Source organism: Myripristis murdjan, chromosome 12 (genome assembly GCF_902150065.1).
Source record: "Myripristis murdjan chromosome 12, fMyrMur1.1, whole genome shotgun sequence".
NCBI lineage: Eukaryota > Metazoa > Chordata > Actinopteri > Holocentriformes > Holocentridae > Myripristis > Myripristis murdjan.
Window position 1 is genome coordinate 2,052,211 of NC_043991.1, and position 72,089 is coordinate 2,124,299.

Sequence of the window (72,089 nt, forward strand, 5' to 3'; positions counted from 1 at the left end):
TCAAAATGATTTTCCTTTGATCTGACAGCATAAAAAACCTGTTCAGATGACTGCCGTGTTTACAAAACAAACAAACAAACAAACAAACAAACAAACAAAACGCTCGAAAGTTAGAGGGAAATTGAGCAAGTAAAGACCACAAACCTGTAACCACCCTATTCACCTGCAGGGGTCGTAGTAGTAGCACAGGGACGCAGGCGGGAGCTGCTGAATTCTCCCATGAGCCCGGTGAGGCCGTGAACGCAGCACAAGTGAAAGTGAAACTTTGGTTGAAGGTTTGGACGAGCCGCGACCAGGAGGCTCATCATCATCATTAATGTTGGACTGTCTCACTGTCATGATCTAGAAGAGCTGCACACGTTCGGACGTCAGGAGAGGATTTCTGTTTATCTTTGACTTCAAGTCCAAGAAGAAAGAAAGAAAGAAAGAAAGAAAGAATGACAGAAACTCGTCATCATGAGACCAACTTCTGCTTCTGCTGTGAGTCGCTACTTTTGTCTGACGCTATTTTCAAGCTGCATTTTTCACTGTTGAGTTCATCTGTTAGAAATAAATGTAAAAAGTAAAGCAGTGATCATTTTCTTTGTGGTGATGAAAAAAATCTCATCAGGTGGTAAAAACAAATGTTAGCCAGTTCTATACGTCAGACAGCACGTTTTTAAAGCCGTTTAATTCCGTTTATTCCACAGGAAATACAGACTGATCTGTATGTATGAGACCCGCCACCGGAAAATGCACAAATGAATAAATTAGTTAATAAAAATACAAATCTATTAATAGTTTGCAGACTGAGCAGGCCCCCTGTGTTCCCAGGGCGCTGAACAGGCCAGTGGCTTTTTCTGTTTCCATCCTGAACAGAAAGCAAAGTGTTTCCTGTTTGTCAGGGGGAGAACAGGCCTCTGGTCCCTCAACACAGAAAATAGAATAAGGGCCAAACCTGTGGCTCCTTACTATAGAGGTACTGCAATACATTCAATGTCCACTATGAAAAAAACAATTATTGTTAAACATTGTTTCCAAGATTTGTACCATAGGCCTACACAAATGAGCTTTAAGTTTTAAGTTGAATAAAAGTTGCCATATTATTGAAGAAAAACAATAAACTATGTCTCATCTATCATCATACTTACCACATACATGTGCTTTTACCTCCTCAAATGATGGGTAAAATTTTAAACATAGGCTGCACTGAAAACCATAATGGAGCACTATTGTTTTAAATCGCGGAGGCTTAAATACAGGCTGATGCTGATTGGATAACACCTGTGACACGCCCACAACACAGAGGAAAACTACCTGTGAGGCATGTCGCTCTCTGTTACAAAATGTTACAACCAAACAGATCATTCAATGAGACGTCACACAACGTTAGGTATCATAACGTCGTTGAATACACCCCAGGATTTGCTGGTGAGCGCAGCGTCTGGATTGGACAGAAACAGGGAATCATGTCCATGAGCTTTGCTGCATTCACACTCTTTCATTTGTGCTTTCCTAAAGTGAATTTGTGCTTCACAAATTATTTGTGAATCTGCATTTATTTGTGCAGATCATCAGCGGCTCCCGGCTCCTTTACAAAGACCAAACGCTGCATGCATGAAACTGGTCGCCATGACAAATTAAAATATAAAATTTCATGTAAGGTTCGGGCCTCAGTGTGTGTGTGTGTGTGTGTGTTTAAGTGTGTGTATTATTAACCTTCTATCACCTGCGTAAATTCACTATATTACTTTATGAGACATGGGGGAAAAAAATAATGAGCAAATAAAAAAAAAAAAATACAGCAAATAATTAGCAAGACATTAATAACAAAAAATTACATGAGATCCATATAAAGAATGGCCAAATAATAATAATAATAAAGTAAAAAATACATACATTTGCAAAATAACTTTGAATAATGAAGAAGAAAAAAAACTAAATCTTATTAGAAATATACACTAAATATAAAATAGCAACAAAATAACTGATATGTTGAAACACACATTATTTATGTGACTCATACAGTTAATGTCTGTTGTCCATTTGGAAACTAGAACATTAACCCATATATCATCCCTTTGGTGTGTGTGTGTGTGTGTGTGTGTGTGTGTGTGTGTGTTTGCACCTCTTAGACTGACTTAAATCAGAAGATGAGTGACTGTGAGGAGGAAGAGGAGGGCAGAGCAGAGTTTGCAGTGTCCAGCTGTCTGTCCATGAAGAGCGACTGGTCTAAAGGAAATCCTCCTGTCTTCAGTGCTGAACCTGGACCTTCAGACACAAAGTAAGACAGCTGTCAGAGTGCAGTGTGTGTTCACTGTTTTCTTGTGAAATCTGTTTGTGGTGCATGGAGAAAGTAGATGTGACACCAAAACTGTTGCTTCAGGTCATGAGCCACATCCGCTCTTTTAGCTGGACCCCCTCTCACAAAAAAGGCTGCGACCAAATCATGAGCTTCTGTGAGCGACTGGGAAAGCTGGGAGCACCAGTGCTGCCAGTGAGAAAGTTAGTCTGGAGCCCTGATTTACAAGAACTAATAACATGTTTCAAACATTTGTGTTTCCAGAGGTTCCTGCCACAGAGCAGAGTCTGCAGTGTCCAGCTGTCTGTCCATGAAGAGTGACTGGTCTAAAAATGAACCTCCAGACTTCAGTACTGGACCTGGACCTTCAGACACAAAGTAAGACAGCTGTCAGACTGTGAGCCTGATGGAATATGATGACATGAGATTATACAGCAGAGCAAGTAGTGAGGATATCAAGAAAAGAGACTGCAAAGAGAGAAATGCCTGCTCCCTGCTCTGCAATCCAGCTGTTCAACCAAAACACATCTGGGTCTGTGCTGTTTTCCACAAACTATGATGCTGTTTGATGTTTTGCACCAAAACACCTGAGAACATTTCCACTTGCACCTGCACTCACAAGTTCTTCACACACCTGAGTCTGAAGTTTAGATTCACATTGACTGACAGATAAATCTGATCCTGTGCTGCTCACCATGGCTCACATCACACACACACACACACACACACACACACACACACGTGTCAGCATGGAAGTGCTTCACCGTGAGCAGTGGTGGCCAAAGTTGTAATGGGGTCTAGGGCTGAACGATTTCAGGAAGAGATCTAATTGCGATTTTTCTGGCAGATATTGCGATTTCGATTTTATTCGCGATATTTCTTCAAATCAAGCTTCTGTGCAATATTCATCATGTACAGTAACAAATTTAAAACATGACAGAAAATAAATTACATTATATCATCAAAACATTAAATGCTGTTTACTCTAATGTAAAGAGGAATAATAAAAAGGTAATGGCTTCCAACATTTATATATTGCCAAGAAACATGCATGTGCATTATTTAAAGTCCTTGACTAACAGCAGTTATTACAACTGAAGAACTAAAAGAGTCACATTTGGCTGTCTTATTTTAAGTACTGCAAAAATTCTTAGTTGTGTGTAGTTGAAAAATGTAATGAAATACAAAACAATTAAAAAACGATGTTAAATAAGAAACAACACTCCACATTTTTCAGCTCTGTTACTTTTCCCTCACACTCAGTGTACAGCTGTGAGGTGGCAGCCTGGCTGAAGGAGGTGTGGGAGGGAATCATATCCTCTGTCCAGCATGCGGAGGAGGTTTTGAAATGTATTTAGCAATGTAGTGTGTTATGGCAGTTGTTACCTCCCGGTGTCTGCGGCTGCTCTTTTCATACGGAGTTACACAGCAAACGACGCTGTAATTGTAGTCTGTTTGCTACAGTGGGCTTGAGCATCACTTTAACTCGACTTTTCACCAGATGTTTTGGTCATGCACTCGTCAGGTAAATGCTATGGTCATTTTTCAAGTGCCGGTCTAAGTTGGTTGTGTTGCTGCTGGATGTTCGACAGGCTTTGCACAGTACCTGTTTCTGGTGCACGTCTGCAGTCTCAAACCTGAAATGCTCCCATATGACCGACGTGCTGCTTTTTTGGGATTAAATCCCCTAACTCCACTTCTGGTTCAGCTGAAGCCATTTCAAAACGCGTTATTTAGGAACACCAGCTTGTTGTTACGAGTGTGTATTCCGTCACCTGGACAATGGCCACTTCTGATTGGTTAGTGTGAAATGTCCACTCGTAGCATGCCGCTTCTGATTGGGGTCTTCACTGGAGTCTTAACAATGGTGACTCATCTCAGGGTTTAGTAAAGGCGGTGTCGTCCTCTTTTGCTTGTTGAAAGCTTGTTGCAGCGAGTTTCCTCCTCACTCTGTATTGTGGAGATTTTTTGCTTTTGTTGTTAGTCAACTTTTCTTTTACGGATTGACAATAAAAAAAAAACAAAAAAAACATGAGCTGTCAAGCTCTTGGATTGCTGTATTTGTCATAATCTGCTGCAGAAACTCAAACTGGATGTCATGCTGCTTACATGGACATTTAGTCTTGTAAATACTTTCTTAAATGCATTAATATTAGAATATTGCAATCCATGTAAATGTAGTCACTGAAAGTGACATAAGAGACCACTTATGACATGTTATAAAATATTTTAAGATTTCAGTTAAAACGTAATGTTGTCTAAACATAAACAAGCTGCTTTCATCTCCACAGGGACAGGAAGAGGAGTCGAGGTGATGTGAAGGAGCAGCTGTCCTGCTGTGCTTTGTGTCTGGAGCTCCTGAGGGATCCAGTCCCCACCAGCTGTGGACACTGGTTCTGCAGACGGTGCATCACCTCAGACTGGGACCAGTCTGATCCACCAGGAGATCCTGCCTGTCCCCAGTGTGGAGAAAGATCCAGAACAAGACCTGGACTGTGGACACCCAGTCAAACCAGCACAGTGGACAGCGGTCTGCAGGAGGTTTTAGACGAGCATAAGATCAGTCTGAGGAGGAGATGTGAACTTGTGACAGAAGGAACTGCTGCAGCAGGAACTGGAACCCTCCTCAACAGGATCTACACTGAGCTCTACATCACACAGGGACAGAGTGAAGGGGTTAATACCCAACATGAAGTGTGGCAGCTGGAGACAACATCCAAGATGGAGACCCTCAGTGACACTCCAATCAAGTGCCAGGACATCTTTAAACCCTTACCTGGCCAAGACACACACATCAGAGTAGTTGTGACGCAGGGCGTTGCTGGCATTGGAAAAACCTTCGCAGTGCAGAAGTTCACTCTGGACTGGGCAGAGGGCTTGGAAAACCAACATGTCAGTCTTGTGGTTCTGCTTTCGTTCCGGGAGCTGAACCTGATCAAAGATGAGCGCTACAGTCTTCTCCAGCTGCTCCGTGTTTTCCATCCAACATTACAGAAGGTCACAGCAGAGAAGCTCGCCGTCTGTAAAGTCGTGTTCATCTTTGACGGCCTGGATGAAAGCAGGTTTTTACTGGATTTCCAGAACAATGAGGTCGTGTCTGATGTCACACAGACGTCATCAGTAGACGTGCTGTTGACAAACCTCATCAAGGGGAATCTGCTTCCCTCGGCTCTCGTCTGGATAACTTCCAGACCTGCGGCGGCCAATCAGATCCCTCCTACATGTGTCGACAGGGTAACAGAAGTCCGAGGGTTCACTGACCTCCAGAAGGAGGAGTTCTTCAGGAGGAGGTCCAGTGATGAGGAGCTGTGCAGCAGAATCATCTCACACATCAAGGCGTCCAGGAGCCTCCACATCATGTGCCACATCCCAGTCTTCTGCTGGATCACTGCTACAGTTCTGGAGCCCATGTTGACTACAGACCAGAGAGGAGAGCTGCCCAAGAGCCTGACTGAGATGTACTCAGACTTCCTGCTGGTTCAGACACAGAGGAAGAAGCACAAGTATGGTGAGAGTCGTGACAGGAGATGGTGGAGTTGGAGTCAGCAGAAACTGATGAAGACTGACAGGGAAGTTCTTCTGAAGCTGGGCAGGCTGGCGTTTGAACATCTGGAGAAAGGCAACCTGATGTTCTACCAAGAAGACCTGGAGGAGTGTGGTCTTGATGTCACAGAGGCCTCGGTGTACTCAGGAGTGTGCACAGAGATCTTCAGAACAGAGTGTGTGCTCTTCCAGAGGAAAGTCTACTGCTTTGTTCATCTGAGCATTCAGGAGTTTCTCGCTGCAGTCTACATCTTCCACTGCTACACCAAGAGTAACACAGAAGCACTGGCTAGAGTCATGAGGAGTGAATGTGATGACAAAAAGCCATCGCTGGATATCTTCCTGAAGACAGTCATGTCTCAAGCCCTGCAGAGCAAAAATGGTCACTTGGACCTCTTTGTCCGTTTCCTTCATGGCCTCTCCCTGGAGTCCAACCAGAGGCTCTTAGGAGGCCTGCTGGGTTGGAAAAAGAGCAGACCAGAAGACATCAAGAGAGTCATCAGAAACCTGAAGGAGATGAACACCAGTAGTGTCTCACCTGACAGAAGCATCAACATCTTCCACTGTTTGATGGAGATGAATGACCTCTCGGTACATCAGGATATCCAAGAGTTCCTCAAGTCAGAGAACAGATCAAAGAAGGAACTCTCTGTGATCCAGTGCTCAGCTCTGGCCTACATGCTGCAGATGTCAGAGGAGGTTCTGGATGAGTTTGACCTGAAGGCGTACAACACATCAAATGAGGGACGACGGAGGCTGATCCCAGCTGTGAGGAACTGCAGGAAGGCTCGGTTAGTCCTGATGTGAAATCAACATTATACAAACAGTGTAGAGCTGCTTCCTGACACCATCAGAAATACAATAAAGACATGTAGTTCTCTAAATATTCAGGATAAAGGATTGATTCTGAGAGAAAAAATATACTTCAGGCAGTCCAGGGTAAAAAGGAGGCAACATGATGGTGATGCCCACAGCAGCTCACCCCTACAGTACTTCAACATCAGAGTTTTTGCTGTGTAATTGAACTTGAGCATCAGGTTTCTACTGCTTGGTTTCTTCTGATATTATACATGAAGTACCTTTCAAAAAATTTGTATCCTGTAATACAATTTAATATTACTATAATATAACACCATATAAATTCAAGAAAATCACAGACTTGACATTAAATCTGTAATTACAGACTTTCTGGCTGTGAACTCTCAAAGACTCACCGGGAAACCGTGGCCTCGCCTCTGAAGTCCAACTCCCAATATCCAAAACACTGGAAATTATAGCTACATATTTTATTCTTTATTCAGATTGAGTGACTGCGGGTTGTCAGAGAGTAGCTGTGCTTCTCTGGCCTCGGCTCTGAAGTCCAACCCCCATCTGACAGAGCTGGACCTGAGTGAGAACCTGCTGCTGGATTCAGAAGTGAAGCTGCTGTCTGCTCTGGTGGAGAGTCCAAACTGCAGACTGGAGACTCTCAGGTCAGACTGCACTTTTTAATGATGTGTGAACATGTAATATTCTGTTAGCTGAACAGGAGTTTTACAGGCTTACATCTCAAATTGTTGTCAAACTGTATTTTCACACAATCTTTGTGTGTTGAAATGAAAAACTGTGAACTTCAGTGATGATATTGTACATTATTTCAACATGCAGGGGTCCAAATGGCCTCCGTCTGTGGGAATCTGATATTTATTGTGTTAATTCCACAGAACGTATAGAGGACACCATCATCGAGGTCTTGGTCCAACTATGGATTCACAAAGGATTCCAATATTTTCTTTGATGAATCATCAGGGACAAAAATCCCATGTGAGCATATCAGTGCATTCTGGTATCTTTCACAGATTAGGCATGATGGGATGGAGGTGATATGTCCAACTTTTCCCATCCTGATCACATTCCCTCATGGTAACTGTTGTCTTGGAACTGTTCTGAACCTCAGCTAAACCTTTAGGACCTCTTGTTTTTCATTGATTATTATTTTGATCATCTTCACACACTTTTTCACAGCTCACCTACTTCCCATGCAAAACTTTGTTTAAACTCTGCAGGCTCACAGACGACCACGCCAAATGAACATTTTGTATATTTCAGGATATTTTCTGTCTCTAGTCCCTCAGACTGAGCCATATGAACACAGTGGACTGTCACCATGTTTTTGACTGAATACTGTGATATCCATATTGTGAGGATATTGTTAGGATGACTGGTTGGTGCTTTCATGAAAGTGTAAATTAGTGCTAAACAGTCATTAGTAATATGGATATGATGAGCGAGCAGGCTGAGGCCAATAACAGAGCAGCGAGGAGCGTTTAATAAGTTCAGAAACCTGCATCCCTTTACTGTAATGCAGCCTTTAAAAGCAGGAGAGGACAACACTGATGCCACAAGATATGACCATATCCCAAATCCACATGATATCTGATCTCATATCACACTATCCATATTATATCAATATATTGATGGGCCCACCTCTACTGCCACCACCTGGTCAGTCTTTTGAAATGCTCATAACTTTGGCCCTGATTGGTCCAGAGACTGGGTGCTGGTGTCATGTGATGCAGAAGCTCTTGTTCTCCAGTTTTCCTCTGAGAAGATGGTAGACTGAAGGCATCTGAGGACTTTTCACTGAGCCATTCATTTGTTATTTATGGACGGACCTATGGCTGTTTTCACGTCACCGTATTTAGCACTGAATTTGAATTATTTTGGATCTTTTATCATTTCTTGCTTTCATTGTCTGTTAATTTTATTTTTTTTTTAATATTTTGATGTCATTTCATTTCAGGTGTTATCTCTATCTTTTCATTTACTCTGATGGTTTTGTAAAGCACTTTGGAACTTTGCTTTAATGGTGAAATATAAATATAAATGAGTTTTATCAGTATTATTATTAATATAATTGTTATAATCACTGTTTCATTGGTTTTTCTTTCCTTTTTGAATATTTTGAAAAATCTCTGACTGATAAATATCCAGAACACTGGAAATTATAGCTCCATATTTTATTCTTTATTCAGATTGAGGAGCTGCAGGTTGTCAGAGAGTAGCTGTGCTTCTCTGGCCTCGGCTCTGAAGTCCAACCCCCATCTGACAGAGCTGGACCTGAGTAAGAACCAGCTGAGGGATTCAGGAGTGAAGCTGCTGTCTGCTGGACTGGAGAGTCCAAACTGCAGCCTGGAGACTCTCAGGTCAGACTGCACTTTTTAATGATGTGTGAACATGTAGGGCTCTATTTTCCCGGCGCAGCGCAGGGTGGCGCAGTGAGGCGCACCCCGCGCAGAGTTATTTTAGACCAGCACAACTGGAGGGGCGCACAGTTTCATATTTTCGCAGACCGAGGTGCGCTGAGGTGGGAGTGGTGTTGCAGCAGGGGGAGGTGCTGACAGATTCAGCTTGGCGCAGTGACATTTTCATGCCAAAAGGCTTCGCCGAGGTGCGCCAAAAGCTCGCCTCCTGAAACCAGGTCTACTTTCTGTGCAAGGCGCAGCGGGGCCGGTGTAGTGGAAGTTTGGCTGACAGGCGCACAGTGCGCACACGTCATCAAAACCACAGAGACTGTCAGGCACAGTAACAATGCAATAAATACCCACAAAAACCACTATTCAATGCTACTATCTCAATCAGCACATAAATTTATCTCCATATCGACTGTCCCGTCTGTTACGTGTGCCATGGAGGTGCAATACTGCACACTGCCTGTAGGGATGTTTTTTTTGTGTTTGTCTCTCTCTCCCTACACCTTGTTCTCTCTCCGGGGCTCTTCCTCTTTTCTCCCTCGGCCCTCCTCTTGTAGGAAGAAGCACCTGGAGCCAGTTACACTCAGGAGAGAAAAGGGGGGGACCTAAGGTGTGGTGGCTCTCTCATACCTGGCAGCAGCAGCAGCAGTTGTTTCTTTTTTTTCTTCTTCTTCTTTCCCAACATGATTTAGAGTTGGGTTTTGTTATTTTAGTTTGTGTAGTTTGGGATGGAGATTTCTGGTGGTCCAGTTTTTGGGTTTTTGTTTTGACTAGGTTGAGTACTTTTTTTTTTCCTTTTTAGGGGGAATGAGCTGGGTATGACGCCCCATTGCGTGGCTGACCCAGCAAATTCCCTTCTTTTGTTCCTTTTGGCCGGGATCTCCATCTCCTTTTGTTTGTGTTTTTCCTTAACCCTTTAAGTGGTTTAAGTTGATTAAGAAAATAAATGATTTAGTTAATTTAGCAGTGGTTTTGGCGTCTGTATTATGTTTGCGGTCTCCAGGAAAGAGCCTTGGTTGGTGAGGCCGTAACACCGTCACATCTGATGTCCGATCAAAGGAGATTGGTACCGTTCGGCAGCATCATGGAAACCCAACCTGATCACCTGTCAGTCAAACAATGTGTCCAGTACAGTGATGTCTTTTTTCCAGTCATGGTGTCTGGCGCTGCTCCTGTTAACTACACAGTTCTTCTTCCATATATATAAATATTCCACACTGGGTTTCCGTTATCCGGTAATCACCGGACTATGACTGGTAAATCTGCCAAAGTCCGGTAATTTTTAAATGTCCGGTGAAAATATTCCCTCTAAGCACAATTTGAGTTTTCTTAATACAGTCAATTTTCACGTAATTTTATTTATTTATTATTTTTTTAAAAATAGCCTGCGTGATCCCTGTCTCCAGTGTACCAGAGAGTGAGTGAGAGGGAGTGAGTGAGAGAGACAGAGAGAGAGACAGAGAGAGAGAGAGACAGAGAGAGAGAGAGAGAGGGGTTTTTTTTCTGCAGAACCGGATCAAAACAGCGCAGTGAAGTCGCCTGGAGGAGAACAATGTCACAAGACTGATGCGCATTGCAAGTTGCAGAGAGACACTTGAGACTTTTGATTTTAATTCAGCTGATGAATTAAGTTTTTATTGCATCTTTTTGATTTCAAGTTGGCAGCATGCCGCATTATTAAATGGTATGAGCCAGTTTTTTTTTTTTTTTTTTTTTTTTTGTTTTGCAAATTGTAGTTGCAATTGTTTGCAATTGTATGCAATGTTCATGTTAAAAGAGCACAGGCTTGTGCGATATTTATTTATTTATTTATTTTAGACGTTACGCACGTGAGTCAATTGACGGCACTTATTTTATTTGATATAGCCTACTTTTCAATAAAAAGATTACGCTATAAATTGACATGCCTTGATATCATTCTTATGTAGCCTGCATATAATTTTAAGCTCAATAAATTCAGATAATATTTGACCGGAATTTCAAACATTTGTCCAGTAAATTGAAAACCTGCCGGTCACATTGTCCGGTGCCAATTTTTTTTTCTAGGGGAAACCCTGATTCCACACAAATCGAAAATGTAAAAGGCATCAGTTCCTTGCCAGACTCTGGGCGTTTAGAACAGCAAATGTAAAAGCTTTTATGAACCGGGTTTTGTTTTAATCTCTAGTGTGTTGTTGCATCAGTAAGTGATGGAGTCGAAAGTTGCAAAACGTATGTATTTATATGAATATGGCGAGGATTATCCTTTGAGGTAAAAACATTCATTAAAAATGGGGCTTCACAGTTAAATTTATATTTGCTCGTAAAAATCAATACGTTTAACAGAAGGTGACAGAGCTGGAAAAAAGAGATGTGAGGCAGGTAGGTAATGGAAAGACAGGACTCAGGAAGACGAATGAAAGGATAGATGCATTGGTGGATGGATGGATGGGTAGACAGATGGATGGCAGGTAGCTCCAGCAACATTCCAGCAGCCAAGACTGGCCTCACTGAGTGTGTGTTGCGGCTGCTCTCTTCCTCCATGTCAGTTGTGTAAATGTTCATTACGCCTTCGCGCAGCGCATTTTAAAGGCGAGGACAGGGGCTCATTTGATTGGTTTAAAGTGAATCGGCTGTGTCAAACCCACCCCACGCCTTCTCTCCTCCCTTGCGCCGGTAGGAGGAACAGCGCAGTAGTTGCGCCACCGCGCACGGCGTGCCAAAATTGCAAAATCCACTTGGCCACACCCAGTTGGCGCAGCTGCGCCCCCGCCTTGCCTGGTCTGCAAAAATAGAGCCCGTAATATTCTGTTAGCTGAACAGGAGTTAAATAAAATAAAATATAAATATAAATATCCAGAACACTGGAAATTGTAGCTCCATATTTTATTCTTTATTCAGATTGAGGAGCTGCAGCTTGAAAGAGAGCAGCTGTGCTTCTCTGGCCTCGGCTCTGAAGTCCAACCCCCATCTGACAGAGCTGGACCTGAGGGAGAACCAGCTGCAGGATTCAGGAGTGGAGCTGCTGTCTGCTGGACTGGAGAGTCCAAACTGCAGACTGAAGACTCTCAGGTCAGACTGCACTTTTTAATGATGTGTGAACATGTAATATTCTGTTAGTTGAACAGGAGTTTTACAGGCTTACATCTCAAATTGTTGTCAAACTGTATTTTCACTCAATCCTTGTGTATTGAAATGAAAAACTGTGAACTTGAGTGATGATATTGTACATTATTTTAACATGCAGTGGTCCAAATGGCCTCCATCTGTGGGAATCTGATATTTATTGTGGTAATTCCACACAACGTATAGAGGACATCATCATTGAGGTCTTGGTCCAACTATGGATTCACAAAGGATTCCAATATTTTCTTTGATGAATCATCAGGGACAAAAATCCCATGTGGGCATATCAGTGCATTCTGGTATCTTTCACAGATTAGGCATGATGGGATGGAGTTGGTATGTCCAACTTTTACCATCCTGATCACATTCCCTCATGGTCACTGTTGTCTTGTAACTGTTCTGAACCTCAACTAAACCTTTAGGACCTCTTGTTTTTCATTGATTATTATTTTGATCATCTTCACACACTTTTTCACAGCTCACCTACTTCCCATGCAGAACTTTGTTTAAACTCTGCAGGCTGACAGACGACCACGCCAAATGACCATTTTTACAGGCTTACATCTCAAATTGTTGTCAAACTGTATTTTCACACAATCCTTGTGTGTTGAAGTGAAAATCTGTGAACTTGAGTGATGATATTGTACATTATTTCAACATGCAGGGGTCCAAATGGCCTCCGTCTGTGGGAATCTGATATTTATTGTGGTAATTAATGAACACAGTCGACTGTCACCATGTTTTTGACTGAATACCTTGAAATCGATATTGTGAGGATATTGTTAGGATGATATCCATAAATATATGGATGTTGTTTGAATCATATAGTAGCACTAAATGTCTATAAGCCTGATGTTGCTGTGAAGTATATGTTGTGCTTTTTTAAAGTCGGGGCTGCTGGTTCTTTTAGTTTTGGTCAGGTTCTGTATCATGGATGCATGCGTGCTTTGTGAGAGAGAGAGAAACCTTATTCTTAATTTAGATTTGAGTGTTTTTGTGTGTTTTAAACTCAGTTTCTGTCAAGAGCCACATGACTTCTATCAAAAAGAGCTGGGGCCTCGTGTACAAAGACTTGTGTGGATTTCCTGCTGAAACATGGCGGACACTTAAATCCAGAAAACGTCGTACGCACAAAAACATCCAGATGTATGAATCTTTGCATACACATGAATCCAAGCACATTTCCTTTGAACATCCGAATTAAAGTGGAATTGAGTGAACATGTTGGAGAACCCAACCCCTCTCTGTCCCTGTGATTGCTTCTTTTATATGGTTGAAATCAAATGTTGCTGGGCCAAATGGCCTCCCGGGTAAGATGTGCATTCACACACTATTGTTGTAAATGAATGCAGAAATGCGCCGGGGAAAAGGTGAGGCTGATTAAGACATTTTACACTTTACACATGGGTTTATTCTTTTTTTTTTTTTTTGTTTTGTGGTATTTCTGCTTTATTTGATAGTCACAGTAGAGATAGACAGGGGAGAGAGAGGGGATGACATGCAGCAAAGGACCTGAGGTCGGATTCGAACACCAGTCGCTGTGATCAGGACTGAGCCCTGGTGCCAGTGGCGGCTCTGCCTATGTTGCCGCCCTAGGCGAAATTAGTCTCTTACGCCCCTCCATGTTACTACTCCTGTACATTAGGGGGATTAATATTAGGACAATTAAACGGATAGGACTTTAGGGATAGCGGATAGCGGGTGGTCCTGACCACCCGCTGTTTAGACTGTTTAGAGGAAAGACTGTTTTAATTGGACACTTACGCCAGCACGTTTTATTGTTTTATCATAAGCCAGCAGCTGTGCTATATTTTTATTTTTAATATTTTATTTGCCCAATCTACCTTGTCAATAAATTAGTTTACACATAGTTCCACCTCTGCCTCTTGTGTGTGTGGTGTGACCCGGGGATTTTACTCAATCAGTACAACCTTGTGACACGTCCACTTGGACACATGTGGCTCCACCTCCCGAATTAACTCGCCTATATATTATGTATATAAAGCCACCTTGCTTTAGCCTCAGTAGAACCCCTGAGAAAATCTACCTCCCTCTCTCCATCGCGGGTTTAGGATTTAGGATTTAGGATAAGCACTGTATTTGAATTATTTTGGATCTTTTATCATTTCTTGCTTCCATTGTCTGTTTATTTGTGTTTTTAATAGGGATGGTCCGATCCGATCCACTGGATTGGTATCGGGTCCGATCCAGGCCAAAATGAGGATCGGGTATTGGATTTTTTTTTATTAGAACCCGTCCGATCCGATCCATAAGCCCAAGCTATCTCATAAATCCTCAACTTTACTTTGCGCGACATGCCGTAACACAGACGAGCTGTCGCCATGGTTGCCATGTGCCTGTGTTTTCGTCACGTGAGCAGAAGCCTGCAGAGCTGTAGTCATGTCCTCCTTTAACTTTACATTAACGGATGACAAAAGCGCAACGTTTGCAATGTGAGTGTCTCAAGGGGTGGTAGCAAAACCGGACGTTTTAACACAACGGACTTAATAAAGCATCTGAAGAAGCATCATGGAAAGGAGTACAGAGACTTTTTACAGGCGAGTGCAAAGAAAAGCGAAACATTTTTGTTTTGGTGCAGCAAATCTTGGATCCGTTTCTCAAAGCAGGTTTAGTGAAAACTCGAGTCTGTTAACCCTGAAATGAGGGAAACTCTGAGTTTTCCGTTTCACAAAGGTGTTAGCTCCCGATTCTTATGTTGAAAGCCCAAGAACAGATCGGAGTCAGTCTTCAATTTTCTGATGCAATATTTATTATGGTCACATATAAAGCAAGGCAGCGCTGGTCTCAGTGTGACAGAGCTCCCGCAGGATCTCAGTCAGAAAGACCCCGATATCAGGAAATGATACACATTTATGTTCTTGGGCTGGGCCTGCCCCGTACAGAGGTTGGACTTAAACGCAACTGAGAATAATTGGCCAGTTACCCGGACATGGACAGGCCAACCACTGTCCATGCCTTGTTTCTGGAATGTGCTATGCTATGTGTGTGAATGTTGACTGAGCGTGTATCTAATGCAACAGACCTAACTAACAAGATAGAGAAAGTACATCTGGCTCCTGCTTTGTCTATCCTCTGCTTAGCAGCCAAGCTGTCCTGAACAGGGGCGGCTGGCTCTCCTAAAGCCAAACGAAAAAAAAAGAGAAAAAAGAGTTTATTTTGACATCAGCAGCCTGAATGTCACTCTCCAACCAGCAGCCCCGCCCCCTTGGGGCGATCTCGGTCAGATTGAAAGTCGCCCCAGGCGCTCTCATAGACTTACATGGTGAGATTTTTTTTCACATTTTTGACCCTACAATTCATTTCCATGGGCCCAGGGAGGGCTTGCCCCAACGTGATTTCGTCATACGCACTGATGCGTGCGCGGACGATACGTGCAGCGTCGGGCGGGAGACAGCAAGATGAACATGGCTAGGAACTGCAGCAACTTATTGTATTTGAGGCATTTAACGTATTGACCCGCATAAAAGACGACCCTGATTTTAAGACGACTCCTCTTTTTCAAGACCCTATTTTGGAAGAATACTTTTTATATGGACAAAATCTTGTTTGAATAAAAAAGCCACCGGTCGGCATCAGGCGAGCCGGCCGCGGCCACCCGGTCAGGTCTGTCGGCTCGCCTGATGCCGGCGGGTGCAGGTCTGCCGTATCTGGCAGGTGAGCAGCGCACACATACTGCCAGTTCACTATGAGGGACGAAAAATGACAAAACAATAAATAAATGAATAAATAAATAAATACACATATAAATATATAAATGCATAAATAATTAAATTAATAAATATTTCTACATTTATTTATTTATTTATTTCTGTTTTTATTCATGCATTTATTTATTTATTTGTGTATTTATACATTTATGCATGTATTTATTTATTTATTTTTACATTTATTTATTTATTTATTTATTTATTTCTACATTTATTTATTCATTTATTTATTTATATATTTATTTTTACATTTATTTATTTATACTTTTATTTATTTCTACATTTATTCATTTATTTATTCCTTCTTTTATTTCTACATTTATTTATTTATTTCTACATTTATTTATTTATTCCTACATTTATTTCTGTATTTCTACATTTCCACATTTATTTATTTCTGTATTTCTGTGTCGTATGTTAATAAGGTGGGCGGTTCTTACATTAGTCTTAAGCACGATTGGTTTGTGGGTGTGATCCTATCCACTGCTGCTGCCTGGACTGGCAGTAGCAGTGGATAGCAGTGGACTAGCTAGCTACTAGGGCATGAACAACGCCAGACTTTTCCACGTCGTCGACGTTACGTCGACCCGTCAACACCGGGAGATTTTTGGGGGGGCTAGCGGGGCTCCAACCGGAGGGAGGGAGGGGTTGTAGTGGAGCGCCGACCGTGTGTGTAGTCGGACTACTGGAAGTAGTCGGTGGGTGCATGATTTACCACATCATTCGCCAGTGACCTTAAATCACTGACGATGGCTCTCAAAACGCTTTCCATTGCGTTTTACACAGTAGCTAGTAGGGCATTAATGTAAACATCGAACCGTCGAAAGTCGAAGAAACACACACACACACCCCCACACACGGTCGGCGCTCCACTACAGCCTCCTCACCCCCCCGGTCGCCCGGTCGGCCCTCCCTCCCTCCGGTTGGAGCCCCGCTAGCCCCCCCAAAAATCTCCCGGTGTTGACGGGTCGACGTAACGTCGACGACGTGGAAAAGTCTGGCGTTGTTCATGCCCTAGTAGCTAGCTAGTCCACTGCTATCCACTGCTACTGCCAGTCCAGGCAGCAGCAGTGGATAGGATCACACCCACAAACCAATCGTGCTTAAGACTAATGTAAGAACCGCCCACCTTATTAACATACGACACAGAAATACAGAAATAAATAAATGTGGAAATGTAGAAATACAGAAATAAATGTAGGAATAAATAAATAAATGTAGAAATAAATAAATAAATGTAGAAATAAAAGAAGGAATATATAAATGAATAAATGTAGAAATAAATAAAAGTATAAATAAATAAATGTAAAAATAAATATATAAATAAATAAATGAATAAATAAATGTAGAAATAAATAAATAAATAAATAAATAAATGTAAAATAAATAAATAAATACATGCATAAATGTATAAATACACAAATAAATAAATAAATGCATGAATAAAAACAGAAATAAATAAATAAATAAATGTAGAAATATTTATTAATTTAATTATTTATGCATTTATATATTTATTCATTTATTTATTGTTTTGTCATTTTTCGTCCCTCATAGTTCACACTTACATGCTAGTGGTACGAAATTAGCACTCAGGTCCTGGTATAAGCCCCCCCCCCCCCAGAAAAAGATATATAACAGTATATATATATATATATATATATATATATATATATAAACAGTATATATAAACAGTATGTGTGGATATGTAAACTATAAACAGTATATGTAAATAAATGTAAACAGCATATATAAATGTAAATAAAAATATAAATAAAAATATAAATAGTATATATATAATAAGTATAAATAAACAGCCTATATATAAGTAAGTAGTATATGTGTAATAAATAATAAATATAATATATATATATATATAAGCAGTAAATATAAAAATATAGAGAAAATATAAACAGCCTATGTAAATATAGACAGTATATATATATATATATATATATATATATATATATAATATAGACAGTGTAGTATAGAATGGACCAAGTAAGTAGTATATGTGTAATAAATAATAAATGTAATATATATATATAAGCAGTAAATATAAAAATATAGAGAAAATATAAACAGCCTATGTAAATATAGACAGTATAAATATGTATATATAATATAGACAGTGTAGTATAGAATGGACCAAGCCTCAGAACCTGATGCCCGGGACTGGGATTCAGGGAACTGTTGGACTTGGTCAGTGCAGAATTAGCTTAGTGCTAGTCACGCAAGTGATTTGTGCAGGAGAAGGGAGAGAGAGAGAATGAGATGGGAGACTACAGAGCATGGCTCGAGTTCAACAGTCTGACAGCTGCAGGGAAGAAGCTGTTTCTGAGCCTGGTGGTCTTGCTCTGGATGCTCCTCAGCCGCCTGCCTGAGGGGGGGGGCTGAAACAGACTGTGAGCGGGATGGGTGGAGTCCTTCAAGATGCGGAGGGCCCTCCCCCTGCATCATGAGGTGTAGAGGTCCAAGGTGGTGGGAAGGCTGCTCCCCACAGTCCTCTGTGCATCCACCTCCTCTCTGTATTCGGACTCATCGCTGATGTGATGCGTCCCACTACTGCTGTGTCGTCCGCAAACTTCACTATATGACAGCTGGGGTGTCTCGCCGAGCAGTCATACATCAGCAAAGTGAACAGGAGGGGGCTCAGCACACAGCCCTGTGGCGAGCCAGTGCTGAGGGTGATGGGGGAGGAGACGGTGTTGTGGATCCTGACAGTCTGAGGTCTGTTGGTCAGGAAGTCCAGGACCCAGTTCCCCAGTGTGGAACTCAGTCCGAGGGAGGAGAGCTTCTGCACCAGGGTCTGAGGGATGATGGTGTTGAAGGCAGAGGAGAAATCCAGGAAGAGCAGACGGACGTAGGAGTTCCTGCTCTCCAGATGGGTGAGGGTTGTGTGGACCACCGATGAAATGGCGTCATCGGTGGAGCGGTTTTTCCTGTAGGCATATTGATGGGGGTCCACAGTGATGTCGATGGAGTCCTTGATGTGGGTCATGACCAGCCTTTCAAAGCACTTCATGACTACCGGGGTTAGGGCTATGGGTCGGTAGTCATTTAGACATGTCACTGTGGAGCACTTGGGGACAGGGACAATTGTGGCAGTCTTTAGGCAGGTGGGGACAGATGACAGTGACAGTGAGGTGTTAAAGATGTCCGTCAGCACCTCAGACAGCTGGTGTGCACAGTCCCTCAGTACCCGTCCTGGGATGTTGTCAGGGCCTGCAGCTTTGCGGGGGTTGATTCCCTGGAGGGTCTTCCTCACGTCTGCAGTGGTCACACTGAGGGGCGTGTCACCAGGTGGTGGTGTGAGTCTGGTGCTGGGGGGGGTGTCAGGGTCCTCAAAGTGGGCGTAAAAGTGGTTGAGTGCATCTGGCAAGGAGGGGTCCCTTGGGCATTGTGCATCCCTGGTGTTGTAGTCCGTGATGCACTTGATGCCTTTCCACATGCGCCGGGGGTCATTGGTGGTGAAGTGACCCTGGATTTTTTGGGCGTATGTGGCTTTGGCCCTCGCAATGCCTGCATTCAGTCCTTTCCTCGCCTCTCTGAGTGCTGATGCCTCACCTGCCCTGAACGCAGCATCCCTAGCTTTCAGCAGCGCTCTCACCTCAGCATTTAGCCAGGGCTTCTGGTTCGGATAGCAGGTTACTGTCCTGGTGGTGGTGACATCATCAGTACACTTAGAGATGAAGCCAAGGACGGAGGAGGTGTATTCCTCCAGGTCCACCTCTCCCTCATATGTAGCTGCCTCTCTGAAGACCTGCCAGTCTGTGCACTGAAAACAGTCCTGGAGCACAGAGGCTGCATCCCTGGGCCACACAGTGACTGTCTTCTTTGTTGGCCTGATCCGTCTCAGCAGGGGGCGGTATGCTGGCGCCAGCAGGATGGAGATGTGGTCGGAGAGGACAAGATGGGGGCGGGGAAGAGCTCTGTACGCACCGCGAACGTTGCTGTACACACAGTCCAGAGTGTTGTCTCCCCGTGTGGGAAAGGTGACATGCTGGTAAAAACTGGGCAGAGTGTCCGTCAGTTTCATGTGATTGAAGTCCCCCACAACCACGTAAAACGCCTCCGGGTGCTTTGATTGCAGCGAGCTAATGGTGTCGTGTAGCTCCTTCAATGCTTCGTTAGCATTAGCACCCGGCGGGATGTAAACAATGGTGATGAACACCGCGGTGAACTCTCGAGGCAAATAGTACGGCCGACATCTCACAGTCATCAATTCTATCGCCTCAGAACAGTATGTTTTCACCAGTCCACTGTTTGTGCACCAACCTTCGTTCACGTACACACAGAGTCCTCCTCCCTGTGTTTTCCCCGACTGGTGGTCGCGGTCCGCTCGGAAAAGCTGCAGGCCGTCTATGTGGAAGGCTGAGTCCGGCATGTTGTTGTTAAGCCATGTTTCCGTGAGGCAAAGAACAGCACAGTTCCTCATCTCTGCAGAAACACTCAGCCTCAGACGTAACGAGTCCACTTTATTATCCAGTGAGAGGACGTTGGCCAGAAAGAGAGTTGGAATCGGCGGTCTGCTAGCCTTTAGCTGGGCTAGCGCACCCGCCTGCTTCCCCCTCTTCTGTTTACGGGCACACCGCTTCCTCTTGCCCGCTGCTTGCCGTACTCTGCTGCGCCACTCCTTTGTCCTGAGGAGGCGCTCTCTTCCGAGTGCAGATTTCAGCTTCGGTGAAATTGTAGAAACCGAACTGTCTCTGATGACCATCAGTTTGGTTGAGCTGTACCTTACACGCGAGTTTAGCACTAAACTAGTGCTAAAAGCGGCCTCAAAGGTCGGTAAAAAAGACTTAATCCCGGGAGCTCGAGAAGCCGCTGCACCACTGCGGCCGCCATCTTGTCATTTATTAAACAATGCAATGTAACACTGTAAAGTTAGCTATCTGACTTCTATTTATTATTATTTTACCCACTGAATGGGTCATCTTAGCCATCATCGCAATAGTTGCCCCCCCTGAGAAATTTGTCAGGAGCCGCCACTGGTCCTGAACAATGTAATACATTGGATAATGCAAGAAACATTGAACTATAACGCCAATTGTAACAAAGGGAGGTAAGTCAAAGCAGAGAAAGAGGGGTGACTCTAGCCTGTTTCACAGAGGGAGGTAACTTAAGCTCTCGGTCAGTTACCGCAGTAACAGACTCCATGAAACTAACCTGGTCGGGACCAGGTTTTTCTCATGAAACCTCGAGTTTCTCTCTGTGTCCGCCCTCTTTCAGCCACACACGGGATTTAACTTCCTCATTCAGAGAATTAAATATTCGTCGGGAGATGGTTATAAGACCGCGCATAGATGTTTTAGCATTTCCAGACAATTATCTTTTTGAGCGTTACCGTTCCATGTCACCTAAATGAAATAAATTAATAGGCCAGCAGTAATTCAAGCAGTTTTCCCCTGTAATATTATTGATTGCAATGGACTACATTTAAACTTACGCATTGACCCGAGCAGCAGTGTTCTCTCACACCATCTCCCTCTCCTTTGCCGCTGCAGCGGTGTTGCACTTTAAAAAAAAAAAAAAAAAAAACATGTTCAAACTCGCTGTATGAATGCATTAAGATTTCCAATTCAATTGGGGTGAAAAACGCAGCCCGGCGCTTCCCCGTTGCCACGGTGACTCGTCTTATACCTGTTGTGCACGCGCTTAACTCCAGGTGAAACTACTCCGAGTTGATAAAACTAACTCAAATGCAAAATTTGCACCAAGTTACACTTTTATTTTATTTCTAACTTTTGAATGGTGCAGCTGGGTCTGTTGTGTTTATAAATGCTGTTAAAAGAGATGTGAGCTTTAAGTTTAAGCCACAGCAGTTACACATGACTTCAGTTGTTGTCACATATTTTCCTTCTTTCTTTAGGGGACCAGAATAGTTGTTGTACAGTGAATGTGGTGTTTTTAGATTTCAGTATCAAGCAAATTACATCCACGTATTATTAACAACTTTTAGAGTGACAAAAAGAATTGGATCGGTATCGGTATCGGCCGATCCTCAAGGCTGCAGTATCGGTATCTGTATCGGTATCGGATGTGAAAAAGTGGTATCGAGCCATCCCTAGTTTTTAATATTTTGAAGTCTTTTAATTTCAGGTGTTATCTTTATCTTTTCATTTACTCTGATGGTTTTGTAAAGCACTTTGGAACTTTGCTTTAAAGGTGTAATGTAAATATAAATTATTATTATTATTAATATAATTGTTATAATAACTACTTCATTGGTTTGTCCTGCCTTTTTGAATATTTTGAAAAATCTCTGACTGATAAATATCCAAAACACTGGAAATTATAGCTCCATATTTTATTCTTTATTCAGACTGAGGAGCTGCAGGTTGTCAAAGAGCAGCTGTGCTTCTCTGGCCTCGGCTCTGAAGTCCAACCCCCATCTGACAGAGCTGGACCTGAGTGAGAACCAGCTGCAGGATTCAGGAGTGGAGCTGCTGTCTGCTGGACTGGAGAGTCCAAACTGCAGACTGGAGACTCTCAGGTCAGACTGCACTTTTTAATGATGTGTGAACATGTAATATTCTGTTAGCTTAACAGGAGTTTTACAGGCTTACATCTCAAATTGTTGTCAAACTGTATTTTCACACAATCCTTGTGTGAAAATACAGTGACATAATGTGAAATAATGATATTGTACATTATTTCAACATGCAGGGGTCCAAATGGCCTCCGTCTGTGGGAATCTGATATTTATTGTGGTAATTAATGAACACAGTCGACTGTCACCATGTTTTTGACTGAATACCTTGATATCGATATTGTGAGAATATTGTTAGGATGATATCCATAAATATATGGATGTCGTTTGAATCATATAGTAGCACTAAATGTCTATAAGCCTGATATTGCTGTGAAGTATATGTTGTGCTTTTTTAAAGTCGGGGCTGCTGGTTCTTTCAGTTTTTGTGAGGATGGTTGGTCATGTTCTGTATCATGGATGCATGCGTGCTTTGTGAGAGAGAGAGAAACCTTATTCTTAATTTAGATTGGAGTGTTTTTGTGTGTTTTAAACTCAGTTTCTGTCAAGAGCCACATGGCTTCTATCAAAAAGATCTGGGGCCTCGTGTACAAAGACTTGCGTGGATTTCCTGCTGAAACATGGCGGACGCTTAAATCTAGAAAAATTTAAATACGCAAATCATATTTAAATGAGCCAGGCACCTGAGATTCCTCTCTGCATGATCAGAAAACTACAACCTCAACATGAGTAAGACGGGAAAAAGAGAAATTTCACGGAATGTGAATTAGAGACGCTCCTCACTGAAGTGGAGGTGTGCAGAAATGTCCTGTTAGGCATGAAACACGAAACACAAGAGGAGTGAGCAGGAGAGTGTGTGTGTGATCTGTGATTGCTTCTTTTATATGGTTGAAATCAAATGTTGCCGGGCTTATGGCCTCCCGGGTAAGATGTGCATTCATTAATTGCTTGTTAATTTTATACACCACTTACACGGATCACACACTATTGTTGTAAATGAATGCAGACGTGCACTGGGGAACAGGTGAGGCTGATTAAGACATTTTACACTTTACACATGGGTTTAGTCTTTTTTTTTTTTGGCATTTCTGCTTTATTTGATAGTCACAGTCGAGATAGACAGGGGAGAGAGAGGGGATCATATGCAGCAAAGGACCTGAGGCCGGATTCGAACACCGGTCTCTGTGATCAGGACTGAGCCCTGGTGCCAGTGGCGGCTCTACCTATGTTGGCGCCCTAGGCCAAATTACTCCCTTGCGCCCTTCCATGTTACTACTCCTTCCTTCCTGTTGACATAAACAAATTTACCTGTGATGGCGGTTTTATAGCAATGTGTGTGTGCAGTCAATAGCTCCGATTACATTAGGAAAACCACCACTGTCTTCTAATACTGCTAAAGCAGCCATTGTTGTGAACGGTATTTTCATCACTTTGCGCATGCTTTTATATCCACTAATCTAATCCCATGATATTGTACATTATTTCAACATGCAGGGGTCCAAATGTCCTCCGCCTGTGGGAATCTGATATTTATTGTGCTAATTCCACAGAACGTATAGAGGACACCATCATTGAGGTCTTGGTCCAACTATGGTTTCAAAAAGGATTCCAATATTTTCTCTGATGAATCATCAGGGACAAAAATCCCATGTGAGCATATCAGTGCATTCTGGTATCTTTCACAGATTAGGCATGATGGGATGGAGTTGATATGTCCAACTTTTACCATCCTGATCACATTCCCTCATGGAGACTGTTGTCTTGGAACTGTTCTGAACCTCAACTAAACCTTTAGGACCTCTTGTTTTTCATTGATTATTATTTTGATCATCTTCACACACTTTTTCACAGCTCACCTACTTCCCATGCAAAACTCTGTTTAAACTCTGCAGGCTGACAGACGACCATGCCAAATGAACATTTTGTATATTTCAGGATATTTTCTGTCTCTAGTCCCTCAGACTGAGCCATATGAACACAGTCGACTGTCACCATGTTTTTGACTGAATACTGTGATATCCATATTGTGAGGATATTGTTAGGATGACTGTTGGTGCTCTCATGAAAGAGTAAATTAGTGCTAAACAGTCATTAGTAATATGGATATGATGAGCGAGCAGGCTGAGGCCAATAACAGAGCAGCGAGGAGCGTCTAATAAGTTGAGAAAACTGCATCCCTTTACTGTAATGCAGCCTTTAAAAGCAGGAGAGGACAACACTGATGCCAGAAGATATTACCATATCCCAAATCCCACATGATATCTGATCTCATATCACAGTATCCATATTATATCAATATATTGATGGGCCCACCTCTACTGCCACCACCTGGTCAGTCTTTTGAAATGCTCATAACTTTGGCCCTGATTGGTCCAGAGACTGGCTGCTGGTGTCATGTGATGCAGAAGCTCTTGTTCTCCAGTTTTACTCTGAGAAGATGGTAGACTGAAGGCATCTGAGGACTTCTCACTGAGCCATTCATTTGTTATTTATGGACGGACCTATGGCTGTTTTCACGTCACCGTATTTAGCACTGAATTTGAATTATTTTGGACCTTTTATCATTTCTTGCTTTCATTGTCTGTTTATTTGTGTTTTCAATATTTTGAGGTCTTTTCATTTCAGATGTTATCTTTATCTTTTCATTTACTCTGATGGTTTTGTAAAGCACCTTGGAACTTTGCTTTAAAAGTGTAATATAAATATAAATTAGTATTATCATTATTATTAATAATATAACTGTTATAATAACTATTTCATTGTTTTTTCCTTCCTTTTTGAATATTTTGAAAAATCTTTGACTGATAAATATCCAGAACACAACACAAATTATAGCTACATATTTTATTCTTTATTCAGATTGAGGAGCTGCAGGTTGTCAGAGAGCAGCTGTGCTTCTCTGGCCTCGGCTCTGAAGTCCAACCCCCATCTGACAGAGCTGGACCTGAGTGAGAGCCAGCTACAGGATTCAGGAGTGGAGCTGCTGTCTGCTGGACTGGAGAGTCCAAACTGCAGACTGGAGACTCTCAGGTCAGACTGGACTTTTTAATGATGTGTGAACATGTAATATTCTGTTAATTAGTGTAAATTATGCTTCATATCTTGCTATCCACTTTGCTGCTGTAATACGTGAAATTTCCCCACCGTGGGACTAATAAAGGAATATCTTATCTCAGTTGAACAGGAGTTTTACAGGCTTACATCTCAAATTGTTGTCAAACTGTATTTTCACACAATCCTTGTTTGTTGAAGTGAAAAACTGTGAACTTCAGTGATGATATTGTACATTATTTCAACATGCAGGGGTCCAAATGGCCTCCGTCTGTGGGAGTCTGATATTTATTGTGGTAATTAATGAACACAGTCGACTGTCACCGTGTTTTTGACTGAATACCATGATATCGATATTGTGAGAATATTGTTAGGATGATATCCAAAGTCGGGGCTGCTGGTTCTTTCAGTTTTTGTGAGGATGGTTGGTCAGGTTCTGTATCATGGATGCATTCGTACTTTGTGAGAGAGAGAGAAACCTTATTCTTAATTTAGATTTGAGTGTTTTTGTGTGTTTGAAACTCAGTTTATGTCAAGAGCCACATGGCTTCTATCAAAAAGAGCTGGGGCCTCGTGTACAAAGACTTGTGTGGATTTCCTGCTGAAACATGGCGGACGCTTAAATCCAGAAAAACGTCGTATGCACAAAAACATCCAGATGTATGAATCTGTGTGTACACATGAATCCAAGCACATTTCCTTGGAACATCTGAATCAACGTGGAATTGAGTGAACATGTTGGAGTACCTGACCCCTCCCTGTCCACGCCCCAATTTAAATATGCAAATCATATTTAAATGAGCCAGGCACCTGAGATTCCCCTCTGCATGATCAGAAAACTACAACCTCAACATGAATAAGACGGGAAAAAGAGAAATTTCACAGAATGTGAATTAGAGACGCTCCTCACTGAAGTGGAGGTGTGCAAAAATGTCCTGTTAGGCACGAAACACGAAACACAAGAGGAGTGAGCAGGAGAGTGTGTGTGAGGCTGTCAGTGCTGTGTGATCTGTGATTGCTTCTTTTATATGGTTGAAATCAAATGTTGCTGGGTCGAATGGCCTCCCAGGTAAGATGTGCATTCATTAATTGCTTGTTAATTTTATACACCACTTACACGGATCACACACTATTGTTGTAAATGAGTGCAGAAGTGCACTGGGGAACAGGTGAGGCTGATTAAGACATTTCACACTTTACGCATGGGTTTATTCTTTTTTTTTTTGGCATTTCTGCTTTATTTGATAGTCACAGTCGAGATAGACAGGGGAGAGAGAGGGGATGACATGCAGCAAAGGACCTGAGGTCGGATTCGAACACCGGTCGCTGTGATCAGGACTGAGCCCTGGTGCCAGTGGCGGCTCTGCCTATGTTGGCGCCCTAGGCCAAATTACTCCCTTGCGCCCCTCCATGTTACTACTCCTTCCTTCCTGTTGACATAAACAAATTTACCTGTGATGGAGCTTTTATAGCAATGTGTGTGTGCAGTCAATAGCTCCGATTACATTAGGAAAACCGGCACTGTCTTCTAATACTGCTGAAGCAGCCATTGTTGTTAAGGGTATTTTCATCACGTTGCGCATGCTTTTATATCCACTAATCTAATCCCAGACATGCGGGTGTGTTAATTATTCATCAGTGCTAATTGTTCATGTGTCTCGGATGTGCACATCACTCAGAGGACTAAGGGCCCTATCTTGCGCCAAAGTCCCTAAACCCGTTATTTAGGGATTTAGCATTGCACAAGAGGCGTTCCCCTGCAAAAGTTGCTATCTTGTGCACCTCCTGCTATCCGTAAAACACCTGCACTACCCGCTATATTATGCATAGGTGTGTTTTGGCCGTTACACCAGTTACACCAATCAGTGTGCCAGGTGCCATTGCCTTTAAGGGCAGGATGCGCTATCCGAAATCCTAAATCCTAAACCCGCGATGGAGAGAGGGAGGTAGATTTTCTCAGGGCTTCTACTGAGGCTAAAGCAAGTTGGCTTTATATACATATTACATATTATATTATAGGCGTAAAATCGCCGGGTCAAACCACACACACACAAGAGGCAGAGGTGGAACTATGTGTAAACTAATTTATTGACAAGGTAGATTGGGCAAATAAAATATTAAAAATAAAAATATAGCACAGCTGCTGGCTTATGATAAAACAATAAAACGTGCCTGCGTAAGTGTCCAATTAAAATAGCCTTTCCTCTAAACAATCTATATGAGTAATATACTCAGTCCATTCCGGCGGCGTCCCGGTATCAGTCCGACCGTGTGCATGGCGAGGCTCCGTCGGGGCGTGCATTGAAGCCGCCTGGGCGCGCTCTCCTAACAGCCCAAACTTTAGTGTGTGCGCAAGATAGCAATTTTAGGGATAGCGCATGAAACACGGCCCACAGACACACCTCCAGGCACAAATGACGGAGTCGGCATAATGGATAGCGAGTAGCGTGGGCGCAAGATACCGTTTAGGAATAGCGGAAGTTCCTAAATCCGCAATTTGCGGGTAGCGGGTAGTGCCAGCGGGTAGCGGGTGGCACAAGATAGGGCCCTAATTGTCTTCACATTATCAACAGTTTCCCAGCATCACCTCTAGGTGTCACCAAAGGATCCATAGCTGTAGAAACGTGTACACCAGCCATGAAGTTGGCGTGAGGCACCGCACATTTCCACGCTGATTTCACTCTTGATACATCTGAACTTTGCCGTGGAAAAGGACGTACGCCACGTTTTTGTGCGTACACACCCTTTACATGAGGCCCCTGGTGAGCCGTCGGTTCTAGATCGCTGCTGTGATGTGAGGAAGAAAATCAAACACATCAGGGCTCATCAACTCCATTTGTCCAAAGGCCAGAGTTTTTTTAGGCAGACACTGTGGGGAGCAGACTTTCAAATAACAACATATTCACTTATTTAGGAATAATTAGTCTATTATTGTTTAGTATTTTCACTTTCTTACAAAATGAATACCTGTATCAGTGTGAGCAGGCTGCTAGAAAACATGGCAAATCCATAATAATAACTAGACACTGAAGTAGAAAAAGCTCTCAGAGCTCAAGGAGCCAGTTCACTGAGGAGAGACGCTTCAAATCTGGAATTATGGAAAAGGAATGACTGACAGGAAGTTTGAATCCCCTTTAACCGGTGTTGACTCTGTTATGCAGCGCCCTGATTGGAGGAAAATGTTGAGCCCATGCTTGCATGAAGATAAAGCACAAGACTCATTCCATTCCTAAAAGACAGGAAGTGGTTTGAGCTTCAGCTGTCAGGCTGCTGCTCTTCAGAGATAAGCAGCCAATCAGACACAGCTCTGAGAGGGAGGCCTGCCACAGATCTGCACTCTTCTGGTCTTATAGTTTATTTTTTATTGTTCATTCAGGTTGAGTAACTGCAGCTTGACAAGGAACAGCTGTGCTTCTCTGGCCTCGGCTCTGAAGTCCAACCCCCATCTGACAGAGCTGGACCTGAGTAAGAACCAGCTGAAGGATTCAGGAGTGGAGCTGCTGTCTGCTGGACTGGAGAGTCCAAACTGCAGACTGAAGACTCTCAGGTCAGTAGAGGGGTGGAGTCAGTCCTCTGAGGTCAGTAGAGGGGTGGAGTCAGTCCTCTGAGGTCAGTAGAGGGGTGGAGTCAGTCCTAGAGGGGTGGAGTCAGTCCTCTGAGGTCAGTAGAGGGGTGGAGTCAGTCCTCTGAGGTCAGCAGAGGGGTGGAGTCAGTCCTCTGAGGTCAGTAGAGGGGTGGAGTCAGTCCTAGAGGGGTGGAGTCAGTCCAGGCGGAGCAGCTTGGTTGCTTGGTTCTTGTGCTGGACACAGTCAGTGCAGGCAGCATTTCCTGGGAAATGTCCAAAGTGCTCAGTGGCCTCAGGACTGGACAGACAGACAGAGAGAGATCAGCCAATCAGAGCAGCCACAGGTGTGTTGGGGTCATGTGACCTGCAGGTGATGATGATGATGATGATGATGAAGAGGATGATGGTTTTGTGTTCATCCCTACAGGCTGGAACATGTAGAAGAGTGGATTCCAGCTGACAGCCTGAGAGGATGTGAGTACTGAGACACACACACACACACACACACACACACACACACACACACACACACACACACACACACACACACACACACTCAGTACAAATCCAAACCAGGCTTTAGAGAAAATGTGAGCGAGCTGAAACTATGTGTGTGTGTGTGTGTGTGTGTGTTTCCAAAAGCAGCTAAAATCAGCTGACATGACAGAAAGCTGGGCGCCCTGGGAGCTCACGGGCTGCAGAGCTCCAGCTTGTCCAGGCTGAGTCGTGGGTTTGAATCCCACCTCAGGCCCTTTGCTGCAGGGCGGCCCCTCTCTCTCCCCGGCCTTTCCTGTCTCTCTCTGCTGAGTCCAATCAAAGCTACATTGACAAAAAAAAAATAATAATAATTACAGAGAAAAATGAGTTTTCCTCTGTGTTGATTAACCTCATACATAAGCCTGGTATTTTTTTTTCCTTTATTAGTGAAAGAAAGGTGAACAAGTCAAGTGCAGAGAGTGACAACATTAGAAAACATATTAGAAAAGGAGAAGACAGGACTGAACAGATGTGGAGAGAAAGAAAGAACCAGACAGGAACTCAAAGAAAACAACACAGAAAATAATAATAAGAAAAAAAAATAAGACAGCAAATCAATTGTAGTTTACTTTTGGTGTGTGTGTGTGTGTGTGTGTGTGTGTGTGTGTGCAAGGGGGCGTATGATGAGGGTAGGGGGCAGACAAGGACAGAGGGGTACAGAAAAAGAGAGGGAGATATAAGAGGGAAAAAACCTAAAGGAGAAAAAAGGTGTCATTTGTTTATTTTTTGATATGTATTTGTTTTTCTCTGGTATTTTGGGTGGATATGAAATCTGCCTTACAATCTGAACAAAAAATGAGCATTAAAAACAATAAACTAAACAAGCAAATCCTCTTTAAAAATGAATTAAAACCAAACTCAAATTGAAAACACAAAGTGTAAAATGAGATTAGTTTTGATTTTTAATGAAAAATGCCAAACTATATTAACCTTATGAGAGCCAAGAGAGTGTGAGTGAATGATGCTTTCTGAGGTGTGTTGTGTGTCTTCTCCCCATCAGATGCCTGTGATCTCACACTGGATCCAAACACAGCGTACAGAAACCTCCGTCTGTCTGAGGACAACAGGAAGGTGACGAGGGAGTGGGACTGGCAGTCGTATCCTCGTCACCCAGACAGATTTAAACAGCCTCAGGTTCTGTGTAGAGAAGGTCTGACTGGGCGATGTTACTGGGAGGTCCAGTGGAGTGGAAGGGTTCATATTGCAGTGACTTACAGAGGAATCACAAGAAGAGGTGTTGAGTCTGTGCTTGGATACAATGAACAGTCCTGGAGTCTGAGGTGCCGTGATGATGATGATGGTAACAGCTACACTGCCAGACACAACAGTGAGGACACCAGACTCCCTGTCCGTCCCAGTGGATCTCACAGAGTAGCAGTGTATCTGGACTGCTCTGCTGGGACTCTGTCCTTCTACAGAGTCTCTTCTGACAGACTGACACTCCTGCACACCTTCAGCTCCACCTTCACTGAGCCGCTCCTCCCTGCGTTTGGTTTGTGGTCATCTGGTTCTTCTATTGTGGTTTAGCTGCCAGTTTCTCAGAAACAAACTCTGACCTGAAAGTGTTTAGAACATGTTTGGCTGATTTGTGGTTTATGGTTGATTTTTTTTTTTTTTTTTTTTTTATTGTATCAGGCATCAGGCATCTTGGTGGATAATTGTTAATTGATTGATTGATTGGACATGCTTGTAAATATAATGAGTCATTGTAATGTTTGTATATTCAAATCTTAATGTTGTGCAAAAGTGTCATTTAAACCTCCTCCTCCACTGATTGATTTTTTTTGTATTTCTAGTCAGTAAATACAGATGTGAGAATGACAGCACATTGCACACTGGAGAGCTGTGACTTGAGCCCCTCTCCTTTTGTGCCCCTCCCTTCACCTGTTGATCTCCAAGTCACATTAACATGTTTAACGCTCTGTACCTGATGTTTTACTTTCAACAGATTTGTATTTCATTTTGGACAGTGCACATTAATAAACACATGACTGTAAATGTGTCAGAGGCTTTTCTCACCTGGAGCCCCTGGCCAGGTGTTACACAGGTTTCCTAAAACTGAAGACGCTGGGTGGGTGTGTGTGTGTGTGTGTGTGTGTGGACATTATTTAGGCACCAGGACTTAAAGCAAGGAGACAATAAGGTGCATAAATGCATCAATGCTACTACATTGATGCTACTACATACTACATTGTAGAAATGTTTGAGTGTGAACCAGATACAGTTTGACTCGCTTTTTGAATAAATGACTTTTGTATACCCTGAGGGCCCTAGAGTAGAGGGAAGTTTTATTATTTTTATTTTAAGCTTATAAATGTCATGTTCTAGTTCCTCAGTGTCCAAAACAGCCAGAAGAAATGTGTGTCAAATGTTGATATTTCTTATGTTTTGTTCAGCTAAAACAGCCTGGAGGTCACTGAAAACATATCGTCATCATGTTAATATGATGTTTACCCACTTTTCTCCTTCAGATTAGGAAAAGTTAATTTAATATAAGGAAAAAAAAACATTGTTAATCATGTATTTGGGGACATTAAACACTGAGATGTCACTAAATCCTCACTCAGGTCTGCAGGAAACGCTGCTGTGTGATCCTGTCTGAGGGAGAAAATGAAGTCCAGCTGCTCTGGTTAATTAGATTTCACTAAATAGTCGATGTTCATTTCTGCATAATTATCAGTTTGACTGTTTTTGCAAGCAGCGAGTCTCAAGAAAACTCAAATCAGTTTCCTCTTAACAAAATGTTCAGGATTTCATCAGAGGAATGTCCAAACTGTGTTACTTTAAATAAAGTACAAACTAAATATCATCTCCATTTTCAAAGTGACCCATAATCTCAGAAATGTCAGCGCTTGTTTGGGGTTTTTTAATTTTTTACTTATTTATTTTGGGTTACACACCAAACTTTCCCAGAGGAACCCTGCTGTGTTTAGCAAAATATTAATCCCAAGACATTTTACACTAATCCCCGAGCACGTCTTGAAAGAAAAGACACATCAAGTCATTCGGTTCATGTAAAACTAAATTTAATAGTTTTATAGCACTAATAACAATACAAGTAACTTACAAATGTACAACAAAACAATACACTTTTTCATGGAAAGCCATGTGAGATGTTTTCTGTGACCAAATAAAGAACAGACGATATTTGAGGCAGGTTTTTTCTGATAAAAGATAAAACACATCCTGAATCATAAAAAAACAACTCAGCTCACATCAACAACAAACCGTTTTTTGCCGTTTTTCCTATAAATCTCCTTTTCTAACCCGTTCCAAGATAAATTTCCAGGATGGCCTCTTGTTTACAGTTTGTGTTGTTTGTTTGTTTGTTTGAAATCATATTAGAGATGCTGACAGGTGCACAGTAAAGTCGCCTCATTTGGCAAAACCTGCAGAATATTTCACTGCCACACTGAAAGAGTCAAAGATAGGCGAAAAAAATTATTTATGTGCAGCTTAATATTGAAATGGAACGTGTAAAATTTTCAGAAATTTGCGATGCGCTGCTTTAGTCTTAAGTTTAAAAAAATATAATTTTTTTTTGGTTTTAGACTGAAAATATTCAATCAAATATTAATTCTATCTTACAAACTTTTGTCTTTCTAAATGGGTTGAAAAGTGGAGGCACAAAAATACACCCAGTGTGTGTGTGTGTGTGTGTGTGTGTGTGTGTGAAGCACACCTCGCCTGACTCTCATTTGCCTGATAATATTTTCATGTTTGTTGTTGTTGTTTATGCAGTGAAGTTGCAGTTTAAAGTGTTTCCTGTCATTTTGTTCTCAGTGTTTATGAGAAAAACTCGTTAATAAACTCACACACACTTTCTCTGGCAGTGTCTTTGATCTTGATATGAAAAGTATTTTGTGTCATTTCTATTCAAATGTTGGATATTTTTATTTTAAAACTTTCTGTTTTCTTTTATTCTCATGATTTTGTAAAAATTTTCTGTGAAATACCACATAGTTTTAAGACCCATGATAATAAAAAAAAAAATCACATTCTTGTTTTTTTTTTGTTTACATCACATCGACCACATGAAAATTATTTGTAGGCCAGAGTTTGTGTCTGCTGAACCTCTGACTCCACACAAACAGCTTTTTTTAAAATCATGCATGATGTCACATGCTGACGGTGCGATGTGCAAATTAAATTCATGGACTGAATTCAGACGAGACCAAACCACAAGGTTTTTTTTTTCCTGATCACCAGTTAATCACTGTAAGAAAAGAAAAGACAAGAAGAGAAGAGAAAGCGAAGGGTGAGGATTGTTCTGGAAAGGTCACGAGTCGGGCTCCAGGCGTGGAAGCACGGGGAGGATGAGGTTCCCGAACGAAGAGTCCTGAGTGATGAAGAAGCCGGACGAGTGGGCGTGTGCATGCTGCAGGAAGACACACACACACACACACACACACACACACACACACACACACACACACACACACACACAGTAAAAAATTTGAAGAAATTAAGAAAGTGAAGAAATTCCTAGACGTGTATTTCAAATCCACATGATCCACTGTGTGAATCAAACAGCTTCAGAAGAGCCAGGCTAACGACTCCCATAGACTTCATGTCTTTATGCTAAGCTAACAGGAAATGCTACCGATCAGGAACCCAACGAGTAATTAACCCGTAAGAAAAAAGTCTACATAAGGAGATATTCCATCTACAAGGGTCTGTGTTTGCACCTGCAGGGGGCGACGTAGAGAGCCCACTGTGTAGCACTTTGAGATGTAAAGTGCGTTACAAATAAAATTTATTATTATTATTTTTGTTATTATTATAACACTGGACAGAGTCAAATGAACAGTGGTCAGTGAGATTTTTTTTTTCTGTGCGTTGGTGAAAACGAGCAGCCGCTGCTTCAGAAGATCCACATTTCTCTGAGCTCAGAGGAAGGAAATGTGGAACATTTAGGAAGCAGATGATTGGTTCTCCTGTGGTTCTGCAGCCAGTCAGCAGCACAGAGCCTCAATGCGAGTGCTAATCTGCTCAAACTCACATCATTTTACAGCCATGGATTATAATTTCAGTTTATAATTCTGGCTGCATTAGAAATATGGACAGGAACAGTCCAGTTACTGATCAATATCTGGAATCAAATGGACTGATCAGTTTAGAGCATTTAGCCCCACTGACCCACACATATTCTGCTGTTTAGCTCAGTGCTGCCCCTGCTGGACACAACACTGCACTGCACTGTGTTTCTGCACATCTCTCAGCCTGTGGACGAGCGTCAGGTTCCTCTCTCTGCAGGTTTTGGTTTCACTTTGTGGTTTGTGTTCTTTTAAAGTGTTGAATCATCAGCGTAACATGTAGAATAGTGAGTTTCTTTCTTTTGTAATGAAAATGGTAATATAACAGAAACTGAAAAAGTAATTTGTTACCCACAGCCATGGGTTTGTGTGTGTGTGTGTGTGTGTGTGTGTGTGTCACCTGCAGGGCAGCTTTCTGCTGGGCGGCGATGTGCTGCTGCTCTGCGTTGTCCCTGAAGTCCTTCAGGTTCGGTCTGGACAGCGAGATGCTGCAGGGAAAGAGGAGAGGAGAGAGGAGAGTAGAAAAAAACCTGTTAATGTGATGGGAAAGACACTAACTAAAGACACTAAACACTAGACTCTGGAGAAAAACTAAAGCTAACTGAAACAATACTGTGTACTTACAAAACTAAAATGACTAAAACTAAAATAAAATCCAAATTTACAGAAAGTGTGTTTAGTGCTGCTGCTGGTCAGTTTGGTCACAATCAGCATGAGGAGCGTTGGTACTGATGTTTTTTGAGACTTGAATTGAAAGCAAGAAATAAAAATGAAATAAAAATAAAAACTAATGAAAAATACTAAACTATAATAGCTCTGGTCCCCAGTCTTATACTTTACAAAATGAAACTTTGCCTCTTGATTTGCTATTTTTTCCTAAAGTCACTTTCCATGATGTATTACACACTTTTTTCCCACATGAAGGATTTCAGATAAACCTGAAAATTGTCTTGCCCGTCAAGAGTTAAAAGTAAAAGCATGGCTTGTATTATTTCTCCAAAAACTGTGATTATATCCAGTAAAGGGTTTTCTGTTCTTTCAGACCTCAGAGGATGTGTAAAAAGATGCTGATCTGTGTGAAATCTGGCATATTCAGATCTTTACCTGGCTCCTGGGTTGTTTGTCGACTGATTCTGCATCAGCCGTCTCTTCTCCTTGTCCAGCTCCGCCAAAATGGCCACCCGGGTTTTATTTTGAAAGGCTGCAGAGGAAAAAAGAGAGCAGGAAAGAAGGATGCAGAGATAATGGAGAGAGAGAGAGAGAGAGAGAGAGAGAGAGAGAGAGAGAGAGAGAGAGAGAGAGAGAGAGAGAGGCATAACAGCACATTTAACAATTAATTCCTGCAACTAACATCAGATAAAAACAATTCACAGGCAACAAGCATAATTGTGCCAACAACAACTGCTATGAAGTGACTTATTAATTACAGTATTGTTGTGTAGCAGGGATGTGACCAGGGATGAAAAAAAAGTTAAATTAAATTATTTCAATTAATAAATTCAGCCATTTGTCAAATAAAATCCCAATTATTTGCTGCATACAGTTTCAGTGACATCCCAAAGATGAAAAATAAGTAAATAAAAAATAAAATAACCACAACACCAATAACAACAGTTGTAAACTAGTTATAATAATGACAATGAACAACTGTCACTACTAGTACTACTACAGTTACTACTACTACTACTAAACCCACTTGGGTTTTAAATACCTGGGTTCCTTTGCATTAGTTTTCAGAACTGAAGAAGCCTCTTGGATGAGGGGTGAAACGTCTTTGAGCAAGAGAAGAAGTCCAGTTGCCTTTACTAAACCTCTACAAGTGATCATCCTTGTTCAATGTTAGTGAAATGAGGCACAGCAAGTGTTTTTGTTTTCAGTTATAGTTTTTAGCTTTAGTTATTCAAAGAATTACAAAACATCTCTGTACTGCACTTAATGTTCACAAAAAAGTACAGGTCAAAGGTATTTGCACTAGTTACATAATGTGTTATATTTTATATTGTTTTAAAACTGTTGTGGAGAAAGAAGAGTTATATTTTATGTCTCTTATTTGTCTGCATGACAGTTGGCAACCCTAGTTGTGATTTGAAAATTTTTTCTACCGTGCTTTTACCGACATTAGACCAAATAAAATGCAGTAAGACATTATAGCAGAACAGTCGCTCATTACCATGAAAGTCCGCGCGAAACGCATTTTACCCGAACAGTTAACTAGGTTAGAAGTCAATGCCACAGCATTTCAGTTAAAATTAACACCGCCATTTTGCTGTCGGGGACTGTTGGCGGAGATGGGGACTTTAGTCATTGTGTCTTGGACTCGAGTCGACTCAAGTCGCTATTTTGGTTATTTGTGACTTGACGAAAAATAAAAGACTTGAGACTCGACTTGGACGTTACTTGACTGTTGTTCATTTCATGTTTTCCAGCATAGAGAATTTGGTGGCGGCCGCCGCTACTAAATTTCTTGCTGGCACCAGCAAGGCTGTTTTTTTTTCCCGCAGGCTTTTTAATGCTTTTTTTTTTTTTTTTTTTTTTTTAATGAAAGGACAGATGGAGAGAAAAGGGGGGATTGACACGCAGCAAAGGGGCCGCAGGGTGGAACTGAACCCGTGGTTGATGCATGCAGCAGGTGTACTCTACAAAGTGAGATATATGATGCTTTAGTACATTAATTTTATTGTTATAATATTTATGATATATGAATATGACTTGCAAGTAACATCATTTTGGGTTTCTGCCAGTTGCCCTTTGCTGCATCTCCATCTGTCCATAAAAAAATGCATTAAAAAGCCTGCAGGGAAGATCTGGCAGACCTGATGCCGGCCGGTGGCTTTTTTATTCAAACTAATAGTAGATTCAGTTGACTTTATTCTACTCTACCTACGTATCATGACCTGGATGACTGAGAATCTTAGACATTTTACTTATAAAGTTTTATTGTGAACATGCCAGCATATCTGGTAAATTGATTGTTCAAAATGTTTTTTTGTTCTTCTCTGTGTAAGCTCGACTCAGAGTTTGGCAAGCTCACAGATGGAAAGACTGACCACTTTTTGCGACGATGGGAGGCCAACGTCATCCCCAAACTTAAATCAGTGGCTGCCTTGGAAACAAGCGTGTCCTCTCTGTTGATGGGTATTGAAGAGATGACTGAAGGTATTTACTCTCCTCTCCTTGTCTCCTTTCCCTTCTCTCTTCTCTCCTTAGGAGAGGACTCCTTGTCTCAACTCCTATCCTCTCCTCTCCTCTCCCCCTATCGTGGGGTGATTATGAAGCCATGAGTGTGCCAATAGAAAGTAAAACAATAGATAAATAAATAAATAAAAATCATCAATTTAAGAAGTTTCCTTACTCTGTCTTCACATGATTAATAAGTGAATACCACAAAGATATCAAATTATTTGAATGTTTGAACGTTTTGCTTTGTCTGAGGAATTATTTTTTACACAGAAGCCAAATGTTGTGACCATAGTCTCTACATTTCAGTTTTCAACCATCCTCCTGAGGGGGCATACAACAATTTTTAATGTGACATTAAGAGTAGAGACAGTAAAAGTAATTCACTGGTGCACTATAATGTATTGCATGACGCATTTCTATTTTTTTGTCTTCTTTGTCACTGTCAAATGAGACCTGTTACACTGCCCTTGTGTTGCTAACACACCTGCTTCCCCCGGTTGGTGCCAGTCATTGCAGTCTTAGATCTGCAATAACGCACTTGATTGATTTTGCACCGGTATGTTTTCAGTCAAGTTCAGATTCTTTTTAGTTAATGGAACCATTTGTTAGTACGCCACTGATCACTAATGTAAAATGTGTCTCTTTTCTGTCTAAGCCTGGAATGAGTATTGCATCGCTTTGCAAGGATCCTGCAGCGTCATCCACAACTCACCAACCCCAGCTCATGTGTGTTGGTGATTTGAAGAGTCCAACCAGGCAGTATATCATTGTTGCCAAGAATGACAACATAACCATTCCTCTGGATGATGGACTGACGTGCGCCGTGGACAAACTTTTCAAACTGTACTGGGTGTGTAATTTGGCCTACCCACCACCGCTCATTCCTGTCTTCACCTTCTTTGAGTATGTTTACGACATGCCTTTCTCCACACAGAGAAGAACCAAAGTACTGGAACTGATTTCACAGCTTAAAGCTTGTAAGTAAAGCAACATGTTCACCTGTCCAAAATGTGGAGAGTCTCGGTTCACTTTTTATTGTGACAAGCTATGACACCAGAGACCTGTATGTGAACCCAAGGTACAAAATTGTGTAGTTCCAGAGCTGAGAAAGAATGTTTAAAGTAACATTGTTAACACTGTGCTGTTAATAGCCTTTAGAATATAAGTTTTACCAACGCACGCAGAAAGTAAGCTGCCTGTCAATGACACTGGCAAAAGTGATTCTGATTACATGTTATAACTTACATGTTTCATGTTTGAAGTCAACAAATGATTTGCCAGCATAGTTTGCATTTAACATTCTTGGAGTTGTCATTACCTTTTCAAAACTATCCCACACTTTGGGTTATCTGCCCACCATAGTTGGACCAGCTGTGTAAATGCCCATGTCTGACTCCGTCTGACTGAGTGACTGTTATCAATTCCTGTCTGTCTTTTCAAATGAAAAGCCCAGTAGCGTTTCAAACACAGTCTGGCCAAGTAGGTTTTGACCTAGTCTTGTTAACAATACAGCATAGGTCACAAATGGAGTTGGATTTTTTTTTATTCCTGCAACTAACCGACCAATGAAAACTAAGACTCTTCTCAATGACTCATGTTTGGTCGACTATTGGGTAGCAAATTGATTGGTAAAATTGGTAGCAGAAATGCTCAATGTTTGTCCATCTGTTGCATGTTTTTAATGAAATGAAATGTGTTCTGTTTTAAAGGGGCAGTTCACCCCAAAATAGAAAAATGTTATGTATGTTGTATTAAAAAATCAACGTATTCTCATGAAACGGTTCGTATGATATCGTACGAAAAATAATGCACAAATTTTCGTGCATATTCCTACGAATTTCCAGCAGCACGAGCGATCAGCGATCAGGCTTACAGTGCAGCAACAAAAAATGGCACAGACATGAGGTCAACATTTTTGGAAAGCTCTTGACCTCTACTATCATGCCCGATGGCAAACCAATAGGGGGCGCCACTGACTAGTGTCAAAACATGGAAAAAACATGATTTCACTATCTTAAGAAAAAAATAAATAAAATCTGACCAAACAGGTGTTCTTCCCACACCCAAAAACTATAATAAAGATTGAAAAATTAGTGATCACAACATCACATAATAGACATAACATATTAGAACTACAAAATCTATGGCGCAGGACACCTCTGTGTGTTGCAACTCCGCGCAGATTGTAGTTCTGGTACGACTCTTCCGGGTTAGGGTATAAGTTGTGAAATTAAGTTTAAAAAACATACATATGGTAGTTTTTCAACACCAAAACTATAACCTTAACATGTAGCCTATGTTTATATCATGAATAAAGATGTGTTATGAAAAATAAATATATATATATAAATCGTTAGTGCTATTTTGACGTGTTTCCGCGGTTTTTCCACCCGCTCTGTTTCGCTGACTGAAAGGGTTGTGTTCAGCATATTATCAACTTTCATGCACTTTATTACACTTTTTTGACTTTATTGATGAAAGTAATATCAGACACGTCGCTGATAAACACTAGGATTATGGGTAATGTAGTGCTTCTCCGTGATATGACATCGCAAATAAAACGTGTTTTCTTAAAATAAAGTTGATATTATACGGGACTTGTGGACTCGGCTGAAGCACATGCCTTCGTTACACATCCTCATAGCTCGTGGTAAGTCTGCCTTGGATGGTTACAATGTTATGGCTAATAATCAGACCTTTTTCCGGAATATCGATTAAATTTGCACTTCCGGGATCTATGAACCACCACCCACAGCATGACGTCACGGATCCTCACCGACTTCCAGTGAACACCGTTTGTGTGGTGATCACACGGAATTAAAACCAAAGAAGTCGATTAAAACAGGTTACATGCGAGGAGCACGCAATGCGTTATTAGGAGGTCATGCTCATTTCACGGATTTCTGTGAGAGCAGGTTAACCCCACGCCTCCCGCCCCAGATTTCCACGGTGACAGTCAGTGAGGACAATACTTCCGAGCGGAAGCTCCATCAGCGACAGTGGTAGCAGCGTCCATAGCAACAGCCATAGCAACGATAGAAACCTGAAAGAATCTTCGTAATAACTAACAAAGTAAACATTATATACACTAACTGAACGACGATTTTGGAAATAAAATGCACATTTCCCGCTAGAAATGTTATCAAAACGCATTTGAATGCATAAGCTCTCTTAAAATATTGCATTTTCCACTGAGAATAAAAGGAATGTCCGCCATTTTTCTTAAGGCTCTCGCTTCGGGGCTCGCGCAGGCGCGCTGATCGCTCGTGCTGCTGGAAATTCGTAGGAATATGCACGAAAATTTGTGCATTATTTTTCGTAGGAATTTGTACGAACGTTGAATGAGAACAGCCTGAAAAAATACAAACTACAAATTTACTTGTTTGTCTTGTTTCTATAAGTGGAAATTTCTTATACAACATTTTTTTTTAATATGGTAATTGCACATCAATCCATTTAAACACCTTTTTTTGTGTCAAAATAACACATTTTTGTGTAGACCAATTTGACACAATAGTTGTGTTAAAAGAATGGACACATTAGTTGTGTCAAATTTGACACAACATGTGTTGTCCCTGAGCTGATGCAGCACATGTATTAAATTTTAACACATTATGTGTTGTTTTTAACACATCTGTTCTAAGAGTGCAGGGAGACAGAGCCAGGAGCCACATCCATGCAGCAACACACACACACACACACACCATCATCCACTCACACACTCAGAGGGGAAAAGGTTAGCAACACAGAGCATCTGCAGGCGGAGACCAAAGAGGAGGAGGAGAAGAAGAAGAAGAAGAAGAAGAAGCAGAGAGACTGTGGAGGAACATCTAAAGCAGCAGAGACAAAACTAAACGAAGACAGGAGAGACTGAGCCTCCCTCACAGTTGATGTACAGTACACTGTGTGTATTTGAATTGTGTGACGTCCTCTTTGATTGGATTAAAAATGTAAATATTCCTCTTCTTCTCTTGTTTTATGTTTGTGTGCTACGGGGCCGCAGAGGGGCCATAGAGAGAAAAATAAAACATGTTTGACTACATTGTAGAAATGTTTGAGTGTGAACCAAACACAGTTTGACTCGCTTTTTGAATAAATGAGTTTGGTATGCCCTGGTCCTTGCGCTAAAAGGGCCCAAGAGTAGAGGGAAGTTTTATTATTTTTATTTTAAGCTTATAAATTTTATGTTCTAGTTCCTCAGTGTCCAAAACAGCCAAAACAAATGTGTGTCAAATGTTGATATTTCTTATGTTTTGTTCAGCTAAAACAGCCTTGAGGTCACTGAAAACATCATCATCATCATCATGTTAATGTGATGTTTACCCACTTTTCTCCTTCAAATTAGGAAAAGTTAATTAAATATGAGGCAAAAAAACAAAACAAAACAAAACAATGTTAATCATGTATTTGGAGACATTAAACACTGAGATGCCACTAAGTCCTCGGGTGTTCAGGGATCAGCAGTCGTTGCTCAGGTCTGCAGGAAACGCTGCTGTGGTTAGGGTTAGGTTGTGGTTAGTGATGTGTCGGTCGAAAATGAAACGGCTCGGAGGGCCCACCCACATTGGCAAGTTTGTTCCGCACCCAAGCACGTTTGCCCCTAAAATCCGGATTATTTGACTAGTGTGGAGCACCTGCCCCTTTTCCCCTTGATGCCCAAAGTGCCCTTTTGTCAAAGTGATGTTTTTATTTTTATTTATTTATTTTTGTTTTTGTAAGTGTGTGTGTGTGCGTGTGTGTGTGTGTGAAAGTCTGTCTGTGTGGCCCAAAATAATAATAATAAATAAAACAAAATAATAATAATTTAGATCTACCTTTGTCGGTCACATGATCCACTACGTGCCCTCACTCTGCCCTCACTGCCCTGACGTGCACAGACGTGCCATGTAGCTAAGCGCTGCTAAGCTGCTAGAGACGGCCACTGCTAGTCTTGCGAAACCGAAGAAGACCTGAGGGAGTAAACAACTGGTCCGGTGAGTAGGTTTTCGGTATTCCTTGAGAGTAATAATGCGATTATACAACTATTACCAACAAAATAAAATGTATAATCAAAATGTATTCATACTGTGGGCATTTTGCTCTCAAAATATCAACGTTTTTTGCTAGTATTCTCTCCGTTTCAGTGGAAATACAGGAGATCTGACGTTAACTTGTCCTTGTCAGCCAGCCAGCTTGGGCTTATCATGTTTTCTAGACATTGTGATTTCCCAAAACTGAATAAATACCACACATAGCAACACAAAACTGCTTTGCTAGCTCAATCATGTTGTAACTAGAATATCCGCTTGAAAAAAATATTTTTTTCATGGACTGATAGTTATACTTCTGCCGACTTCATTTTTAAATCTGCTGATTTCATTTTTTTTTTAGTCATTTTTAATCTAACAGGTGCCATGACAGCGACTCAGCAGCACAGCTGATCCTTATCTACAACCAACTTATATTAACAGTTATATTTAAATACAGGCTACTGCTTTCCAGTGTCGGCGCCAGAACAAACATCTGTCTTTTAATAAACTCACTGGCAGATTTTTCAGTTGGGGGTGTGTCACTCCAATTTAACACCAGCTCTGATAAATGTGGCTAAGCAGCAAAAGTAATGACAGTAAGCAGTCACATTAAGGCTGAACAGATGTGTTGATTTATTAAATTTTCATTTCAATGTACAGATGCAAACAAATTGATAAATTAATTGAGTCAATGGCCTAGGCAATAAAGAATAAACAAATGAATAATGAGTAATAGGCTAATTAACAACTGATAACATTAACACATTAATAACAAGAACAAAGTTACAGCTGAACATCTCTGTGGAAAATCTGACAGGTACTGTCTGTGGTTCTGAATCTGCTGAGGCAGGTACTGTCCATGGTGCTGAATCTGCTGAGGCAGGTGCTGTCCATGGTTCTGAATCTACTGAGGCAGGTACTGTCCATGGTGCTGAATCTGCTGAGGCAGGTACTGTCCATGGTGCTGAATCTGCTGAGGCAGGTGCTGTCCATGGTTCTGAATCCACCTCAGCAGGTTCTGTCCGTGGTGCTGAATCTGCCTCAGTGGGTACTGTCCGTGGTGCTGAATCTGTCTCGGCGGGTACTGTCCGTGGTGCTGAATCTGCATCAGCAGGTTCTGTCCGTGGTGCTGACTGTGCTGAGGCATTTCATTCTCTTTATTATAGAAAGGATCTGTTTAGCTCTTCTTTTCTTACAGTTGAAAAAATCAGCTGTTTGCCCGGTATTTGTCAGGTAGTCTTGTAGACACTTGATGGCCTAAGACATTGACCGGGCCCTACCAGTCAATGTCTGACGAGTAGGGCCAGCCCTTCATTCGTCACTCTTGCGTATCTCTCCTTTTTCTCTTCCGTCTGGTCTTCTTCATTCAGCCATTTATCCAAACATAGGTCACCAAATAAATTGACAAAAAACAAACACACACACACACACACACACACACACACACAAAAAAAAAAACAACAACAACAACAACAACAACAACAACAACAAAAAACAGTACGGTCCATTATGCAGGCGAACAAAGTTGACAGTGGCTTTTGATGTGGGTTTCTGTGAAACATTTCGTGTTGCCATGGAAACCACACAGACCCGGGCAATAAGACATCCAGTACAGGCCAAAAGTTTGGACACACCTTGTCATTCAATGCGTAGATTCTAGTAGATTCTCACTGAAGGCATCAAAACTATGAATGAACACATGTGGAGTTATGTACTTAACAAAAAAAGGTGAAATGACTGAAAACATGTTTGCCAAGAGTGTGCAAAGCAGTAATCAGAGCAAAGGGTGGCTATTTTGAAGAAACTAGAATATAAAACATGTTTTCAGTTATTTCACCTTTTTTTGTTAAGTACGTAACTCCACATGTGTTCATTGGTGGTTTTGATTCCTTCAGTGAGAATCTACAATGTAAATAGTCATGAAAATAAAGAAAACTCATTGAATGAGAAGGTGTGTCCAAACTTTTGGCCTGTACTGTAGGCAGAGTAATATTTTCAGTGATGAGGTTTTTTTCATTTGACCACGGCTCTCCGTGCTCATTTGAGCACATTCTAAACGTCTGATTGACCAATCAGATTGCTCGGTCGGATCTACATGTTGTATAATTGCAAGATGACTGATGAAGTGAAGTGAGCAATGAGCATCCTCTGTGTCGTCTGTGTGCAGAGTCAGACGAGTGAGTGAGAGAGCGAGTGAGTTAACCACACACAGCGTGCTGTTGGGAAAATGTATGTCAGGCTTCTTTTTGTTTCTGTATGTTTCTCTTATCATGGGCAAAGTGCATTAGAGAGATGCCATGTATTATTTTACTCTCAAGCAGTGTTCCTATGTTTCTGGAGGCAATGAGGCCTAGACTATGTTATTTCACTAAACCTATGCAATATGCTTATTCACATAATTTTGGACTATTGCAGTAATAATACAACAACAATAACAATAATATTTAGAAGAATTTGAATTGTGATTTTCTCAACCTCTCATTTAAACATATCAGTACTTGTTTGTTTATAACATTTACACACAAATTAAATATAATATGCATACAAAATATATAACTTTTAGAACCTTGCTGTCTTGTGAATTGTGGATTGTCAAACTGAATAAAAGCACAAAAATATTTAAAAACATCATTCACTTATTTTTTACTTTATTATTAGCACTAGGAATAATAAAGGGCAGATTATGAATGGATTAAATTCGTGGCTATACAGTATAATGAAAAGGTATGAAATGTCACTGTGTGTGTGTGTGTGTGTGTGTGTGTGTGTGTGTTCTATGTGCATCAGATTGTAGTTTAGTAATAGTAAAGAAAGTAATAGTGAGAAATTGTAAAAACAAAACCTCTACAGACTGGAACGATATCGATATGACCACAGTGAAGAACGTTATTGAGGAAATCGCAAAATCACTAACCCACATCTGCAACTTTTCAATCAGGTACATTTCCAAACAAAATGAAATAGCAAAAGTGATACTACTGTTTAAAACTGGGGATAGACACCATTTCACAAACTACAGGCCTGTTTCTTTACTCCCTCAATTCTCCAAAATACTCGAAAAACTATTTACACACAGACTAGACAAATTCATTGAAAAACACAACCTACTAACAGAAATTCAATATGGATTCAGAATGGACAGATCAACATCTCTAGCATTAATCGAATTAATAGAAGAATTACAGATTGTATTGATAACAAAAAAATAGGAATAGGCATATTTTTGGACCTAAAAAAGCCTTCGATACCATCGATCATAACACATTACTAAATATGATTTGATCAAAGCTTTGGCCATGTCAGTCAAACGAGTAATCCAAAAAGAAATCCAAGAGAGCGAAACCTTTTCAATTCTCATGGATGAAACCACAGATGCTCCACACACTGAACAGGTTTCTTTTGCTATCAGTTACGTGCATAACATGCAAATCAAGGAGCGCTTTCTTCAGGTGTGTAACGTTCATAACACAAGTGGAGATGCTCTTGAAAAGGTAAAATGATCTGAAGTTGGAAAACATCCGGGGTCAAGGGTATGATGGTGCTGCAAACATGAGCGGACGCTTTAAGGGTCTTCAGTCAAGAATCCTAAAAAGAAATCCAAAGGCCTTGTATGTGCACTGTCAGGCAGACAAGTCAGACATCTGTTTTGTCAGCTTTTTCAACTTAGTTGAAAAACTTTATACTTTTGTGGCCAACTCATCAACGACACTCTGCATTTATTGAAATGCAGAAGACGATGTACCTTGATCAGCGTCCACTGGAGCTGCAGAAGCTGTCAGACGCGCTGGGCCTGCAGAGAAACTGCCCTTCGCACTCTGAGGAAGGTCCTCCCAGCTGTCATGCAGTTTCTTGAGGAAATGACAAAGCAAGACCCACCAGACTCTTCAGCAGGTGATGCAATGATTCTTCTCAAGAGCATCAACTTTGAATTCTTCCTGTGTCTGGAGATCACCTGTCCAATCTTCCAGGTGACTGCAATGGCCTCTGATGCTTTGCAGCAGAAAGACATAGACCTGGCTGAAGCATACAAAGTTGATGGATTTTTTCAGAGGCCGGCCCACAGCAGAACAGAGGAGGAGTTTGAGAACATGTACAGGCTACAGAGGAGGCTGCATCAGTGGGCCCGGACCCCCCAACTGAGATTCCTGGTCAAGCTAGGACGAGGAAAATGCCGGCAAAGTTCAAGGTCATTGCCACAACAGCTACTGCTGACCACACTTTCCCTACTTTGCAAGACTTCTACGTCCGTTAAAGTGTATTACTTTTTTGTGGATACAATGACACAAATGCTTCAGAGACGCTTTAAAGGAGAAGATAACGCCACATGGGAAATCTTGAATGCCCTCCACTGCCTGACCGTCCCAGAGAACTGGAAAACAGCAACAATTCCAACAGAGGCACTGCAAGCTGTGAAGAAACTCTGCCAGTTCTACAACATTGAAGAAGAAGACAAATTGCAGACAGAACTTAAGGTCTTCCACACTTCGTACTCATGCCCCTCACCAATCAGTGTGACATCTATTCTTTCAGTGGTCAAAGAAAACAATGCACATCTGGTTTTCCCTAGCCCTTCCGGTGTCTACAGCAACTGTGGAACGTTCTTTCTCCAAACTGAAGCCGGTGAAAACAAAACGTCGCACCCTTTGAACAGAGGAGAGGTTGTCAGAGTTTCTTTTACTGGCAGTTGAGAAGGATATTCCAACCAACCTCAGTGAGGTCATTGACATTTTTCAGAGCATGGGCAACAGGAAGTTGCTCTTATAACTGCAGCAAAGTAAAAATGCCACTATGATGTGTAAAAAACAGAGACACACAGAGAGACACTGACGAACACAGACAGACAAACACAGACAGACAGATACAGATACAGAGACATAGACACAAACACACAAACACAGATACACACACACACACACACACACACACACACACACACCTCCTCTATTCTCTTTCTCCTATTATTAATGTCCCCCTTTCAGTTACAGTTACAGTTAGTTATATATACAATATGAATACATGTCTGTTAATAAATACAGGATGAAACATTTCCTGTTGAAGGCATGTTTGTGTCAAAACAGTTGGTTGCATTTGGCTTTACTGAGGTTAGAAAACAAAAATAAAGCTGTGAAAATGAAAATAAAGAGGTGTTATAATTGATTAATTTTTGTCCTCCAGTTTGATTGAAACTGAAAAGCAAGGACTCCAGCAAGAGTAGCCACAGTTAAACAGTCCGGTGTCTAATGGTGATTCAAATTCAACTTAATCCATTATCTTCATATGTCCTAAATTAATGCGCAGCCTAAATTCTGGTTTTGTGTCTATAGGCTGTACCTCCACCCCTCCTTTATTCTCTTCCCCCTCATTAATGTTCCCCTTTCAGTTTAAGAATGAGCAACTTGTTCTGTTTAGTTCAAGCAGTCAGCCTTGGCTGCAGCCTCTCTCAGCAAGCAGTCTCCTCCAAACTATCAGCAGTGAGGCAGGTCAGTCACAGTGAGCCATTTTCAATGTTAGTTATCTTTGCATCTTGTCATGATCACATAACACTTGTTTAATCAGCTGCTATCTCTCCCCTGCTCTTTTTAGTGTCTACACTCTCAGATCAATACAGCCCACCTCCAGCAACATCAGCAGCAGCAGCCTCCTCACCAAGCCCTTCAACAGAAGCTGTTCAGTGTACCCCGTCAGGTAAAACATACACTACTTTTGCTTTGCACTGGCCTCTGACAAATATATGAGGTGTGGACGATGATATGGTGTGTTGTGATTCCATGTTCCATTCTTTATGAATATGGGTTGCTGCAGTTCAACCAGTTATATTGTAAGGTATGTTTCTGTATGGTGTTTCAAACCTGTGCTCCATGTGCCCCCTTTTAACTTTGAGCACCTGCCCCTCCAAATGTCTCTGCACGGCCCTGTTCCTGCTTGAGGTCCAGAGCGACTCTCGTCTGAGGAGAAACTTCACTTCTCCCACGTTCCTCGGCCGGGCGAGCGAGCCAGGCCAGAGTGTAGAGAGAGAGAGCCGGGGCCTGTCAGTGAGCTCTACTCTCTCTCCTCCTCTCGCTCCTCTTTTCTCTCCTCTCTCTCCTCCTCTCACCCCTCCTCTCACCTCTCCTCTCGCTCCTCCTCTCGCTCCTGCTCTCGTTCCTCCTCTCGCTCCTCTCGCTCCTCCTTTTGCTCCTCATCTCGCTCCTCCTCTCACTCCTCTTTTCTCTCTCTCGCTCCTCCTCTCACTCCTCCTCTCACTCCTCTCGCTCCTCTCGCTCCTCCTTTTGCTCCTCCTCTCGCTCCTCCTCTCACTCCTCTTTTCTCTCTCTCGCTCCTCCTCTCACTCCTCCTCTTGCTCCCCTCTCACTCCTCCTCTTGTTCCTCCTCTCACTCCTCTCACTCCTCCTCCCACTCCTCCTCTCGCTCCTCCTCTCACTCCTCTTGCTCCTCCTCTCGCTGCTCTCACTCCTCCTCTCACTCCTCCTCTCGCTCTTTCTCTCACTCCTCCTCTCACTCCTCCTCTCGCTCCTCTGACTCCTCCTCTCGCTCCCCTCTCACTCCTCCTCTTGTTCCTCCTCTCACTCCTCTCACTCCTCCTCCCGCTCCTCCTCTTGCTCCTCCTCTCACTCCTCCTCTCACTCCTCTTGCTCCTCCTCTCACTCCTCCTCTCACTCCTCCTCTCGCTTCTCCTCTCGCTCCTCTTGCTCCTCCTCTCGCTGCTCTCACTCCTCCTCTCACTCCTCCTCTCGCTCTTTCTCTCACTCCTCCTCTCACTCCTCCTCTCGCTCCTCTGACTCCTCCTCTGACTCCTCTCAATCCTCCTCTCACTCCTGCTTTCGCTCCTCCTCTCGCTCCTCATCTCGCTCCTCCTCTCTCTCCTCCTCTCGCTCCTCATCTCACTCCTCCTCTCACTCCTTCTCTCACTCCTCCTCTCGCTCCTCCTCTCGCTCCTCCTCTCACTCCTTCTCTCACTCCTCCTCTCGCTCCTCCTCTCACTCCTCTCGCTCCTCCTCTCACTCCTTCTCTCACTCCTCCTCTCACTCCTCTTGCTCCTCCTCTCTCTCCTCTTACTTCTCCTCTTGCTCCTCCTCTCACTCCTCCTCTCTCTCCTCTGATGTTTACCGCTGATGTTTTAGATCCTGAAACATTTTCTGATATCAAAGTCAAGTGCAGCTGTGATGAAAAATTAAAACATGACATCAGACATGTTGTCTACAGCAGGGCTCTACATTGGACTACATAGGAGACTTTTTTATGTTTCATTTGAAAAAACACAAGTCATGCATAATTCCTAAAGTAATGAGCCTATGTTGTAATAAGTTCAGTAAAAATGTAAATATATGTTTGATAAAGCACATTTTATCTTCATGTTCATATGTTCACTCTGATCAAAACAAATCCAGAAAGTGGATCAGTGGTTGAAGCTGGAAACAAGGAGGAAGAAGAGAAGAAGAAGCAGAAACACAAACAAGAGAATCTGCTCAGCATCAGGTTGTTGGTTCACCCTGATGGAGCTGGACTGACCCTCTGACCACAGGAGGCTCAACTGGTCAGGACCAACTGGACTGACCCTCTGACCACAGGAGGCTCAACTGGTCAGGACCAACTGGACTGACCCTCTGACCACAGGAGGCTCAACTGGTCAGGACCAACTGGACTGAAAAAAAAAAAATCCCACAGGAGGAAAACATTATTGAAAAAAAGTCTGAGAGCCTCTGCACTACAGGAACAATAAAAAAAAATGCACTAAACAACAAACTGGGACCAGAAAAATGGTTAGTGCATCTCCGACCTGCTGTTTTTAAGTGTTTAAATGTTTTAGGGTGGAACGTCCCTTTAATCCCCACCAGTCTCCACTGTAACATCATGTAAAATAACCAGGAGAACACAATGATGTGGCTTTGTGTGCCGTTAGTGAGCTGGAAAAAAAAAAAAAAATCACAGACAAAAAAGAAAAAAGTGCAAACAGTGTCACTCCCTGTGTGTGTGTGTGACAGAGAGAGAGAGAGAGAGAGAGAGAGAGAGAGAGATTTTTTTAACAGACTGGAGGTGTTCGCTGTGCCGCTGCTGCCTTGTCGCTCCTGATGCAGAGCTGTGTGTTTGTGTGTGTGTGTGTGTGTGTGTGTGTGTGTGTGTGTGTGTGTGTGTGTGTGTATGTGTGTGTGTGTGTGTGTGAGGATGTGATACGGACAAAATCAAACATCACAATATCTCTGACCAAATACCAGGATATTGATAATTTTGATGATATTGTAGGAGTGACTGTTGGTGCTCTCATCAGACATTTACACCCCAGAGATTTTTACTAAATAATAATCAGTCATGAGGATATGAGGCCCAAATAATAACACAGCTAACAGTCTGATAAGGGCAGAATAATGCATCTCTTTACTGTAATGCAGCCTTTAAAACCAGGAAATGACCAGTTTCACATCATGATGTTGGCAGGATGTAGATATTTCGCTTTATTCTGTTCTCATTCCAGGTTCGGAGTGTGTTGTGTGTTCGGAGTGTGTTGTGTGTTCGGAGTGTGTTGTGTGTTCAGAGTGTGTTGTGTGTTCTGAGTGTGTTGTGTGTTATGAGTGTGTTGTGTGTTCACGCTGAAAGAGTGAAGATGCTGTAAATTCAAGTGTCAGTGTACGTGTTCATGTGTGTGTTGGTGACCCAAAACTGAACTGTTCCCGCGGATTAATAAAGTTGTATTAAACTGAACTGAATACTCATTTTACTCGGTGTTCTCAGTGTGTAGGTTGAGCTTTTTTTGCACTGAGTGGTTATTATTATTGGTTAAGGTTAAGTTAGAGGAAAACTCAGAATGTTTTGGGTAAAATCCCCCTTTAACCGACGTCCCCAGACTGAGACCAGATGTTGGACACCATCTTTTCCTGTGCGTCCAGGTAGTATTTCCTGTTAGCTTAGCATAAACACTTGAAGTCTATGGGCGTTGTTAGCCTGGCTCTGTTAGAGAGAAAAAAACAACCTTACAGCAGCTCTGCACTGTTAACCCGAAAGTTCTTTCTATGCAAACAGTTTAAGTAAATACCACTTTAAAACATTAGTTTTGTTGCATTACTTAAACAGTATGAGTATATGAGGAGCGTATGAGACAGTCATTGGGTGTACTCATTTTTGTAAGTTTAACAAACTTAAACTATCAAATTTTACCTCAGGCTTCAGTACTGCCTTGTTGTGATTGGTCCAAAACTCAAGACAAGTCTGGGCTTGTCCGTTGGAGGATACAGAGAAAGTTGCGCCATTTTTTAAAAATTTTCTGAGAGCAATTCAACATATTTGCACTTTGCATGCTCCTTGGACAACACCTTTTCTGCGTGAACAAGGTGAGTTGTTTTCTCTATTCAAGTAGTAGTACTAATTAGAAACTGCTGGAACTTTTCCAGTTTGAAATGTGTACATTTGAATGTGCATAAATTTGAGGTTGACTTTGGTGAATTGTGAGTATTTGATAATGATTGCAGCATTTCGTTTTTAGAGTAGTTCTCTTGTGTTTTCTCTACATACAGTTTTGCAACAGTAGAGTAGAATTCAAATTATTTCAATGCAATTTTGAAAAAGTAAATGTCCACTTTTAACATTAGCCAACAGGTATCAGATGCCTTGTCCTGAGAGGACTTCCAGTCATGCTTGGGGATGATGTGTCTATATTCTTTCAGAGCAGTTCGGTGAGTAACGCTTTTTGATTAGTGTTTGAATCAGTTTTACCATTCTCCTATGTTTTGTTCATTTGGGATGATGGGTTATGATAATTAGCATTTCTCAAGACGTTTCATTGTACCTAACTTGATTTTAACTTGATAATGTGCCTTTGTTAGCAAGAGGAAATTAATTACTGCATTTTATACTGCATTTTATACGGCACCTATACATACACACACAAAATTGGCTATAACAGCTTCTTTAAACAACATTACCTAAAATAAAACCACAGTGAATCATGAAAATCATAATAATAATGGAGGCCATACAGCTGATTGTAGACAAATTGCTGTTAATCTAAATATCCTCTTTTTGTCTCGTTTCTCACACTATGTAGAATCTTAATGAGGGAGACTCCGTGGACATTCCAGTGGGAATCCTCTGCTATGAGGACAACAGAGCTGCAAGCCCAGCATCGCCACAACTAAACCCCTCAAGAGTGGGGATCATCCTAGAGGGCAGCCTTGTCATGGAAGCATTCACCAACCTACCTCAAGCAATGTGCCTCTTGTTTGGCTTTACCTACGCACTCCAGCTGCAGTACCTGAAGTGCTTGAAAAACACTTTTACCTTCATTCAGCAGGTAATGCTAAACTTAGGTCAAAGTGAGCTACCTCCAAAGAATGAGCTTGCCATATAAGACACATTCATGCTCATGGCACAATTCTTCATTTCTGTGTCTGGATTGTTGCACAGTTACATTGCACTGATTGGAGCAAATATTGTTGCTCATTTTGTATGTGATTTGTCTTGCACTAGATGTGTTTATTGTTTGTTTCACTGAAATTATTCTACAGAGGACACATTTTAGAAAGATGCCATTTTTATTTACCAACTCTGGTCCTCACTGCATAGTTGTTCTCAATACTGCTGTGTTAATGCTGCTGTTCTTAATGCCTGCTTTGTTGTGTGGCACACAAAGCATACAGTTTCTCCTTTTTCACTTGCAGTATATGCTGCTACATGGTCAGTGTTGTTTTTTTTCCCCCAAACTTAAAAATTGTTCACAGAGCAAACAATTAAAAAACTGTGCTGTGACTGTATTTGGAAGGAAATCTGTTGTGTGTTTCAATAAAATAAATAAAATGTACTGCATTGTGTGGTCATAGAAGAATTTAATTGCAATTTTCTTATCCCAAATATTTTAATTTTTAATATATTCATATTTTTAATAAAACTAGGATTTTAACTGTATTTGACTTATAATATTAAGTTCTGACTATTGCACTTTTAAGTAGACTCCACAAATGTTTTCTATTGTTGATTACTTAAACCATTTAAGTGTACATAGCTTAAAATGTTAAATTCTGACTATTGTACATTTAAGTTGACTATACTTGAACAAATTACTTTTCGCTACTGTCAATTACTTAAACCATTTGAGGCAATCACTTGACAAAAATGGTTTAAGTACAATCAACTTATCCGGGTTTACAGTGTGAAGCAGGAATATATATATATATATATATATATATATATATATATATTTTTTTTTTTTTTTTAAAGTCGTTTTAGGAGAAGTGAGAGCTAGTCCCAGACCCGTATTCAAGGGTGGGCTTTGGGGGCCCCTGAGCCCTGATCATCAGCTGGACCCGCCCTGAACAAAAAGCAACAAAGTTTTTTTTTTTTTTTTTGACACAAAACGTTGCACTACTGTCTCTTTAAGTTAAATCTTCTCTCTCTCTCTCTCTCTCTCTCTCTCTCTCTCTCTCTCTCTCTCTCTCTCTCTCTCTCTTTAAGTTAAATCTCCATTAGATTAAATCTCTGTGATGATTCCCGGGCTTTTCTGCATTTTATTGGCTTACCTGATATTACTTTAACCAATTGAACTCCTCTGGCCTAAAACCTGACCAATCACAACCAAGGAACGCACCGTTCATGTTTGAGTGCCGTGCGAGGGAGAGAGACTTAACGTTAGTCTGTTAAAAAAAAACTTGTTCCCAGTGAATTAATTACAAATATGGATGCCAAACAATTCTTAAATTATTTTAGTGAGAACAATGCTGGCCGCTTAGCTGTGAGTGTGAACCCTAAAGAGGCAGGAAGAAACATCTGAAGTCAGCGAACTTGGGCTTATCATGTTTTCTAGACATTGTGTTTCCCCAAAACTCCGCACATTACTGCTTGTCTGTCTGTCTGTCTGTCTGTCTGTAAAGACAGACAGACAGGCATTATTTGTGAATCTGCATTTATTTGTGCAGATCATCAGCGGCTCCCGGCTCCTTTACAAAGACCAAACGCTGCATGCATGAAACTGGTCGCCATGACAAATTCAAATTAAAATGTCAAATTTCACTGTAAGGTTCGGGCCTCAGTGTGTGTGTGTGTGTGTGTGTGTGTGTGCGTTTAAGTGTGTGTATTATTAACCCTCTATCACTCTATCACCCGCGTAAATTCACTATATTACTTTCTGACACATGGGGAAAAAATAATGAGCAGACAGACAGACAGAGACAGACAGACAGACAGACAGACAGACAGATAGATAGATAGATAGATAGATAGATAGATAGATTTTTGTCAAAAACACAGAGGTAGTTGTGGTGAGAACTTAGAATGAGAATGATGAGAAAAGATATACCTCACAAATTTCAAAATGATTTTCCTTTGATCTGACAGCACAAAAAGACTTGCTTAGATGTCTGCCGTGTTTACATAAAAAAAAAAAAAAAAAAAAAAAAACGCTCGAAAATTAGAGGCAAATAAGTAACGACCACAAACCTGTAACCACCTTATTCACCTGCAGGGGTCGTAGTAGTAGCACAGGGACGCAGGCGAGAGCTGCTGAATTCTCCCATGAATCCGATGAGGACGTTTCTTGTGTTTTTTTCCCATTGCACTGATGGCTGGACAGTTCTGGACAGTTTGGGGAGCCGGCTCGATAAGAGTTTTTTTTCTTGCAGACCCTACACTCTGCCTTTCTATTGTCAATAAAACTGAACTGGGTCCAGATTTTACTCCTTTTCCTGCTGTCACTCATTTTCTTAACTCCACCTTTCCAGCGCGTTCGTGTTGTCTCTCGTTGTGGCCCCTTGCTCTCTTTCTCTCTCGTCTCCCTCCCTCCTGTTCTCCTGTTCGTGCGTGTGTGTGCTGCACCGGGGTGAGGCGCTCAGCGCAGACAGGCGGCACCCCACATCTTGACCAATCACGTGCGGCTTTCGCAGAAAAAATAACCAATCGGCTCCCGAAAAAAAAAAAAAAAAACGGCTCTCAATCAGGAGCCGGCTCCCGTCGCTCACTTCAAAGAGCCGGCTCTTAGAGCCGGTTCGTTCCCAACCGACCCATCACTAGTTTGGACGAGCCGCGACCAGGAGGCTCATCATCATCATTAATGTTGGACTGTCTCACTGTCATGATGTAGAAGAGCTGCACACGTTTGGACGTCAGGAGAGGATTTCTGTTTCATCTTTGAGCTCAAGTCCAAGAAGAAAGAAAGAAAGAAAGAAAGAAAGAAACTCATCATCATGAGACCAACTTCTGCTTTTGCTGTGAGTCGCTACTTTTGTCTGACGCCATTTTCAAGCTGCATTTTTCACTGTTGAGTTCATCTGTTAGAAATAAATGTAAAAAGTAAAGCAGTGATCATTTTCTTTGTGGTGATAAAAAAAATCTCATCAGGCTGTAAAAACAAATTTTAGCCACTTCTATACGTCAGACAGCACGTTTTTAAAGCCGTTTAATTCCGTTTATTCCACAGGAAATACAGACTGATCTGTATGTATGAGACCCGCCACTGGAAAATGCACAAATGAATAAATAAATTAATTAATTAAAATGCAAATCTGTTAATAGTTTGCAAACTGAGCAGCCCCCTGTGTTCCCAGGGCCCTGAACAGGCCTGTGGCTTTTTCTTTTTCCAGCCTGAACAGGAAGCAAAGTGTTTCCTGTTTGTCAGGGTGAGAACAGGCCTCTGGTCCCTCAACACAGAAGAGAATAAGGGCCAAACCTGTGGCTCCTTAACAAGAAAGCATCACCTGCTTTGAAGAGTTGATGGAAATGAGTTTGTGTTTTTCTGCTGAGGTGGTGCCCCACCAAAACTACTGAAAGAAAGATTTGCAGGTTTCATGACGTCACCAGGATTTGCTGGTGAGCGCAGCGTCTGGAACGCAGCCTCTGGATTGGAACAGAAACAGGGAAACATGTCCATGAGCTTTGCTGCATTCACACTCTGTCATTTGTGCATTCCTAAAGTGAATTTGTGCTTCACAAATTATTTGTGAATCTGCATTTATTTGTGCAGATCATCAGCGGCTCCCGGCTCCTTTACAAAGACCAAACGCTGCATGCATGAAACTGGTCGCCATGACAAATTCAAATTAAATTGTCAAATTTCACTGTAAGGTTCGGGCCTCAGTGTGTGTGTGTGTTTCAGTGTGTGTGTGTGTGTGTGTGTGTGTGTGTGTTTCAGTGTGTGTATTATTAACCCTCTGTCACCTGCGTAAATTCACTATATTACTTTCTGAGACATGGGGGAAAAAAATAATGAGCAAATCAACAACAACAGCAAAAAAAAATACAGCAAATAATTAGCAAGAGGTTAATAACAAAAAATTACATGAGATCCATATAAAGAATGACCAAAAAATAATAACAATAAAATAAAAAATACATACGTTTGCAAAATAACAGTATTTGAAATGAAGAAGAAAAAAAAACAAAAAACTTATAAATATACACTTCATATAAAATAGCAACAAAATAACTGACATTTCCACAAAAATATGTTGTATGTGTGTGTGTGTGTGTGTGTGTGTGTGTGTGTGTGTGTGTGTTTGCACCTCTTAGACTGACTTAAATCAGAAGATGAGTGACTGTGTGGAGGAAGAGGAGGGCAGAGCAGAGTCTGCAGTGTCCAGCTGTCTGTCCATGAAGAGTGACTGGTCTAAAGATCGACCTCCAGACTTCAGTGCTGAACCTGGACCTTCACACACAAAGTAAGACAGCTGTTAGAGTGCAGTGTGTGTTCACTGTTTTCTTGTGAAATCTGTTTGTGGAGCATGGAGAAAGTAGACGTGACCCCAAAACTGATGCTTCAGGTCATGAGCCACATCCGCTCTTTTAGCTGGACCCCCCCTCACAAAAAAAGGCTGCGATCAAATCATGAGCTGCTGTGAGCGACTGGGAAAGCTGGGAGCACCAGTGCTGCCAGTGGAAAAGTTAGTCTGGAGCCCTGATTTACAAGAACTAATAACATGTTTCAAACATTTGTGTTTCCAGAGGTTCCTGCCACAGAGCAGAGTCTGCAGTGTCCAGCTGTCTGTCCATGAAGAGTGACCGGTCTAAAGATCCACCTCCAGACTTCAGTGCTGAACCTGGACCTTCAGACACAAAGTAAGACAGCTGTCAGACTGTGAGCCTGATGGAATATGATGACATGAGATTATACAGCAGAGCAAGTAGTGAGGAGATCAAGAAAAGAGACTGCAAAGAGAGAAAGGACTGCTCCCTGCTCTGCAATCCAGCTGTTCAACCAAAACCCATCTGGGTCTGTGCTGTTTTCCACAAACTATGATGCTGTTTGATGTTTTGCACCAAAACACCTGATAACATTTCCACCTGCACCTGCACTCACAAGTTCTTCACACACCTGTGTCTGAGGTTTAGATTCACGTTGACTGACAGATAAATCTGATCCTGTGCTGCTTAGACTGATGTGCATGTGATGCACCATGGCTCACGTCACACACACACAGCGGCCCCAGCGACACACGCACATACGCACGCACGCACGCACGCACGCACGCACGCACGCACGCACGCACGCACGCACGCACGCACGCACGCACGCACGCACTAACATGTCAGCATGGGAGTGCTTCACCGTAAGCAGTGGTGGCCAAAGTCCACAAGCCCATGACTTGAGTTTTTATTTTATTTTTATTTAAACCTTTATTTTACCAGGCAAAAATTGCTTGAGATAAGAAAATCTCTTTTACGAGCAAGGCCTGGCCAAGAAGGCAGCAAGCAGGATACATATACACACAGGATGGGATAGACATGGGAGGGAGAGACATGAGAGGAAGAGAAAAAAAAAAGACCAAAGGGGGGATAGGGGGAGAGAAGGAGGAAGAGAGAGCTGGATGTGGGAAAAGAAGGCTGTACCAGTGGATCCTGAGGAGAGAACGAGTATGTTAAATCAAGCAAAATAGAACAAAACAACCACAACACTACGCACTAAAAGAACACTGATCAGTTCTGCTAAAATACTATCCAATAAAACATTTACAGATTACATAATTTCCCATTAAAAAGACATTAACTCTGGCTTTAAAATCAACAATAGAGATAAAACCCTGCAGTTTTAGAGTTTTTTTTTTGTAAATTGTTCCAGTCAGAGGGAGCAGAGTACATGAATGCCCTCTTGCCAAACTCAGAACGAGTTCTAGGGACAGAGGTGGGTAGAAAGTCCAGAGAGCGCAAACTGTATGATGAATTTGATGTGAGAGTAAGGTAAGTACAGAGGTATGGGGGGAGTAGTCCAGACAGCCAGCCTATTTTAGTATGCAGAGAACAATGATGGGTGCATGACTTACAATCGGTAATAAATCTTAAAGCACAATGATAAATGGCATCCAGCATATGTAAGGAGATAGAGCAGGCATTCATATACAGTACATCACCATAATCTAACAGTGGAACAAAGGTAGCAGCAACAAGCCTTTTTTGAAACAAAAGAAAAACAGGATTTATTTCTGAAATAAAAGCCCAATCTCACTTTTAGTTTCTTAGTCAGGTTTTCAATATGGGGTGTAAAAGACAGATTGTCATCAAGGATGATGCCTAGGTATTTAAAAGTGGATACAGTCTCATTAGGATATACGGTATTTAACTTCCTCTTTCATTCAGTCAGCAGGCGAGTTTTGGCGTGGTGTATTAGTTCTGCCGTCTGTTATTTAAGAAAAAAATAAAAAATAAAAAAAAAACAGTCAGTAGGCCTTTATTAAGGCCTTAATTATCAAGTCCATTAGTAGTTAGGTGGAGACTTTTTTTCACGAACATGGCATGTCCTTTCGACAACGATCCCGTGGATGAAGGTGCAGTGTTACTGCGCAGAGAATTAAATATTCGTCGGGAGATGGTTATAAGACCGCGCATAGATGTTTATGCCGAGGTCTTACCTGTTTGAACAATGTTTTTATATTTCATCTTAAGCTGCTGCCAAGTGCGCCCCTCCCCCGCGGGATTGCACCTAAATGAAATAAATTAATAGGCTACCATTCAAGCAGTTTTCCCCTGTAATATTATTGTGATTGCAACGGACTCCATTTAAACTTACGCATTGACCCGAGCAGCAGTGTCCTTTGCCGCTGCAGCGGTGTTGCACTTTAAAAAAAAAAAAAAAAAAAAAAAGAAAAACATGTTCAAACTCGCTGTATGAATGCATTAAGATTTCCAATTCAACTGGGGTGAAAAACGCAGCCCGTTGCCATGGTGACTCGTCAAATCGGGGCTGTCTTTTTCCAGCTGTGGTGCACGCGCTTAACTCCAGGTGAAACTACTCCGAGTTGATCAAACTAACTCAAATCAGCTGTTCTGGAACCGAAAACTCAGAGTTTCCTATCTAATAGTAGATCCACTCAGAGTTCGGGGTAAGACTCGGAGTTTGTTGAACCTGCTTCGTGAAACGGACCCCTGTTGTAACTGCATGAGTAGAATTAACAGAGATGTAATGTGGATTTTTTACCAACTCAAAATGGATAGCTGATGGATTTAAAGTAATCTCTTTTAAATATACTTAATTATTCAAAAGTACATTTTCATTTCAACATCAAGGTTCAAGGTAAAAAACACAAGGTTCAACACATTGCTGTATTATTTTCACAATGCATTTACAGAACCTGAGAACTCTGAAAAAATATTGTTTCTAACTTTGGCTAAATTTTAGCTTTTTTTCACCTCTGACCTCCGGCTGTGTGAATGAAAATGGGTTCTCTCCCCTTTGCAGACACGCCCACCTTCTGCTAATCCCATGCAGTTTGGGCCCCAAAGCCTGCAGTCCACATGTGTTCTTGTGGCCTGTTGTAAAATGGTGTGTGTGTGCAGACTGGGGCCTAAACAGTCTTGGAGCTGCATCAGTTGCTTTGACTGGAAAGCTGAGACTCTTGTGGATTCAATGAGCCACATTTGATTCCTGTGTGATGATGTTGGCCCCCATAGCAGCCATTTCACTGCAGGCAAAGCATCTTGTCAAACTGGACGTCACTGTAGAAAATGACCTCTAGTGACCTCTAGGAGAATCACAGCCTCATCAAACTTTACAGACACAAACTAGAGAGCGAGGCCGTTCAGAGGAGCTCTGCTTCTCCAGCTGGACTGACAGGAAGGGCCAGTTTCTGACACATTTCCACAACGAGGATAAGAGGATACTTCAGAATCGCAATATGTATTGATCAGCTCCCAGGTGTCATGATAGTTTTGGATCAGGAGATAAGCATATTGTCCCAGCTTGAGTGTTGTAATGCCTGACTTCTGGTCCTGGAACCAGACAGGAGCACTGGAACCCAGCATGAAAACCCACTCGGATGTGGAGGGGATTCAGACATTTGTTATGGGGTCTAGGGCTGAACGATTTTAGGAAAAGATCTAATTGCTATTTTTCTGGCAGATATTGCGATTTCGATTTTATTCGCGATATTTCTTCAAATCAAGCTTCACCATGTACAGTAACAAATTTAAAACATGACAGAAAATTACATCATACTATCAAAACATTAAATGCTATTTACTCTAATGCAAGGATGAATAATCAAAAGGTAAGAATTGCTTCCAACATGTATTTACTGCCAAGAAACATGCATGTACATTGTTTAAAGTCCTTGACTAACAGCAGTTATTACAACTGAAGAACTAAAAGAGTCACATTTGGCTGTCTTATTTTAAGTACTGCAAAAATCCTTAATTGTGTATAGTTAAAAAATGTAATAAAATACAAAACAATTAAAAAAATGATGTTAAATAAGTAATAACACTCCATATTTTTCAGCTATGTTACAACTTTTCCCTCACACTCACATCATATCTTCTGTCCAGCGTGTGGAGGAGGTTTTGAAATGTATTTAGACACCATCTATTTAGCAATGTAGTGTGTTATGGCAGTCATTATCTCCCAGTGTCTGCGGCTGCTCTTTTCATACGGAGTTACACAGCAAACGACGCTGTAATTGTAGTCTGTTTGCTACAGTGGGCTTGAGCATCACTTTAACTCGACTTTTCACCCGACGTTTTGGTCATGCACTCGTCATATAAATGCTGTGGTCATTTTTCAGTGCCGGTCTAAGTTGGTTGTGTTGCTGCTGGATGTTCGACAGGCTTTGCACAGTACCTGTTTCTGGTGCACGTCTGCAGTCTCAAACCTGAAATACTCCCATATGACCGACGTGCTGTTTTTTTGGGATTATGGGCCCTATCTTGTGCCACCCGCTATCCGCTGCCACTACCCGCTACCCGCAAATTGCGGATTTAGGAATTTCTGCTATCCCTAAACAGTATCTTGTGCCCACGCTACCCGCTATCCGTTATGCCGACTCCTGCGCCTGGAGGTGTGTCCGTGGGCGTGTTTCATGCGCTATCCCTAAAGTTGCTATCTTGCGCACACACTTTAGGGATAGCGGATAGCGGGTGGTCAGGACCACCCGCTATCCGCTATCCCGCTATTGGGCTGTTACGAGAGCGCACCCAGGCGGCTTCAATGCACGCCCCGACGGAGCCTCGCCACGCACACGGTCGGACTGATACCGGGACGCCGCCGGAATGGACTGAGCATATTACTCATATAGACTGTTTAGAGGAAAGACTGTTTTAATTGGACACTTACGCCAGCACGTTTTATTGTTTTATCATAAGCCAGCAGCTGTGCTATATTTTTATTTTTAATATTTTATTTGCCCAATCTACCTTGTCAATAAATTAGTTTACACATAGTTCCACCTCTGCCTCTTGTGTGTGTGTGGTGTGGCCCGGGGATTTTACTCAATCAGTACAACCTTGTGACACGTCCACTTGGACACATGTGGCTCCACCTCCCGAATTAACTCGCCTATAATATAATATATAATATGTATATAAAGCCAACTTGCTTTAGCCTCAGTAGAAGCCCTGAGAAAATCTACCTCCCTCTCTCCATCGCGGGTTTAGGATTTAGGATTTAGGATTTAGGATAGCGCAGCCTGCCCTTAAAGGCAATGGCACCTGGCACACTGATTGGTTTAACTGGCGTAACGCCCAAAACACGCCTATGCATAATATAGCGGGTAGCGCAAGTGTTTTGCGGATAGCGGGAGGTGCACAAGATAGCAACTTTTACGGGGGAACGCCTCTTCCTACGTCCTAAATCCGCAAATAACGGGTTTAGGGAGTCTGGCGCAAGATAGGGCCCTAAATCCCCTAACTCCGCTTCTGGTTCAGCTGAAGCCATTTCAAAACACGTTATTTAGGGACACCAGCTTGCTGTTACGAGTGTGTATGCCGTCGCCTGGACAATGGCCGCTTCTGATTGGTTAGCGTGACCTGTCCTCACGTAGCATGCCGCTTCTGATTGGTGAGCTTGACAGGGCATGACGGCGGGATGGTAGGGAGATGTATGTGTAAAATAGTTGACACAACAGATCCTGGGTCAGTCAGGAGCGCTGAAAAAAAACGCAGCTTTTGCGATCTCAAGATCGCACCGTCTGAAATCGCAGTTTCGATCAGAAAATGATAAATCGTTCAGCCCTAATAGGGTCTTCACTGGAGTCATAACAATTGTGACTAATCTCAGGGTTTAGTTAAGGGGATGTTGTCCTCTTTTGCTTGTTGAAAGCTTGTTGCAGTGAGTTTCCTCCTCACGCTGTATTATGGAGATGTTTTGCTTTTGTTGTTGGTCAACTTTTCTTTTACGGATTGACAATAAAAAATCCAAAAAACATGAGCTGTCAGGCTCTTGGATTGCTGTGTTTGTCATAATCTGCTACAGAAACTCAAAGTGGATGTCATGCTGCTTACATGGACATTTAGTCTTGTAAATACTTTCTTAATTGCATTAATATTAGAATATTGCAATCCATGTAAATGTAGTCACTGAAAGTGACATAAGAGACTACTTATGACATTTTATAAAAGATTTTAAGATTTCAGTTAAAACGTAATGTTGTCTAAACATAAAAAACTGCTTTTATCTCCACAGGGACGGGAAGAGGAGTCGAGGTGATGTGAAGGAGCAGCTGTCCTGCTGTGCTTTGTGTCAGGAGGTCCTGAGGGATCCAGTCTCCACCAGCTGTGGACACTGGTTCTGCAGACGGTGCATCACCTCAGACTGGGACCAGTCTGATCCATCAGGAGATCCTGCCTGTCCCCAGTGTGGAGAAAGATCCAGAACAAGACCTGGACTGCAGACACCCAGTCAAACCAGCACAGTGGACGGCGGTCTGCAGGAGGTTTTAGACGAGCATAAGATCAGTCTGAGGAGGAGATGTGAATTTGTGACAGAAGGAACTGCTGCAGCAGGAAGTGGAACCCCCCTCAACAGGATCTACACTGAGCTCTACATCACACAGGGACGGAGTGAAGAGGTTAATACCCAACATGAGGTGTGGCAGCTGGAGACAACATCCAAGATGGAGACCCTCAGTGACACTCCAATCAAGTGCCAGGACATCTTTAAACCCTTACCTGGCCAAGACATACACATCAGAGTAGTTGTGACACAGGGCGTTGCTGGGATTGGAAAAACCTTCTCAGTGCAGAAGTTCACTCTGGACTGGGCAGAGGGCTTGGAAAACCAACATGTCAGTCCTGTGGTTCTGCTTTCGTTCCGGGAGCTGAACTTGATCAAAGATGAGCGCTACAGTCTTCTCCAGCTGCTCCGTGTTTTCCATCCAACATTACAGACGGTCACAGCAGAGAAGCTCGCCGTCTGTAAAGTCGTGTTCATCTTTGACGGCCTGGATGAAAGCAGGTTTTTATTGGATTTCCAGAACAATGAGGTCGTGTCTGATGTCACACAGACATCATCAGTAGACGTGCTGTTGACAAACCTCATCAAGGGGAATCTGCTTCCCTCGGCTCTCCTCTGGATAACTTCCAGACCTGCGGCAGCCAATCAGATCCCTCCTACATGTGTTGACAGGGTTACAGAAGTGCGAGGGTTCACTGACCTCCAGAAGGAGGAGTACTTCAGGAGGAGATCCGGTGATGAGGAGCTGTGCAGCAGAATCATCTCACACATCAAGGCGTCCAGGAGCCTCCACATCATGTGCCACATCCCAGTCTTCTGCTGGATCACTGCTACAGTTCTGGAGCACATGTTGACTACAGACCAGAGAGGAGAGCTGCCCAAGAGCCTGACTGAGATGTACTCACACTTCCTGCTGGTTCAGACACAGATGAAGAAGCATAAGTATGGTGAGAGTCGTGACAGGAGATGGTGGAGTTGGAGTCAGCAGAAACTGATGAAGACTGACAGGGAAGTTCTTCTGAAGCTGGGCAGGCTGGCATTTGAACATCTGGAGAAAGGCAACCTGATGTTCTACCAAGAAGACCTGGAGGAGTGTGGTCTTGATGTCACAGAGGCCTCAGTGTACTCAGGAGTGTGCACAGAGATCTTCAAAACTGAGTGTGTGTTCTTCCAGAGAAAAGTCTACTGCTTTGTTCATCTGAGCATACAGGAGTTTCTCGCTGCAGTCTACATCTTCCACTGCTACACCAACAGCAACACAGAGGTACTGGCCAGAGTCATGAGAACACGCAAGAATAAAGGAGTTGACAATGAGCCATCGCTGGATATATTCCTGTGGACAGTCATGTCTGAAGCCCTGCAGAGCAAAAATGGTCACTTGGACCTCTTTGTCCGTTTTCTTCATGGCCTCTTACTGGAGTCCAACCAGAAGCTCTTAGGAGGCCTGCTGGGGTCCAGCCAGAAGCTCTTAGGAGGCCTGCTGGGGTCCAGCCAGAAGCTCTTAGGAGGCCTGCTGGGTCGGAAAAAGAGCAGACCAGAAGACATCGAGAGAGTCATCAGAAACCTGAAGGAGATGAACACCAGTAGTGTCTCACCTGACAGAAGCATCAACATCTTCCACTGTTTGATGGAGATGAACGACCTCTCAGTACATCAGGATATCCAAGAGTTCCTCAAGTCAGAGAAGAGATCAAAGAAGGAACTCTCTGAGACCCACTGCTCAGCTCTGGCCTACATGCTGCAGATGTCAGAGGAGGTTCTGGATGAGTTGGACCTGCAGGCGTACAACACATCAGATGAGGGACGACAGAGACTGATCCCAGCTGTGAGGAACTGCAGGAAGGCTCGGTTAGTCCTGATGTCAAATCAACATTATACAATATACATATATTTGACACCGTCAGAAATACAATAAAGATATGTAGTTCTCTAAATATTCAGGATAAAGGATTGATTCTGTCAGAAAAAATATACCTCAGGCAGTCCAGGGTAAAAGGAGGCAAAATGATGGTGATGCCCACAGCAGCTCACCCCTACAATACTTCAAAATCAGAGTTTTTGCTGTGGAATTGAACTTGAGCATCAGGTTTCTACTGCTTGGTTTCTTCTGATATTACACATGAAGCATGTTTCAAAAAATTTGTGTCCTGTAATACAATTTAATATTACTATAATATAACACTATAAAAACACAAGAAAATCACAGACTTGACATTAAATCTGTAATTACAGACTTTCTGGCTGTCAACTCTCAGAGACTCACTGGGAAACCGTGGCCTCGGCTCTGAAGTCCAACTCCCAATATCCAAAACACTGGAAATTACAGCTACATATTTTATTCTTTATTCAGATTGAGGAGCTGCAGGTTGTCAGAGAGCAGCTGTGCTTCTCTGGCCTCGGCTCTGAAGTCCAACCCCCATCTGACAGAGCTGGACCTGAGTGAGAACCAGCTGCAGGATTCAGGAGTGAAGCTGCTGTCTGCTGGACTGGAGAGTCCAAACTGCAGCCTGAAGACTCTCAGGTCAGACTGCACTTTTTAATGATGTGTGAACATGTAATATTCTGTTAGCTGAACAGGAGTTTTACAGGCTTACATCTCAAATTGTTGTCAAACTGTATTTTCACACAATCTTTGTGTGTTGAAATGAAAAACTGTGAACTTGAGTGATGATATTGTACATTATTTCAACATGCAGGGGTCCAAATGGCCTCCGTCTGTGGGAATCTGATATTTCTTGTGGTAATTCCACAGAACGTATAGAGGACACCATCATCGAGTTCTCAGTCCAACTGTGGATTCACAAAGGTTCCAATATTTTCTTTGAGGAAATCATCAGGGACAAAAATCCCATGTGGGCATATCAGTGCATTCTGGTATCTTTCACAGATTAGGCATGATGGGATGGAGTTGATATGGCCAACTTTTCCCATCCTGATCACATTCCCTCATGTTAACTGTTGTCTTGGAACTGTTCTGAACCTCAACTAAACCTTTAGGACCTCTTGATTTCATTGATTATTATTTTGATCATCTTCACACACTTTTTCACAGCTCACCTACTTCCCATGCAAAACTTTGTTTAAACTCTGCAGGCTGACAGACGACCACGCCAAATGAACATTTTGTATATTTCAGGATATTTTCTGTCTCTAGTCCCTCAGACTGAGCCATATGAACACAGTGGACTGTCACCATGTTTTTGACTGAATACCGTGATATCCATATTGTGAGGATATTGTTAGGATGACTGGTTGGTGCTTTCATCAAAGTGTAAATTAGTGCTAAACAGTCATTAGTAATATGGATATGATGAGCGAGCAGGCTGAGGCCAATAACAGAGCAGCGAGGAGCATCTAATAAGTTGAGAAAACTGCATCCCTTTACTGTAATGCAGCCTTTAAAAGCAGGAGAGGACAACACTGATGCCACAAGATATTACCATATCCCAAATCCCACATGATATCTGATCTCATATCACAGTATCCATATTATATCAATATATTGATGGGCCCACCTCTACTGCCCCCACCTGGTCTGTCTGTTGAAATGCTCATAACTTTGGCCCTGATTGGTCAAGAGACTGGGTGCTGGTGTCATGTGATGCAGAAGCTCTTGTTGTCCAGTTTTACTCTGAGAAGATGGTAGACTGAAGGCATCTGAGGACTTTTCACTGAGCCATTCATTTGTTATTTATGGACGTACCTATGGCTGTTTTCACGTCTACCGTATTTAGCACTGAATTTGAATTATTTTGGACCTTTTATCATTTCTTGCTTTCACTGTCTGTTTATTTGTGTTTTTTTATATTTTGGAGTCTTTTCATTTCAGGTGTTATCTTTATCTTTTCATTTACTCAGATGGTTTTGTAAAGCACTTTGGAACTTTGCTTTCAAGGTGAAATGTAAATATAAATTAGTATTATCATTATTATTAATAATATAACTGTTATAATAACTATTTCATTGTTTTTTCCTTCCTTTTTGAATATTTTGAAAAATCTCTGACAGATCAATATCCTAAACACTGGAAATTATAGCTCCATATTTTATTCTTTATTCAGATTGAGTGGCTGCAGGTTGACAGGGAGCTGCTGTGCTTCTCTGGCCTCGGCTCTGAAGTCCAACCCCCATCTGACAGAGCTGGACCTGAGTAAGAACAAGCTGCAGGATTCAGGAGTGAAGCTGCTGTCTGCTGGACTGGAGAGTCCAAACTGCAGCCTGAAGACTCTCAGGTCAGACTGCACTTTTTAATGATGTGTGAACATGTAATATTCTGTTAGCTGAACAGGAGTTTTACAGGCTTACATCTCAAATTGTTGTCAAACTGTATTTTCACACAATCCTTGTGTGTTGAAATGAAAAACTTGAGTGATGATATTGTACATTATTTCAACATGCAGGGGTCCAAATGGCCTCCGTCTGTGGGAATCTGATATTTTTTGTGGTAATTAATGAACACAGTCGACTGTCACCGTGTTTTTGACTGAATACCTTGATATCGATATTGTGAGGATATTGTTAGGATGATATCCATAAATATATGGATGTTGTTTGCATCATATAGTTGCACTAAATGTCTATAAGGCTGATATTGCTGTGAAGTATATGTTGTGCTTTTTTAAAGTCGGGGCTGCTGGTTCTTTCAGTTTTTGTGAGGATGGTTGGTCAGGTTCTGTATCATGGATGCATGCGTGCTTTGTGAGAGAGAGAGAAACCTTATTCTTAATTTAGATTGGAGTGTTTTTGTGTGTTTGAAACTCAGTTTCTGTCAAGAGCCACATGACTTCTATCAAAAAGAGCTGGGGCCTCGTGTACAAAGACTTGTGTGGATTTCCTGCTGAAAAATGGCGTACGCTTAAATCCAGAAAACATCGTACGCACAAAAACATCCAGATGTATGAATCTGTGCGTACACATGAATCCAAGCACATTTCCTTTGAACATCCGAATCAACGTGGAATTGAGTGAACATGTTGGAGTACCCGACCCCTCCCTGACCACGCAAGGCACCTGAGATTCCCCTCTGCATGATTGGAAAACTACAACCTCAACATGAGTAAGACGGGAAAAAGAGAAATTTCACAGAATGTGAATTAGAGACGCTCCTCACTGAAGTGGAGGTGTGCAAAAATGTCCTGTTAGGCACGAAACACGAAACACAAGAGGAGTGAGCAGGAGAGTGTGTGTGGGGCTGTCAGTGCTGTGTGATCTGTGATTGCTTCTTTTATATGGTTGAAATCAAATGTTGCTGGGCCGAATGGCCTCCCGGGTAAGATGTGCATTCATTAATTGCTTGTTAATTTTATACACCACTTACACGGATCACACACTGTTGTTGTAAATGAATGCAGAAGTGCACTGGGGAAAAGGTGAGGCTGATTAAGACATTTTACACTTTACACATGGGTTTTTTCTTTTTTTTTTTTTTTGGCATTTCTGCTTTATTTGATAGTCACAGTAGAGATAGACAGGGGAGAGAGAGGGGATGACATGCAGCAAAGGACCTGAGGCCGGATTCGAACACCGGTCGCTGTGATCAGGACTGAGCCCTGGTTCCAGTGGCGGCTCTGCCTATGTTGGTGTCCTAGGCCAAATTACTCCCTTGCGCCCCTCCATGTTACTACTCCTTCCTTCCTGTTGACATAAACAAATTTACCTGTGATGGCGCTTTTATAGCAATGTGTGTGTGTGCAGTCATTAGCTCCGATTACATTAGGAAAACCGGCACTGTCTTCTAATACTGCTAAAGCAGCCATTGTTGTTAACGGTATTTTCCTCACTTTGAGCATGCTTTTATATCCACTAATCTAATCCCATGATATTGTACATTATTTCAACATGCAGAGGTCCAAATGGCCTCCGTCAGTGGGAATCTGATATTTCTTGTGCTAATTCCACACAACGTATAGAGGACACCATCATCGAGGTCTTGGTCCAACTATGGATTCACAAAGGATACCAATATTTTCTTTGATGAATCATCAGGGACAAAAATCCCATGTGGGCATATCAGTGCATTCTGGTATCTTTCACAGATTAGGCATGATGGGATGGAGTTGATATGGCCAACTTTTCCCATCCTGATCACATTCCCTCATGGTAACTGTTGTCTTGTAACTGTTCTGAACCTCAACTAAACCTTTAGGACCTCTTGTTTTTCATTGATTATTATTTTGATCATCTTCACACACTTTTTCACAGCTCACCTACTTCCCATGCAAAACTCTTTTTAAACTCTGCAGGCTGACAGACGACCACTCCAAATGAACATTTTGTATATTTCAGGATATTTTCTGTCTCTAGTCCCTCAGACTGAGCCATATGAACACAGTCAACTGTCACCGTGTTTTTGACTGAATACCGTGATATCCATATTGTGAGGATATTGTTAGGATGACTGGTTGATGCTTTCATCAAAGTGTAAATTAGTGCTGAACAGTCATTAGTGATATGGATATGATGAGCGAGCAGGCTGAGGCCAATAACAGAGCAGAGAGGAGCGTCTAATAAGTTGAGAAAACTGCATCCCTTTACTGTAATGCAGCCTTTAAAAGCAGGAGAGGACAACACTGATGCCACAAGATATCACCATATCCCAAATCCCACATGATATCTGATCTCATATCACAGTATCCATATTATATCAATATATTGATGGGCCCACCTCTACTGCCATCACCTGGTCAGTCTGTTGAAATGCTCATAACTTTGGCCCTGATTGGTCAAGAGACTGGGTGCTGGTGTCATGTGATGCAGAAGCTCTTGTTCTCCAGTTTTACTCTGAGAAGATGGTAGACTGAAGGCATCTGAGGACTTTTCACTGAGCCGTTCATTTGTTATTTATGGACGTACCTATGGCTGTTTTCACGTCTACTGTATTTAGCACTGAATTTGAATCATTTTGGACCTTTTATCATTTCTTGCTTTTATTGTCTGTTTATTTGTGTTTTTAATATTTTGGAGTCTTTTTATTTCAGGTGTTATCTTTATCTTTTCATTTACTCTGATGGTTTTGTAAAGCACTTTGGAACTTTGCTTTAATGGTGAAATATAAATATAAATGAGTTTTATCAGTATTATTATTAATATAATATTTATAATCACTATTTCATTGGTTTTTCTTTCCTTTTTGAATATTTTGAAAAATCTCCGACTGATAAATATCCAGAACACTGGAAATTATAGCTACAAATTTTATTCTTTATTCAGATTGAGGCGCTGCAGGTTGTCAGAGAGCAGCTGTGCTTCTCTGGCCTCGGCTCTGAAGTCCAACCCCCATCTGACAGAGCTGGACCTGAGTAAGAACAAGCTGCAGGATTCAGGAGTGGAGCTGCTGTCTGCTGGACTGGAGAGTCCAAACTGCAGACTGGAGACTCTCAGGTCAGACTGCACTTTTTAATGATGTGTGAACATGTAATATTCTGTTAGCTGAACAGGAGTTTTACAGGCTTACATCTCAAATTGTTGTCAAACTGTATTTTCACACAATCCTTGTGTGTTGAAATGAAAAACTGTGAACTTCAGTGATGATATTGTACATTATTTCAACATGCAGGGGTCCAAATGGCCTCCGTCTGTGGGAATCTGATATTTATTGTGGTAATTAATGAACACAGTCGACTGTCACCATGTTTTTGACTGAATACCTTGATATCGATATTGTGAGGATATTGTTAGGATGATATCCATAAATATATGGATGTTGTTTGAATCATATAGTCGCACTAAATGTCTATAAGGCTGATATTGCTGTGAAGTATATGTTGTGCTTTTTTAAAGTCGGGGCTGCTGGTTCTTTCAGTTTTTGTGAGGATGGTTGGTCAGGTTCTGTATCATGGATGCATGCGTGCTTTGTGAGAGAGAGAGAAACCTTATTCTTAATTTAGATTGGAGTGTTTTTGTGTGTTTGAAACTCAATTTCTGTCAAGAGCCACATGACTTCTATCAAAAAGAGCTGGGGCCTCGTGTACAAAGACTTGTGTGGATTTCCTGCTGAAACATGGCGGACGCTGAAACCCAGAAAAATTTAAAAATGCAAATCATATTTAAATGAGCCAGGCACCTGAGATTCCCCTCTGCATGATCAGAAAACTACAACCTCAACATGAATAAGACGGGAAAAAGAGAAGTTTCACAGAATGTGAATTACAGACGCTCCTCACTGAAGTGGAGGTGTGCAGAAATGTCCTGTTAGGCAC

The 72,089-nt window shown here is 41.9% G+C and overlaps 3 protein-coding genes across 3 annotated transcripts in view; 2 read left to right on the forward strand and 1 right to left on the reverse strand.

Moving 5' to 3' along the window:
* Positions 1–2,186: 2,186 nt before the first annotated feature.
* LOC115369190 (NACHT, LRR and PYD domains-containing protein 3-like) lies at positions 2,187–31,936 on the forward strand (the record flags this gene model as incomplete). The annotated part of the gene is made up of 10 exons (XM_030065758.1): positions 2,187–2,258; positions 2,553–2,659; positions 4,573–6,615; positions 7,126–7,296; positions 8,839–9,009; positions 11,938–12,108; positions 22,216–22,386; positions 25,243–25,413; positions 28,811–28,936; positions 31,933–31,936. Coding segments are annotated over 10 exons (3,207 nt in total), but the record flags the coding sequence as incomplete, so codon positions are not given.
* Positions 31,937–33,639: 1,703 nt separating this feature from the next.
* On the reverse strand, positions 33,640–35,789 carry LOC115368763 (SOSS complex subunit C-like). The gene is made up of 3 exons (XM_030065091.1): positions 35,677–35,789; positions 34,973–35,060; positions 33,640–33,914 (listed from the first exon to the last, which is right to left on the reverse strand). Exons 1-3 carry the CDS (start codon positions 35,709–35,711, stop codon positions 33,816–33,818), a joined length of 222 nt encoding a protein of 73 aa, XP_029920951.1. The 5' UTR covers positions 35,712–35,789; the 3' UTR covers positions 33,640–33,815.
* A 25,409-nt stretch (positions 35,790–61,198) lies between these two features.
* LOC115369193 (NACHT, LRR and PYD domains-containing protein 12-like) overlaps positions 61,199–72,089 on the forward strand; it is a gene marked incomplete at its 3' end in the record, with an annotated part of 79,965 nt that continues 69,074 nt past the window's right edge. The window contains exons 1-6 of the mRNA XM_030065761.1: positions 61,199–61,213; positions 63,869–65,355; positions 65,422–65,739; positions 66,242–66,412; positions 67,953–68,123; positions 71,101–71,271. Coding sequence (XP_029921621.1) covers positions 61,199–61,213; positions 63,869–65,355; positions 65,422–65,739; positions 66,242–66,412; positions 67,953–68,123; positions 71,101–71,271 — 2,333 coding nt within the window. The remainder of the gene's footprint in view (positions 61,214–63,868; positions 65,356–65,421; positions 65,740–66,241; positions 66,413–67,952; positions 68,124–71,100; positions 71,272–72,089) is intronic.

Coding starts and splice junctions, on each gene's coding strand:
- LOC115368763 (XM_030065091.1), bottom strand. CDS start 35,711: ATGCAGAATCAGTCGACAAACAACCCAGGAGCCAG. Junction 35,061..35,676: donor ACAAACAACCCAGGAGCCAG/GTAAAGATCTGA, acceptor CTTTCCCTGCAG/CATCTCGCTGTCCAGACCGA. Junction 33,915..34,972: donor AGCAGAAAGCTGCCCTGCAG/GTGACACACACA, acceptor GTCTTCCTGCAG/CATGCACACGCCCACTCGTC.